Raw genomic sequence first — 72089 nt, forward strand, 5'->3', positions numbered from 1 at the left:
ATCAGGATTTCTATTGGCTTTTTGCTTTGGCTGACTCCTTTTTTCATATATCTGCAAAACTTCTTGCCAATCATGAGATTCATTTTTGTTTTTATTGATGCCTGCTTTCTTTTGACTATTTTCTTTTCTAGCTTCAGAATTAGCTAGAGTCAATCGTGGGACTGCTATTGCCTTTTTCTTGATATTACAAATTATCTTGTCTTCACTAATAGTCACAGGCAATACAGAATTGATAAATGGCATTCCAAGGAACAAACTTGCAGAAGCATCATAATGTTGAATCGCTGACATTTTGACAATACTCCCCCCAATTTTTAAAGAAACATTATCAACATAATGGGTGAGATTTACAGAGCCACCAATGGTCTCAGAAACTAAAATATTCTGCAAAGGTTTCCACAAACCTTTAAATAATGACGGTCGAGCCAAATTATTGGAACCACCTGTATCAATGAAAGCATCAACAGAGATCCAATCTCCTTTAACAAGAACTTCAACAGGAATGTAGAGGAGATTATTAGATTTAACAATCTTTTTAAGGAAAGAGCTTTCATCATTGCTAACAGGGGTAGAGACAGACAAAGATGAAGATGATGAAGCAACTGTCTTCGGGTAAGGACAAAAAGAATTCAAAGTGGACTGTGGAGGCTGAGAAATAAAAACGGAGCTTGAATTCTTAGGGCCTTGACTTGTAGATGGGACAATATCATCTGAGCAATCTTCTGATGTCTCTTCAGTGCATTCGTCGGAACTATACACATCATTGTAGTGGCCTAGGTGTTTCCCTTGATCATGGTGTCATTGCTGGGGGTCAACCTACTTCTAAACTAAGTCCAAATTGTAGCAAAGGTTAAAACATGTGGAGAAATAGGAGGCTACAGGTATGCTATAGGAAGCTGCTACATGGATGCTACATGAGGCTACTGTAGGTGCCCTGCATTGCTATAGGAAGATTGCCGAGAAGGTTTAGGAGGTATGAATGATGGGTTTAAGGGGTGGCAAGAAGGGAATGTTTTAGGGACTAATATTCGCCCATGGGCTAATTTTCTATACTTTTTCGAAAACAAAGATTCGCTAAATTCCATTTTTTTGTAAACATGATTCGCCCAAATTTTATAGAATGAAATTATTTTACCCTAAAAATCGTCAAAATATTATATATAGACTATATAAAAATATTATAAATTTGAATATTTTTACAAAAATATCTCCAAATATTTTATGGATTTCATATTAAAGATTAGTGCGATTCAACAAGGTTTCTAAACATTAAGATAAATTTCCAACCTTAAAATTTTACCTGCTGGCAAGGTGGATAGAGGTTGAGGTAAATGGTTGAAAGCTAGCCAACACCCCTGGCCAAGCTCCATTCCTTTGGAAGGCCTGTTTTTCACTAGGAGAGATGCTCATGGTAATCTAAGAGAATGATCTCAAGAACATAACTTTCAAGACAAAATTTGGGATTCATAAAAGAGAGTGAGGAAGTCCATGATGGAGCTAGTGAAGGGCCCCTTTGCTGCATATCCAAACAACCCTGCAGCATCACATGCATGTATCCTTTTATTGTTGACAAAATGAAACAACTAATATTGGAAAAGATGAGTTGAATTTAAATGTCATCTAATCTATGCAAAAAATTATGATTTGGTCAATAAATCAACTCATAAGGTACAGTAAGCACATGGAAAATAGGATGAATAACATAAATCTTCTTCCAAGAAATCATAAACATAATATTTTTGAATTGTGATTGTAGATCCTTCTATTCATGCTCCCATGGGAGAGATGAGGTAGAGGTTGCAATCACAAGATTTTGATGTGGTATTCTCTAATGGAATGCAAGAAACTAGTAAGCACTCTAAACCAAAAGAAAATACAAATATGCAAGAGGGTCCTACGCCACTTGTGTTGGGATAGAACCCAATAGCCTCAGCCCTCTAGAACTAACTCATTGATTAACCAAGAAGAAGCTTCTCATTTTCATTACATCAATAGCTACCTAGCCGAAAACAAAGTTCGAATCCTAATGATATATTTTACATGTTTATTTATACAATAGGGTAGCTACTAGTAGCACCCTAGAAAATAGGATCGCTTTTCTACCATAATTCGAGATTGGTGGACCTTGATCTTCATTAACTGCACTTGCTTGGCTACCAATGACCTCATCTTGCTTGGATGCCAATGACCTCGAACTGATGAAAGAGATTGTGGTGATCTTGGGTTGATTGAAGGAGTTAAGGAGGTGGACAACGTCCTAAAATCTCTCTGTGCTGTCTATTTTGAGTCCCTACATGTAAATCATCTAAAAAATGTTCCATTTCTTGCAATTAAACCATATTAGGTCACATGACATAGAAAAACATCTTTTACCCCTCTCACTAAACATAATATACTAAACATAATATAAAAGAAAATGTAAATAAATGTGAGAAAAAGATAGTTTTGAAGACGGAGGATGGAATTATAACCCTTATAATTACCTATTAATGAGTCTCATTAGGTATCTGAATGGTCACATCAACTATAATGTTTTTCATAGTCCTTCCAGAACGAATTAAAATTTTTAATGGTATATATTATTTTTATGGTATATGAATATAAATAAAAACCAACATCATATTATTACAATCCCATCAATATTTACACAAAGTGTTCCCTTTTGAAACTCCTCACCTTCATCTTTCGTCCACACTTTTGTTTTCCACCATATGTAAAAACAATTGTCATTACATCCACCGTCCGTTTGTGAAAACAATTGTCATTACATCCACCATATGTTTGTGAAAACAATTGTCATCATAGCGAAGGAGTGCCCCTAGGGACATTGTGGTGTGTGTCATATTCTTCTTTGTCTTCACGGTTGAAAAATGAGTAACACAAGGAATTATTGTTGATTTCTCTTGTGCATTGACGCTCTTCGCACGCATAGACAAAGCCTTCACGAAATACAAGGAATTATTGTTGATTTCTCTTATGCATTGCAGCTCTTCACATCGTGAAGTGCCTCTTCTCATCCCAATATCTTGCCAGGTTCCCCGTAGGGATGAATTTTCATACAATTCTTCTAGGCCACTTCCTCACCGTAACCGTCACTCTAAGAATACTTGAATATTCCACAACATTGGGAATTCGGGTGGAGGGAGTAGAAGTCAACCACCCTGACATATTCAATGATGACCAGTTCTTGGACATTCTAGGCATTGACAGTTTCTTTAGGGCGGACGAAGAAGAAGTTTCAGTTTTTGTGAAGGCGCGGTGGCAACAAGAGAAGGAGCAGCAGCTGGCGAGGAGGAGAATGACATATCTGTCAAAAGCAGCGATGAAAATAAGTGATGATAGAGATGAAAGATAGAGGGTACAACGCTCTTGCCATTGACCTGTGTCTTAGCTCCCTCCATTCTTGGACTAACAACATCACCGTGTTTGAGCCGCGCGATAACTTCGTTTGATTGGAGGTGGGCCAAGACTACTTCAAACTTCTCGGCTACCACGTGCTTCCCAATCATCGCTTTCTCTATGTCGATGTCGCCCATCTGCCCAAGGGCACCACATTGCAGACGCTCATGGCCAGAGATACTTCATCATCGTTGTTGGGACAACTGGAAGTTTGTTCGTGACAAATACCAACACTAGAAGTACCTTCTTTTTTATGCCCCGTGGTTTAGTAGTACATAAATTATCAATACTATAATAGGTAGTTGGTTTTAGTTTAGTAGCAAGATGGCGTTCATTTAAGTTCCACTTGAAAATCCCAGTTAGAAGTTTGACGAGATTGATGAATGTCCAAATAAACATTAGATTTTCACAGGAAAAATATAAAATTCGCTTGATAATCAGTTCTGAATTTAGGGTATGACGTTGGTAATGGGGTATTTGTTTTTTCAATTATATCTTTTTTCCTGGAACCGAGGAATTTATTAGCTTCTAGATTTTAGATTGTAATTAGGTTCTTGAATTAATTTATACAGTGAAAAATGATAATTTGACTAGTAAAAGTATACTATCTAAGTAATTTTAAATTGTCAAAAATATTCTTCAATCAAGGTGCGAGCCGGAAAATATCAGTAATATCACTGCATGACGGACACTCCATGGATCCCAAGGCAATCCCTCGCCACCATCCACATGCTCGTATGGCATGGAGCGATGGAAGATTGTATAGACGCATTCAATGTAATTAACGTAGGTGGTCAGGTTTGTTTAACACGTATTCAATCTGGTAAGTCCTATGTCTGTTTATGGATTTGGCATAAGTTTGGAGTCGAGCAACACTACAATCTGTGGAGGAATTACATGGAGATATCTCTAAGGGATCTAGTTCATTCACAGTGGGTTCAGGTCGTCGGTCTCGGGTATGTGCTCAGTCTTATCACTTATTTCTCTATCATGACTCGTTCTTCCTATCTAAGGGTTTCATGGGAGAAGGGCTATGCATTGTATAAAATGATCAGGGGATGTACTCTCTAGAAATGGTTATGGTGGTATCTGAATTTCTTGAAGTTTGTCTTGTTTTATATATGCCTATGTCTGTGCTCTATGGAGTTTTGTTGGCTCTTATGGGGATTCTATTGATTAGGCCAAGGGGCTGCTCATGGTTTCTCAGGTTTTGTCACTAGAGTCCCAACCCTAGTTTTCCTTTAGCATTTTGTGGCTATGGTCCTATCCCCGACCTTTGCAAAGAAATGGTTTGGTTTTTAATTTTTCCCTCAGTTGTTTTGATTATTGGTGGACTTATGGTTCTGAGCATCGAGACTTCTTCTTTTTAAGGCTACGGGACTACAAATGGGGCCACAGTTGGGATTCGCATTGGCTGTGGTTCCCACAATCAACTACCTTGATAGATCCTCTCAGGTGCCACCCTTGGTAGCACTCTTCTTATGGGTTTTGGATTCTTCTAGGAAGGCATTTTGGGTGTCAATTTTTGGGTCTGAGTTTGTTTTGTTTGCTTCACAAGCCTAGTATGTCGTCCCGTGTTGCTCCTAAAGGAGGCCAAAACACCCATGGTTCTCAAGGGCTTGGAAACAAAGGAAACATTCCCACAACCTCCAACACTCCTATCAAATCCACTGGTAAATCTCGTGGATGCAAGTCAACCTCTAGGATTGTTGATGAAGCAGCTACAACATATCACACAGGCTCAGCCCCGGTTCGTCAGCTCATCGCTAAATGGGAAGCGGAGTTAAATGAGACAACGAGACTATTGGACCTTGACTTAGATGATTGGCATACCCTAGTGCCTGACCCAAGGCATTCTCTAGGTCCTGCTTCTTAGTATAAACAGATTGTTCGCTTGTATTCACTGTTGAAAAGCCTCATGGTTAAAGCCATGGAACACATTCCTTGACGTTCGGCCATGACTCTTCAGGCTTTCCCAAACTATAGCAAAGATTTTCAAGAAATCAAATTTTAGCTACAATAATAAAACAATCGCCTCAGCCACATCAAGAGGCATCTCCCATGCATTTTGCGATCTAAACTTCCCGGGTCAAGTGCAAAGGATTTGGCTCTAGTTGACTCCGTAGATGAGGAGTAGTTTGGCGTATCACCTCTATTTTACTTATTAGTGTATGTAATAACTTTTATCTTTTTAGTGCTTTCTGTATTTTTACAGATACCTAGATGCTATTTGGTTTAAAGACAATCAATTTTTTTTTAGCATGGATGGATAAACTTATTCTATTTTGTTTTTGAATACCTTATCATGTCATTAGGTGGCCAACAGACCTAGTTTTCCTCCGAGAAAATTAATGCCACCTAACCATTCAACATATGGATGTAACCTATCTGTTTTTGAATGATAATCAAGATAAAGGTCCTACCAAGCTTACAAAAAAAAATGTCAAAAATATGATTTGACAAATAAAAATATGTAATCGAAGTAGTTTTGAATTACCACATTTAGATTTGATTAAACATTTACTGAAAATTGATAGTGTTTCATGGCAGGAGATCCTTCATCGTCGTTGCTGGTGACCACCAACTTCTCTGCTTCTTATTTTCCAAGAAACGAGGACGCACGGGTGTCAATCAATTATGTGGGCATTGAGGACCTTAATGTTTTCTCCAAGTCTTTCATCATTGTCCGTGGCATTCCTTGTCCTTTTCCTCAACTATATGTTACTACTAGTTCTAATTCATTATCCTTTGCTAGCTACACACCAAATCCATGCTATCTTTGTAATCGTCACCATATACATTAGTGTACAATTTTGGTCACCATATACATTAGTGTACAGTTTTGCTGAAATTTCTTTTAGATCTTGGTAGTATTTCTTTTAGTTTACAATGTAGATAATTATGATAATTATGATGGAGTGGTTTACATTTCTTTATAGGACTTTTTCAACATCAATGTTTAGAGTCCACTATATCGATGTGCCATTTTTGCTTTTAATTACCATTATTTGTTATGCAACAAAATTATGGGTGGCTTCCCAATCTATATCCTTCTATATTTTTCTTCCATCGTCAAATTATTTTCTATAAAGATTCTGAAAAATTATAAGTTGTTTTGTAGATGGGTAGTCTAATTGTTATGAGTTTTGGATATGTTGTTTTGTAGATGGTAGTCTAATTGTTATGAGTTTTGGATGAACTCTTTATGGAATTGATTTTTTTTCACATTAAATATATTTATGTATTTAAAAATATATTTTAAATAATATAAAAAATATAATCTAATAAAAAATTGTTTCACTAAAATTAAAATAAATGTAAAAGGTGGAATTATTAGGTAACATTTAGAAAGTATCAAATGTGTTTTAATAATTTGTATTTTATTTATTTATTTACTCTTCCACTCAATAGAATGTGGATTTAATAACTAGAATGTGTACTTCATATAAATTTATAATTAGAATGTGGATTTCATAACTATTTATAATTAGAAGGTAGACGTAATAAGAAATTATATATTCAATTATAATAATAACGGGGATTTTTTTTTTTTTATATTTTAAAAATCATTTTTAAATAATATCAACATAGATTTTGGATTTACCAAGAGTTTAGGGGATCAAATATTCTAATATGCAAACCTATTTCTGAGTGATTTACCAAAGGTTTAGATTTTATTCCTCTCAACTCTTGGTAGATCTGAATTTAGATGGATCTATGTTGGTTTTGAGAAATATGCACTCTTTTTACAAACACACATATTGAATATTTTTGTTATCAGTATTTTTCTTTTGTGCATATATTGAATTAAATTTATTATTAATATTTTTTAAATGTTACATACCAAATTTAGATTAATCATTGTTTCCCTTATACCTTGAATTAAAAAGCATCTATTAATGGAATAAGAATTTTCACTCTCTCTCTATATGTTTCATGTTAAAATATTTTACTCAACATGCATGTTGAAAATTTTGATATATAACACATATTAAACTTTTCTTTATTATTAGTTTTCTTCAAATCTTATATCAATTCCATCTCAAAAATTAAATAAATTATACATCTCCCTGCTAACTAGAAATGAAAATATAAAAAACTTTTAAATTTAAATTACTTTACCTTTTTAATATAGACATTAAACTATTATTATTCACACAATTAAACTTTATCGAAATTATGAGTTTATCTAGGAATTAACGAGTCTCATCTCATATTTCAATGTCATTTCAATTTGAATTTACACACATGGCCTCATGACTGGGGATGGATCATGGCCTGCTAACTAGAAGTGAAAATATAAAAAACTTTTAAATTTAAATTACTTTACCTTTTTAATATAGACATTAAACTATTATTATTCACACAATTAAACTTTATCGAAATTATGAGTTTATCTAGGAATTAACGAGTCTCATCTCATATTTCAATGTCATTTCAATTTGAATTTACACACATGGCCTCATGACTGGGGATGGATCATGGCCTTCTAAACCCAATGGTGATCACTAACATTCGTCATTGAAAAATATTAGCAGACATTGTGAGCAAGTTTAATGAGTGGGTTTTGTTTTTTTGCTAGAATTTTTTCAAATTTTCCATTTCTTTTTTATATGTTTGTATTTTAAGAGAATTGTTAGTTTACAAAACATTTTACTCATATAATTTTTCAAGTTGGAAAATTTGCTATTAACATTTTTTTTAACCACAGCCCAGTATAATAAAATAAAATTTATATATCTAATTTATAAAATAGATGACATAATTCTATAATAATAAATAATGGAATCTTTATATAAATAATAAAAATAATTTATCTTTATTTTACTTATTCCTACTATTAAAATAAATATATGTTCTTTTTATAATTCTATAATACCTAAAATATTTTAATACGTTGTATAATTTTCTCATTATATAAGAAATGACAAAATGGGAGAGATTGCCTCGATCACATCCATTCAAAAAATGATTATTTTGCACATTATTTTAAATATAAGACATGGTATTGGTTATTTCTTTTGCCATGAAAATGCCTATCCCATGAAAATTAAGTTTGGACATTCTTACGCCTCTCACAAAAATAATCCAGAATGTCAGGCCAGCTCCACGTCAATGTTAAAGAAGTCGGTTTGGAATACCATGCAAGTGCCCCCATGACGTGTTTGAAGGGGATTTTTCTAATTTTTTTATCTGTTTTCATGCTGGATTCCAGCTGGAAGGGCACTGCATTGGCATTCTTTTGATTTGACTCTCTGACAGCCCCGTTTTCGACCACGGCCCGCTAAATTAGTGGCAAGTGGCGTCTAATTCTGCAGCTACCAGTTCGAACGAATCTCGTTCCCAATCTTCGCGTCACTTCGTGACCAACCGCAATCTCTAGGAAATTGGTGGGTGCGGACTTAGGGGCAGGGGAGTTCGACGAGTCTAAAATGGTTCATAAATTTTTATTTTTATTTTTTTGGATTTTTTGTTTGTAGATTTAAGAGTAATTAGATGGAAAACTTTACTGGAAAAGTTTTTAGAAAATCTTTTTTTTTCGGAAGAAAAAGAATGATATTTATATTGAGTCAATATAAGCAAAAACTCAGATGAGGTACAATAGTAATTTGGTTCCGAGAATCGGAAATTAGATTGAAGAAGGCCAAAAAATGAGCCTACACCACAATATCATATAGACAATCAAATTGACACATTACACATAATGAAATACACAGATCCATGCAAATAAGAAGGCTGATATCCAGACAACAAAGAAGCCAAAGAAAATCTTAGTAAAGAAAGTTTCCAAAAAATCTCACTAAAGAGAACTCAATAAAAAAAATTGTAACAAAACAAAATTAAACTATTTTAAATTTATTAAAATTTAACACAATTTAAGAGATTCTATAACACACTATAGCCGTTGATAAATATTCAGACTAAGTATATGTTGAACATATTTTTTTGAGAATCAATCTATGTCATCCATTAAAAAAGTAAAATAAAAAATGGTCAAATCCTCATCCACCTAAAATTAGAACTAACACAACTATATCAATAAATATAATTTATATAACCCAATAAAAATCATTTAAAATATTTATATTTAAAATCTCAAACAAAATTTATCAAAAAGAAAATTACAGTTTTACTTTTATCTTAGTTATCCAAGCCTTTTTTAAAGAAAAATGATTATGTGAAGACAATTTTAGAAGAAATCACATTGGTAGATTTAAGTCTACCCATTTCAAACCAACCAGTGTAGTTCATTATCAAGACAAATTTTAGAAAAGATCTTATCCTCATGATAAACCACACTAGTTACTTCAAAACGCGTAAACCTAAATCTAACAATATAATTTCTTCAGAATTTGAAAAACGATTATCCCTCGCGTTTTCCTCTCATACATCACGGTTATAAATATGTTATAACCTGCTCATTTATTACATAAACTGTTAATATAAATTAAACCTAGCTAAAATTGCGGAACGTTTCTTTGATCTACGTTAAACAATTTATATTAACAGTATACCCTTTACCAAGTCACATATATTATATCGTAAGGAAATTCCGCCTCCCCCTTAATATCTTTCCCCAAGCCACGTGTTGGAAGATCTGTCTTAATAACTTTCCCGAAGCCACGTGTTGGAAGATCTCTCCGCACCTGGATTAGGACTGCGTCTTGGATGATTTATTTCCAATTACTCATCGTCATATCTGCCGGCCATTTACACCTTGACTGCTCTGGCCAGTTGCCACATGAGAGCTATAAATTCATAGACATTTCCTATCAATCACTCTATATACTATATGCCCGTCTCTTCTCTTAAATTCTTCAGAGTCACAGACTGCACTCTGGTGAGTCAGAGCCGTTCGTAATGTGAAGATTGCCGCCCTTTTATTGATTCCGAAATTTCATTGAAGTCCGTTACTTCGTTTATTTTATTGATTGCGAATTTCATGGGGGTTTTGACGTGTGCATCCAACGGGTCCTGAAAAACTGGCTTTTCGAGAGAACCCCCAAAGCCTAGGAAATTGGTGGGTGCAGTCATCGAATTTGTTTGTTTGTTTGCTATTGAATTTTCTAAATTTATTAAAAGTTAATTTAATTTAACTTAATAAAATTTTTAACACACTACAATTTTTTTTTTGATAAATATTCAAATGAAGGATATGTGAGTATATTCTCTTGAGAATCAATTTAAATAGTCAATTAAAAAATTAAAACTAGTCAATTAAAAAATTAAAACAAGTCAACCGATCCTCATCCACTTTAAGTTGAAATAAGAAACTTTCTGCGAATAAAAAGTCTTTGGTTAAATATAAAATTTAATTTAAACATTGAAAAGTTTAATTTGTTTCAATATCCAAATCCATGTTAAACTGAAAATCTTAATTTCAATTGAGAATCATTAACTTTTAAAAACCCAAACCATTATCATTTATCTAGTAAATAAAAATACTTCATTATTTTTATACTTATTTCATCTAAAAGTGCTTTCCAATCTAGTGTGGAAGAGATGTTGTAATGTGTTTTCGTCGTAAGTAAACAATTTGACTCAATTAAATTACAAAAAACCAAAAATAAAATAAACTTGAAGTAAAACAATTTTCAGGCTCATGTTTTAACCATTTATGATTTTGTTATATATATATATATATATAGATATAGATAAAGCTTAGAAATATCAAATCTACCTTTTTTAAAAGTGAAAAGAGATTATGTTTTTTATATCTAAAATTAAAACAAATTATAACCCAGTTTATCATTCTTTTGTTATATCATCTTGAATTTATTATTTTCTTTTCTACTATTAATTTATATTTTAATCTTCTTATTTATTTATTTATTTCTACTTTAATCCAGTTTTATACCATTTATTTATTTTATTTTATGTAATTATCAATTATTACTCGATAATTTAACTATTGTATTTACAATAATTACAAAGACTTTTTCAATCATCATTTCTGGGAATATACGCTCAAACTGTTTTCAAAACTTATACAAGAATTATTTTCATAAAATTTATATAACAATATAAATAATTATGAAATTTATCTAAATATATTATTTAATTAAAAGAATATTATTTATTTTAAAAAAAATAAAACAACAAAATTTATTTATTCATTCTTAAACGGAATTTTATTGTTTCAATACAATTTCAAAATATAGCACTATAATTTTCAATTTTTATATACATGACTCACAAATAGAGAACAAAACTAGCAGAGGCATATAAATTATATAGCTGGCAAAATTTAATTTAATAGGTATCAAAATGATTATAATTTTTAATATTTAGATATACAATCCCCAAATAGTAACAAAATTAGTAGAGAGATATAAATTAAATAGCTAGTAAATTATAATAAACATTTAAACGTTTATTTTATGATACATTTTATAATGTCAAAGCTAGAAAAATGTCATATACTCGCATTACAACATAAAAAAAAATTTACTCACACTAGTTATTGTCATAAATTCTTCCTTACCAGACAGTGTTAATATAAATTGTTACTATGCATTCCTTAACTTGGTTTGTTAAACAGCTTACCAGTTCTGTCATAAGTCAAGGTTTTAGTTACATTCTTTAGTTTTGATATGATGTTGACATTCCGTATATGGAGGATAGTCCTTGACCACTTTGGATTAACTGACCGCCCCTCCAGCTCAAATTCCAGCATACGCCTCGAGCTGAACGCTCCTCTGGTATGCTCGGCACTTACACAACCTGCCATATGGCTTTAAAGTGCACAACTGTGTTGTCAGTGTTCTCGGGATCCTTGTTCGCATTTACAGTGGAGATTGTTCGTTTCTAATCGACCAGCTCAGGGTAACCTGGAGGGTTTTACTATCCTCTCGGTCAAGTTCCTCAGTTCATTTGCCTCTTCCCTCTTTCTCGCCCAGCTCTGCTCTCCTGCTAAGATGGATGGTTTGCTCTGCAACCTTGACACATGTTGTAGCTAATCCGTTCAGGTTCACGGTTAATGGTTTCGCGTTCAAGTTCAGAGTTCGTTTACCGAAACTCAGGTGAGGTTTTGCTATTGTTCCCTTTTCAAATAACCGAGAAGGTACAATCAGGGTTTTACTGTGCTAATTTCCCTTACTGTTGCCATCTGTAGGTTTGGAATTATGGTCAGGACCGCGCCTTCAAGGTTTCTTTCCCATGCACACTGGGCTCAAGCTTCTGTTGGCCACCCGGGTAAGCTCAAACAACTCTGCTCTAACTCTGTGTTTGAGGGTTGAGTCCCTACTATCGGAAGATGATTCGCTCCATGGTATTTTCTAGCTAGAAGCTTTGGTTGTATGGACCCTCCTGCGTCGAGCTACGCTCAGCACTCGTTGTTGAGCTCACATTGTCTGTTTTTATCTTTTGGGCAAAATGTAGAGCTTTATGAGCGGCTGAGACCGCACCCACTTCTGGGTTGTATTGTTATGGCCAGACCAGTGTTCGATTAGAAGAGGGCTTTCGCAATAGTTTTAATCTCCTTAGTGTTTGCCACACGGCTTTGTGTATAGTAGCTGTTGTACAATTTTCATGGATTTCTCCCAGTCCAACTTTGTATTTCTATTTAATAGTTCTATGAATGCAAAAGCTCGATTTTCATTTTATTGCTCAGCTATCCCTTGTTGCTGGAGGATCGCTCATGTATTTTTCGGAGAAAATTATTATTCTTTTGGATGCGATTCTATTAATATTGTTTGCACTATACGATTGTTGTTATTTCATATCTTCTCGTTATCTTATTAAAACTGTTCTATCTGTCGGGTATTAAGTTTACTTTCCTAAAATTTATGAATAAGTTCACGGTGGTAGGGTAGCCTCTGGGCTCGAACCCTAGCCTCTTAAAGGTGGTTATTCTGCTGCTCTTTAGTCTCACAAGGATTGAGCTAGTTGAACATGTAAATACAGTTCTCATTTCGGCTAAAGATTTCCTAGTTTATGGCTTGTAGTTGTCTTTCCTCGCTACAGCCTTAGTTAATTTTGCCCGGTCGAGTTCATTTGCGGTTTCTGAAGTTTTGATTGCGTACTCAATAATACTTCTTAAAGGTGTTAAACTTTCTTCCTCATCATCTACCCCTGTTTGTATCTTTTGCATGAATTTATTTAAGAAATTACCGTTGTTCTTGTCTCTGGTTTTTACCTGAGACTTTGGTAAATATACGCATAGCTCGTTAACTTGCTTAGCTTTCACTTGAATGTTTAAAAGAATATTGTTACCATGCCATGAACAGGGTTATGCTTGCATTTGATTTACACAGGATCGACTTCATGTACAAAAGGTTATTTCTTTTAAAATGAGAATACATACATTTATTTACACATAATTCGGTTTCCTGTATAAAATACTATTTCTTTTAAATTGAATACATGCATTTATTTACACAGAATCAACTTTCTGTAAAAAATACTCTTTCTCTTCAATTGAGAATACATGCATTAATTTACATAGAATCAATTTCCTGTACGAAATACTATTTCATTTGAATTAAGAAATCCATTTAGTATGTAGATTCAGCTACTTGAATGAATTACAGTTCGACACAGAATCACTTAAAACTCACTCAAGGGTTTTCCAGAATTAGTAATTAATATACTGTAAAGTTTATTTCACATACTATAGAAAAATAAAACCCCACTGCTACCCCTTTTCCGAGTTCTTAACAGAGTGGGAGCTTGCTCCCTCTACATCGTTCAACTTTGACTAAATAGTATCAACAGTACTACGTACTTGTTTTTTGGTGAACAATCTTTTCCACAGTCAATATTCACCTTCCATTGTTCTTGCTTGTCAACCACCCATCCTTGAGATTCGTCTTCAAGACCAAATCTCCCCCAAGCATGCTTGCAAGACCACCATCTTTTGCAAGACTTTTGCACCTTAGTGCTAAGCTATCTGGTCATCACCAGACATAGCTTACCTTCCCTAACTTTTTTCGTCTGTCCCTACAACATGGTTTTTCCTACCCTCCCCCCTTTTTCCTCTGGGGTGTTTCAGTTAGGGGAGACAATTAGGGTATTCTTGGCAATTTCCTTTTTTTTTACTTCTTACATGAGAAGTTATCAAATTTGTTATCTCTCAACCATTTTCTTGATTCAGAAAATTAATAATATATTATTGAATTAACAGAAAATAACAATATTGTCCAGTTTCTTTCTTACAATAGTAATTAAAATATTTACTGCTTTCCTGGGGACATTACATCTCCCCCCCTGAAAGCAAACATTGTCCTGATGTTTTTCAGCCTCAAACAGCTATGGATATGCTTCTTTCAAGAGTTGTTCATCTTCCCAGGTGGCCTCCTCCGGCCCAAAGTGCTGCCATTGCACTTTAACCTGGGTGATGACTCACTTCCGTAGCATGACTTCTCTCCGTTCGAGTATATTCAGCGGCTTGACCAGGAATTCTCCTTCCAGTTCGACCTAAAACAACAAAATTTAAAGTTAGTTTTGCCTTCAACATCATAATTAATTGACCTACTTAGGATTTTACTTTACTTGTATATCTTGCCAACTGACTATGTGCTTAGGATCATAAACGTATCTCTTTAGTACTGACACATGGAAAACATTATGGACCCGAATATGGCTCGGTAGGGTGAGTTGGTAAGCTACTAGCCCAACTCTTGCTAGAATCTGAAAGGGTCCACAAAACCGAGGTGCCAGCTTGGTACACCCATTCCATTGTAATGTACTCCTTTTTGCTCGAATTCTTACATACACATGATCCCCCACTTGATATTCCTTAAAACTTCTCTTCTTGTTGGCGAAATTCTTTTGCCTATCTTGGGCTGCCTTCAGGTTGAATCGAACCTTCTTGACCATCTCTTCCATTTCTTTTAACATTTCAGGTCCCAACATTATCTTATCCTTCGGTCCCCCCAACTGGAGGGTGTGCGGCATTTCCGGCCGTACAGAACCTCAAACGGGCTCATCTGTAAGGAAGTATGATATCCATTATTATATGCAAATTCGACTAGGTGCAAATAGTCTTCCCATTTAGAGGGTTGCTACATTACGTATGACCTCAACATGTCTTCTACTACTTGATTCACCCGTTTGGTTTGTCTGTCGGTTTGAGGATGGTAAGCCATACTGAAATTTAATTGAGTCCCTAGCCCTTCAAATAGTGTTTTCCAAAAGGCTGAAGTAAATTTCACATCTCTGTCAGAAATTATAGTTTTTGGCAGCCCATGCAGTCTGAAAATGTTCTGCATAAAAATGTGGGCAATCTGTACAACCTTATAAGTGGATTGGACTGGTATAAAATGAGCTGACTTGCTTAATTTGTCGACTACCACCATGATGGAATCATTGTTCCTTTTTGTCTTGGGTAATCCCGTTATAAAGTCCATAGAGATAGTTTCCCATTTCCACTCCAGAATTGGTAGTGGATGCAATAATCCTGCAGGGTGCTGATGTTCTGCTTTAATTTGTTGACATTCCTGATAATGTGTCAGATATTCTGCTGCATCCTTCTTCATTCCAGGCCAATAGTACTCCTTCCGGAGTGCAGTAATCAGCTTTTGATACCCCAGGTGTCCAGCATAAGGTCTTTTGTGAAATTCATCTAAAATCAAGTTTTTAATGTCCATTTGGTTGGGTACATACAACCTGTTTTTATATTTCAGCATGCCAACAGCATCCACAGTGTACCCTTGCTGATTTTCTTTGCTGTTTGGAATCTGAACCTGCTGTCTTATTTGCTGATATTTCAAATCTTGTTCTGCTGCCGCTTTTATCATGTCATCGAATGTAGTTTGCACCCTGCTGCAAGCAATTTCGTATAGACAATGTGCCTTCCGACTTAAAGCGTCCGCTACTTGGTTCTCCTTTCCTTTTAGATGCTTAATCTCGAAATCAAAACCGCTTAAGAAATCTACCCACCATGCCTGTCTGGCATTTAAGGTAGGCTGACTGAAATAATTAGTTAGGCTGTGATGATCTGTCATTAACAAAAATTTCCTCCCCATTAGGTAGTGGCGCCACATTTTTAAGGCGTGAATAACGGCTGCCAGCTCCAAATCATATGCAGAATATTTCTGCTCATGTTCCTTTAACTTTCTAGACTCGTAGGTGATTACCTTACCCTCCTGCATCAATACTCCTCCTACTCCTTCCTTACTTGCATCTGTACACACCACGTAATCCTTAGTGGGATCTGCTATGCTTAGTATAGGCGTTGTGGTGAGCAGATGCTTGAGCTATTCAAAACTCTTTTGGCATTCTGCAGTCCATTTAAAAGCCTTCCCTTTCTTTTGTAGAGAGGTGATAGGGTAGGCCACTCTGGAAAATCCTTCCACGAATCGTCTATAATAACCGGCCAGCCCCATAAAAGATCTGATATCCGCTACGTCCTTTGGAACTGGCCATTCCATTATGGTCTTAATCTTTTTGGGATCCACCGCAATCCCATCCTTAGTAATGATATGTCCTAAGTATTGAATTTGTTCCTTAAAGAAATCACACTTGCTGTACTTGGCGTACAATTGATGTTCCCGGAGGGTTTGCATCACCAGTCTAAGATGTTCCTTGTGCTCCTCCACATTTCAGGAATATATCAGTATATCGTCAATAAATATTAACACGAATTTATCTAAATACTGATGAAATATGCTATTCATCAAACACATAAAGGTCACAGGAGCATTGGTTAACCCAAAGGGTAATACCACAAACTCATAGTGTCCATAGCGAGTCCTAAAAGCAGTTTTGGCAATATCTTCCTCTCTGATTCTGATATGGTGATATCCCGATCGTAGATCAATTTTTGAAAACACAGTCGCCCCTTTTACCTGGTCAAATAGTTCGTCAATTCGAGGTAAAGGGTACTTGTTCTTGACTGTTAACTTATTTAACTGTCGATAGTCCATGCACATTCGAAGGGTGCCATCCTTCTTTTTGACAAACAACACAGGGGCTCCCCAAGGCGACACACTGGGGCGGATGTAATTCTTATCCAACAATTCCTGTAGTTGCATTTTAAGCTCTGTCAGTTCTGGTACGCTCATATGATAAGGAGCTCGAGACACTGGTGCTGCTCCTGGCATCAAATCAATAGTGAAGTCTATATCTCTCTTAGGTGGCAAAATCCTGAACAACAGGAATACCATCCAAGGTGGCTGTTTGGTACTTTGAGTTGGCATAATCAACTTGAATAACATAAACCTGACACCCTTTTCTAATACATTTTGCCGTGACCTGAGGAGCAGTTATTGGTCGAACCTACACATGCCTCGGTATGCCTTGTATCTCCTTCATTTTTCCCAGCTCATCCTTGTAACAGATTGTTTTCGTTTTATAGTTTATAATGGACCAGTGCTTTTCTAACCAGTCCATGCCTATCAACACATCATAAGATCCAAGGGGAAGTATGTTTAAGTCTGTCCTGCCATTTCTAGAGGGAAATCGATAACCTTGGCCAACACCTGCCTCTTTGCCCCGGTTGCCAATTGTACTAGCCAAGGGTTTTTAAATTTAACTGACTATAATTTACAATGCTCCACAACCTTAGGACTAACATAACTTAAGGTAGCACCAGGATCAATTAAAACAGATATGGTATGATTAAAAATCTTACCTTCAAACTCCACCATAGTTGGCTGATAATCTGCCTCGTGATCATCAAGAGCAACATTAATTTTTGGAATGCTCTAGGCCACATCGCCTACTGTTGAAGCCTCGTGGATTTGTGAAACCTGTTCGATGCCTTTACGATGAGGACAGTTTTTAACATAGTGTGGCCCCCCACATCCCCAACATTGTACTGGGGGTCTTGTTGTTCCTTCGTTATCAAATCTACCAGATTGCTCGCTGAATTTTGTTTCAGATGGTGGCTTAATTATGAGCGGAGTTTTTGGCTGGTTTCTATTGTTTTGTCCCTTGGAAAATCCTTTGCCAACACTGCTCTGATTCCCTTTATTGCCCATAGCAATTCTATTATTTTTCTTATCAGCCCATTTCTGCCTGGTATTTCACCCTTCTGCTTGCTTTGCTGATAGCATATCCTAGCTTTTCGTATAACCTCATCCATTGTTTTTGGGTTATCGAATTCAATTCTCTCCCTCATTGCCATAGGTAAACTACTGACAAAATGTTGTACCTTGGCCTTTTCCTCACGTATGTAAGGTACATAACGGAGCAAGGAGGTAAAACGGGTGATGAACTCATCCATGGTTTGTTGTCCAAGCTGCAGATCATGAAATTCCCTTGCTTTCTCATCATAAAACCATTCTGTTAGATATCTTTCCTTGAAAAAAATTTGGAACTTCTCCCAAGTTATATTTTGTTCACTTACCCCGCGGACAATCTTGACCTCTTCCCACCACAAAGTGGCCTTCCCTTGCAGTTGGAAGATAGCCAGTCGAGCCTTTAGATTGTGATCATACTCATATAATTGAAAGTATTTATTCATGTTAATTAACCAGGCTTCGGCTGCTTCTTCCAGCTCTCCATCGAAGAGTGGTGGTTTAATTTTCTGGAATTCCCCTTGTAATTCCACTTGCTTCCTTTTTGATGTGGGGTGCTCTAAAGCATTATCCGATTTCTACTCCTGATGTTCTTCCCCTCCTCTATTCCTTCTAATTCTGTATTGTAGCCCTGTTCTTCAGACATTCAGCCCCGCTCAGGGCTAGGAATCGGCTGGTGCTGATTCTGCTTATCAGACAAGCTCTTCAAAATCTTCTCTTGTTCCATGGTTAGCCTTGCATTGTCCTCACACAAGTGGGCCATTTCGTTCTTTAGTTCCTGAACTACCTCTAATAAGGTATGATTAGTATTGCGCGCCTCTTCTCCTAACTGTATCCATAGTTCAGGATTATTTCCAGGGAATGCAGCAGCTCCTGGGCCAACCATTTTCTGCTTTGGTACACTGTCCGAATGTTTCACCACCTACTATTTCCTGTACTCCACACATCAGTGAGTTAACATTAATCAAGAAACATCAGGACATAATATTAGTTTGACCACATTTGCCAGAGGCCCTAGCTTTGTAAACTTGGCTTTGATACCACATGTCATATTCCCGCATTATGACTTAAAAAAAAAAAATTACTCACACTAGTTACTGTCATAAATTCTTCCTTACTAGACAGTGTTAATATAAATTGTTACTATGCATTCCTCAACTTGGTTCGTTAACTTATCCAGTTATTACAACTTACCCAGTTCTATCATAAGTCAAGGTTTCAGTTACATACTTTAGTTTTGATATGATGTTGACATTCCGTATATGGAGGATAGTCCTTGACCACTTTGGATTAACTGACCACCCCTCCAGCTCGGATTCTAGCATATGCCTCAAGCTCAACGCTCCTCTAGTATGCTCAGCATTTACACAACCTACAATATGGCTTTAAAGCGCATAGCTATGTCATCAGTGTTCTTGGGATCCTTCTTCACATTTACGGTGGAGATTGCTCGTTTATAATCCAATGCCTCAGGGTAACTTGGAGGGTTTTACTATCCTCTCGATCAAGTTTCTCGGTTCATTTGCCTCTTCCCTCTTTCTCGCCCAACTTTGCTCTCCTGCTAAGATGGATGGTTTGCTCTACAACCTTGACACATGTTGCAGCTAATCCATTCTGGCTCATGGTTAATGGTTTCACGTTCAAGTTCAAAGTTCATTTACCAAAACTCAGGTGAGGTTTTGCTATTGTTCCCTTTTCAAATAACCCAAAAGGTACGATCATGGTTTTACTGTGCTAATTTCCCTTACTATTGCCATCTGCAGGTTTGGAATTATACTTGGGACCATGCCTTCAAGGTTTCTTTCCCATGCACACTGGGCTCAAGCTTCTGTTGGCTACCCAGGTAAGCTCAAACAGCTCCGTTTTGACTTTTTGTTCGAGGATTGAGTCCCTACTATGGGAAGATGATTCAATCCATGGCATTTTCTAGCTAGAAGCTCTGGTCGTATGGACCCTCTTGCGTCGAGCTGCACTCAGCGCTCGTTGTTGAGCTCATATTGTCTATTTTTATCTTTTGGGGAAAATGTAAAGCTTTATGAGTGGTTGAGACTGCACCCGCTTCTGGGTTGTATTGTAATGGCCAGACCGGTGTTCGACTAGAAGAGGGCTATTGTAATAGTTTTAATCGCCCTAGTGTTTGCCACACAGCTTTGTGTATAGTAGTTGTTGTACAATTTTGATGGATTTCTCCTAGTCCAACTTTGTATTTCTGTTTAATAGTTCTATGAATGCAAAATCTCAATTTTCATTTTATTGCTCAGCTATCCCCTGTTGCTGGAGGATCGCTCATTTATTTTTCGGAGAAAATTATTATTCTTTCAGATGTGATTATGTTAATATTGTTTGCACTATATGATTGTTCTTATTTCATATATTCTAGTTATCTTATTCAAACTATTTTGTCTGTTGGGTATTAAGTTTTATTTCCTAAAATTTATGAATAAGTTCACGATGGCAGGGTAGCCTCCGGGCTCGAACCCTAGCCTCTTAAAGGTGGTTATTCTGCTGCTCTTTAGTCTCACAAGGATTGAGCTAGTTGAACATGTAAATATTATTCTCACTTCAGCTAAAGATTTCCTAGTTTATGCCTTGTAGTTGTCTTTCCTCGCTACAACCTTAGTTAAATTTTCCCAGTCGAGCTCATTTGTGGTTTCTAAAGTTTTGATTGTGTACTCAATAATACTTCCTAAAGGTGTTAAACTTTCTTCCTCGTCATCTACCCCTGTTTGTATCTTTTGCATGGATTTATTTAAGAAATTATTGTTGTTCTTGTCTCTAGTTTTTACCTGAGATTCTGGAAAATATATACATAGCTTGTTAAATTGCTTAGCTTTCACCTGAATGTTTAAGAGAATACTGTTACCAAGCCATGAATAGGGTTATTCTTGCATTTGATTTACACAGGATCGACTTCATGTACAAACGACTATTTCTTTTAAAATGAGAATACATACATTTATTTACACAGAATTCAGTTTCTTGTAAAATTCTATTTCTTTTAATTTGAATACGTGCATTTATTTACACAGAATTAGCTTTCTATACAAAATACTCTTTCTCTTCAGTTGAGAATACATGCATTAATTTACACAGAATCAGCTTCCTGTATGAAATACTATTTCATTTGAATTAAGAAATGCATTTAGTATGTAGATTCAGCTACTTGAACGAATTACAATTCCACACAGAATCACTCATAACTCACTCGGGGCTTTTCTAGAATTAGTAATTAATATACTGTAAAGTTTATTTCACATACTATAGAAAAATAAAACCCCACTACTACCCGTTTTCCGAGTTCTTAACAGAGTGGGAGCCTGCTCCCTCTACATAATTCAACTTTGACTAAATAGTATCAATAGTACTGTGTACCTATTTTTTGGTGAACAATCTTTTCCACAGTCAGTATTCACCTTTCCATTGTTCTCGCTTGTCAACCACCCATCCTTGAGATTTGTCTTCAAGACCAAATCTCCCCCCAAGCCCGCTTGCAAGACCACTGTATTCTGCAAGACTTTTGCACCTTAGTGCTAAGCTATTTGGTCATCACCAGACATAGCTTACCTTTCCTAACCTTTTCCGTCTGTCCCTACAGCACAGTTTTTCCTCCCCTCACCCCTTTTTCCTCTCGGGTTTTTCAGTTAGGGGAGACAGTTAGGGTATTCTTGGCAACTGCCTTTTTTTTACTTCTTACATGAGAAGTTATCAAATCTGTTATCACTCAACCATTTCCTTGCTTCAGAAAATTAATAATATATTATTAAATTAACAAAAAATAACAATATTGTCCAGTTTGTTTTCTTACAATAGTAATTAAAATATTTACAGTTTTCCTGGGGACATTACAAAAAATTGTAAAGATGATGATGATGATTATGATTATTATTATTATTATTGTTGTTGTTGTTGTTGTTGTTGTTGCTGCTCATATATCTAAGTAATTAGGAGAAATATGTAATTCTTTCATTGTTCAATTTCTAGTTGACACATTTATTTTAAAATAAAAATAAAATACACTATAAAATAAAAACAATATTAAATAAAATAAATACATAAATGAATATACATATTTAGTAATTTTCAAAATTATTATAAAATTTAATATTAGCTTTACCCAAATAAAGTAATTAAAAGTTAAAAAGAAATATTATATTTGCAAATAGAAATATTTATATATTTTTTAAAATTAATTTGAGTCATAAAAAAAAATAGTAATATTGACATGTATTTAAAAATATTTTAATGACACAAAAAAACATTTTAATATGAACAATATGATCATAAAAAAATGTTTCAATGTCCACATCAAATAAATTATTTCAATGTCAACTATCTATATATTCACATATTATATGAAGTAATTGAAAATAATAAATTCTTATGGTTAAAACATTTTATGTATTCTCATTATTTTAGATTTTTACATTTTTTTTTTTGGTATATTTTTTTGGTCAATTTGATGTAAAATCTAGTAAAGATTTGATGAAATTGCAGGGCTAGATTCTGTATTCTACGCAATCCAAGTTCTATCTATCTATCAACTAGTACAACCACATTATATTAATATAAATGTGGTTGATAAATGCCCATAGACGTATATCAACCAGTATTAATTTTATTAATAATATAATATAATATAATTAATACTACATATTAATATTATTATATAATAAAAAATAAATATAAATTATTGAATAACAATTTAAAATAATTTTAGAAATAATAATAACACACATAACCAAACATTATAAAAAATAATTAAGCAAATTTAAATAAACCGAAGGGAATAATAAACCTAAGGGATTAATACTAAAAACCCAAGGTATTATAAACCCAAGGGAGTAATATTAAATGTAATGGATTAATTTTATAAACCCAAGGTATAGAAACCATAAGATAAATACTATAAATGACACAATCTTTGTCACAATGCAACATTGAACCATGTTTAACCATGGTTAATTTTCATATTGAGACAATATTTGTCACAATGTGACATTTAACCATTATTGAGCATGGTTGGCTATGATTGACAATGGTTGATCATGGTTGGATATTATTGAAGATGGTTGACCATGATTTATATTATAAACCCAAGGGATTGATATTATAAACCCAATGGATTAATACTAAAGCTCCAAAGGATTATGAACCCAAGGGAATAATACTAAACCCAGGTGACTAATATTATAAACCCAAGGTATATAGACCCAAATATAAATATTGTAAACACTAAAATAAAAATGGTTGACCATGGTTGATTTTCATATAGAGACAATCCTTATCAAAATGCGATGTTAGACCACGATTGGCCATGCTTGATATTATAAACCCAAGGGATTGATATTATAAATCCAAGGGATTAACACTAAAACCCCAAGGGATTATGAACCCAAGCGAATAATATTAAACCCAGGGGACTAATATTATAAATCTAAGGTATATCAACCCTAAGGTAAATATTATAAACACAAAAATAAACATGGTTGACCATGGTTGATTTTCATATTGAAACAACCCTTATCACAATGCGATGTTGGACCATGGTTAACCATGATTGACCATTGATTTTTTTCATATCAAGACAATATTTGTCACAATGGGACGTTGGACTGTAGTCAACCATTGATGTTTTTCATATCAAGACAATATTTGTCACAATGCGATGTTCAACCATGATTGACCATGGTTGACTATGATCAACCATGGTTGACCATGGTTAACCATGATTGTCCATTATTATCCATGATTTTCACATGGAGACAATTTTTGTCACAATGCAAAATTTGACCACGGTTGACTATGATTAACAATGATTGACCATGATTGATATTATAAACTGTTGATGATGTTGGACCTGCCAACATTCAAGGGATCTCCCTAGTATGAATCCTGGCTAGACCTCACACGATTTGCTATAGGAATCTTATCTGATATGATGGCCTGGTTGCCATTATCTTAAAGATTTGCCTTAGCTCTTGCTTGTCAGCACACGAGAGAGCTTTACTTAGTCTTCAAACAACAAGGTTCGTGTTCCTAGCGAGTGCTTAGTGTCACTTGTGTCAATGTTATTTCACTAAATAGGGAGAGGGTGACAGTGAGTCTTAGGTCGAAAGGGAATAGTCCCAACTCTGTTAGAGACACACAAGACAACAAGACATGCGCAACTTCTGGTGGAGTAGTCTAAACAATGTAACAGTCATAAATACAAGGTGAGCAGATAGAAGGTACAACACACAATAGAATAGTCCACTCGAGTGTGACGGTCGTTATAACAAGTTTACAAGAATGAATCTATCAAGTTTCCAATGGAATTGTCCACATACGTGAGACATCGTTAACAACTGATACAACACATTTCCAACAACATATGTAGTAAAACAAACAAAATAGTTCAACTGTCTTAATACAAGATAAAGAAACATGCATTACAAGCGTCCAAAGAATAGTATTACAAATGAATACAATACATGTGTGAAAATGTGTTGGCCTATTAACAAGATTCTGAACTAAGCGAAAACTCCAAGACACATCCGTACACCATTAGATCACTAACCCTGATAGTGGGGCATTGGAGCCACTGATGACTCCTCAAATAAAGGATTATAGACTCTCAAGGCTATGTGGGAGGAGCCAAGGTGAAAATTCATTTGCATGTACAAATGAGGGGTACATATAGCCAAGGGTGAAATAAGCCCTCGTGACTATTTGACTTCCCTTATGATTGTTCGACTTACATGACTCTTCGACTTGCATGACTGTTTGACTTCATCTGTGGCTTTCTTGGACTTCTGCGTTACATTACATTGATTAAACAACTATGACCCATAGTAATGATGTGGTCGAGGTGACTCATGATGCTCTATGTATGCACATGTTGGCTGTATTGTTCGTGTCGAGCTATTGTGATGCTGAGTGATGAGTGTGCCTAGGTGTACCATAGCTTTACCTCCGCATGTAGAGCGTGTGAAGTCTTCAATGGTCTTGGTGGTTACTTTGTAGTTCATGCATCCACATGTGTCTCATTCACTTGATACTTGGTATGCTTTGTGTCTTCATCGAACCACGAGCAAGTCTCCAAGCATGCACTCCTTGTTCATCTCGTTCATCATCGCGCCATGTCTCATCCATGTACCTGTCCTTGCAATCACTCATGATGATATGACATCAAATCCATAAATCCCCTAGTCTACCATGATGCATTATCTTTCCTTTCTGGGTGCAGGTGAGTGGGAGAGAGGGAATGGCTCTAAAACAATGCACAACAAATGTCAGGTCGGGATGCAAGGCTCTGGGGCACTGTGAAGAAAAATTGTGCAGAGGTCACTAGGAGAGTGGGATGAGCAGTTTGGAACATTAATGACATTCTGCAGGATTTGGCCTAGCTGGAAGGCAGAAATGCGCAATTTTTCCTAGGAAGGAAGTGCGGGTAGTAGAGGACACTGGCAGTGAAAATAACACAAATTTTCAGAGGTGGATAGGAGCAGGTTGTAGGAGCTTGCTAGCAAAAACTACGTACAACTAGGAGGCAGTCATGTTGAACATGTCTGTGCAGTTTTCTAGCTAAGTAGGTTTTCGTGTAGATGGTGGATGGTCCAAGAAAATTGCGCAATTTTTAGGAGGAGCAGAAGGTTGGTTGGCAGGGGTACTAACTGACAGAATTACGCAATTTTTAGAGACAATGTTGTGACAGGCATCGGGTCCCTGTCCCACTTGTCTATGCAACTTCTTTAGTTAGCGAAGCAAGGCATACTGATAGCTTCTATGCAATTTTTGGGAGGAGTGAAGCCTGGGGTCATTGCCCGGTGAAACTCTCTAGTTAACTAGCAGGAGGCTTAATGGATTGGCTTGCGGGTAGCACAAATTGAGATGACTTATTGGGCAACTTCTGCATTGTTCTCGGTGACAGTTAGTCAATTCGATTCTGGGATTGCGTAGTGCAGACTTCCTGGGAGGCAGCCTCATGCTCTGACCAATTCTGGGTAGCATTACTTGGTCACTGGTGGTTGAGACTGAGCTCAATGGAGATTTGGTTGTTGGACGGTGGTTCGATCGATAGATGTTTGGAAAAATGGTTGTGTTTGTCAGCGAGTGAACTCGTGTATACATGACCTTGCAAACACACACTAAACATCACTTGATGACAAGACATCTCAAACTAAAAAGACAACAACTGCTCAGTGTGACTCACTGTGGGACTGTTTAATGGTGAAAGAGATAAATGCGGCACTTCGGATAGACCTCCAGATGACCATGACAACACTTGCGTGACAACACTTACAACATCGTGTGTGAGTGTGATAGATGTTTACATAATGAACAAAAGTAAAACACAAACCTTCAACATCATGTTATAGACATTTTTGTGCCTTGCAGCTCCAAGCATGAAATGTCCATAAACCAAGGGCTCCTAAGTCCCTAAAAGTGTTGTTCTAACCCCTAAAGGAACAAGGTCAACAAATTACAGCTTCTCCCAGAAGTTCTCCACTAGAAACTGCTCAGAATAAGTCAAAACAGGATCATTTCAGCTACTCCACTAGCTAAGTGCATTGCATAGCACCTAAATCCACTGGCTAGGTGCGTTGCAACGCACCTAAATGCACTATGAGGGTGCGTTGAGCGAGAAATGACAAATGGCAGTGTCATTCCGCGAGGTGGAGAGACAATGGAAGCTTCCAAAATCTTCTCCTATGACACTTGCCTCACTGAATTCGACCAAGGATGAGTAAGAGGCCTTCAGTCTCCAAGTGGACGCAAGAACTGACAGAGAGAAGACACTAATCAAATCACAAGCTGACTCATCCTCCTTGCATACATCTATATATGGATCCCTCATCCCAGAGATCCAGAGGCTGGAATTTTGCACATTGTAAGGAATTGCTGTTGGTTTTGAGACAAACATCAGAGAATTGGGTGATCTATGCTTTGTTGGAGGTGAAGAGGGGCTTCTTTGCTGGGAGGTTGATGCTGGGTCAGGAATCATCGGTTGTAACTCCTCCTGGATCTTCTTGTTTATCAATAAAAACTATTTGAGTTTCTCCTCCATGCTTTTGTATCATTGATGCTTGTTACATTTGTATGGTTAACTTAAATCTGATCCTAAGTTATTTATGAATATAGATCCATGTCTTTGTATAGTTTTCTTCTTCTGTGATCTTACAGGTACTTGGTGAAGCTGGGCAAGTAAGGGAGCAGGTAGCTGGAAGCTGTCAAATAAGAGAGAGATTGGATCAAAGGATTAGCGCAAGACACAGGTCGGTTCTTTCTATTCCTCTCTATCTGTAGTTCATAAAGGAAATACAAAAGTAGTTTTTCTCTGTTTGTTTCTAAGGCAGCTATCACACCTTAGTGGGATAGAGCAGTTCTAAATAGACACTTTTCCCGGTAACAAAATGGCGACTCCGCTGGGGAATATGTATAATTAGTTTGTTTGTGTATCTCTTGTTGTTTGTTTCATAAACTTATAAGTAGCATTCGAACTGCATTTGCCATAACAAATGCAAAGTAGACATCTGTTGCTTGAATCCATTCACTGGATCTGTTTATGATTTGAACAGCTGATTCACAAATCATCTAATTGCCCTTGTGATAGCTCTTAGACACTCCTTAGATCTACCCCTGATTGTGCATTACTGATTGCTTTTACTCGGCCAAAAACCAAAGACTAAACTGCAAACCGTGACCCAGAACCCGGATAGAATTCTCGTTTCTGCCCCAGCGCAGGTACTGTGAAGAGATCCTGCATTTCAACGCACTTCCCGAAAGGGCAACCTGTGCTGCAATCCAGTTTCTCTGTGTTACAGGTGCGCTGATCAGCCTAGCCCTGTGCAGCTGAGGTTCTTGTGCTTCATTCTTTCCAGTTTTGTCTCTGAATTTTGTAGCCTGTGATCAGTATATGACTATTCAAAACCCCTTTTCCTTACTGATATTCCGCCTCATTTGTACAAAAGAACTGTAGATGTTTTTTGTGTGTTTGTTGAGTCATTTACAGTTTTCCATTGCAAAAGTAGAATAGTCGTACTGTCGTCCTTTGATTTAGATTTGTCGCAAGTGTCGATTTGGATCATAGGAGAAAGTTTGATTGCTGTTGATGGTCGATTATACTTTTACTATTGCCTTTGGTCTGAATTTGTGATTTTCTAGTGTCAAAAACGAGTATTCATTTCAAAATCGCAAGGTGTCGTAATCATCTCTATCTTTTGATTTCGAAAAGAAGCTTGTTTGTGTTTGTCGCTTGAAAGCAAATTCAGATTTGTACATCAACTTTCTTTTTAGCATCAATACTATGAAAGTGGAAAACAAATACATGCATGTGCATTTGCATATAGACAGTCTGTTTGGCTTGATTTAGGAAAGTGCATTTACAGTGTGCTCTTTGCTCTTTGTGAAAAGATTGTGTCTTTCTTTTCCCCTAGTAGCTAGGATTTTCATTGCAGAAAAGAGATAAAATTTTGTTTATCATCTTTAGATTGCATTTTAGGAATTACATCTACATCTTGTGGTGAACCCAAAAGGCAAACTTCATAAGCAAGATCAACTTAAAATAAATTCAATGAATCTAACAACGCTTTGGAACTTAACGCACAACATTTAGAGGTCTAGGCTAGAGATGTATTCCGGCGTCGTAAAGCCTGGTAACTGTTGTCCTCACTGATGGTTGGGTGATTCCTCCACTTTGAGACGATAAGTGCCAGTACGGACTTGTGCTCCCACGTACCGTCGAGTATATTTTGGGAGACCCCTATAGGCTTAAATCCTTTATCCATAGGAAGCCGTGTCTGCCGCCCTATTAATCGCAATGCACTGAACGCAACATTCGGGAAGATTGACTGCCGTACCATAAAAAGTATTCTGTAGTTTTGCGATTGGTTTGGTACTCCCTCTACCTAGACCTCAAGAGCAGTCCCTTTTGTTCCTTTTCAGACTCCTTAACGGAAGAGGTCCATCTGAGCACTTGTCACTTCAGGCTCATTAAAAATCGAAGGAGACTAGAGCCATCTTTTGTTTTTTCTCGACTCTTAAAAACTGAAAAAACAAGTTGTGTCAAAGCGCATAAAAATTTATTTTAAACAGAATATTCATTACCCTTTCCTACGTTGATCTTGGGTTGAGAAATTGGAGTCTACCAACCAAGGAATTCCCCATGGAGGAAATCCTAGTCCCTTCTCCTCTTGGGGAGATGTTGGTGCGCCCCATATGGCCACATTGTCGCTTCCAGGACTGACAATTGGTTTGCCTGTATGGCTCTTCTCAACCTCTCTCGTTCAGAACACCACTATTCCTGAACAGTCGAATCGGCAATTAGACGAATCCAGAGTTACCCACCAGCCTTCTACTTCCTCTAATTCTTCCTCTCCTCCTTCCTCTTCGCTTGATGGGGCTGGTAAAGCCAAAAGTCAAGTTCCTAAGGAGAAGAAGGAAAAGAAGAAGAAAGATAAGAAGAAGAAGGAGCCAAAGGCGAATGGGGGAAAACGAGTGTCGTCTAACGAAAATCCACACACTACACCAACCAGGCCTAAATCGCCATGTGTCATTTGCAAAGGAGACCACTTTCACAGAGATTGTCCTTGCATCCCTCAGATATTAGGGGACTGGTCTCCTCGATTGCACAACCCGGTGTCGTCAACCTCTGATGGTCATGTTGAAAGCACACCGTCGACTAGTGAAAGTGAAGCCCCAGGACAAAAAGGAAAATATAGATTTCCTTGTAAACTGTGCGAAAGCGATCATGCCGTCCACCGTTGTCCCTTCTTAGACGAAGCTAAAAGAGTTTTGGATGATCGTCCGGTTTCACCGTTACGACTTCCTCCTGGATATAAAAAACTCTTGCCGAGTCCGTCACTAGTTGAAAATCTGGCTGGCCTGCTCAGGTGGTCGGCTGAAGCACCTATCATTGAAGATAAACCATCTGGATCCATACCAGACGACAGTCAAAAGGTCAAGGCGGCAGTTGACCCGGTCTTGCCTTCAGAGGTTTTATCTTCAGATGATACAGTCACTGAAGAGAACAAGGATGACACCGTCCAAATTCTTTTCATAAGCACAGACTCCAGCGAACATGGGGGCAATTTACCTGTTCCTTTACCGTAGGAAGGAAGTTCGTCAGAGTCATACCCGCCCGTCTATTCGGTCCCACCTCCAAGCAACCTAGTTGTCTCCTTCGACTGGAATCAACTAGGCAGACCCCGTTTACCAGCTAGCATACCATTCCGAATTATCGTTCAAATATATAGAATGGTTATGGCTGGTACCATCATAGATGAGGGGGCTTCTGTGAGTATCCTTTCCTCAACTGCTTGGAAAGTGCTTGGTTTGCCATCGCTTTTGCCTGAGATGAGAAATCTGACAGGCCTTGATAAAGGAACCAATCGACCTTTAGGGATCCTTCCCGATGTGCCCATAACATTGAGAGGGAAAACCGTTCGCATGAACGTAATGGTAGTTCAAGGACCCCTAGATTACAATCTACTCCTTGGACGAGACCATATTTATTGCATGGGAGCAATTGTCTCCTCACTCTTTAGAGTAATGTGTTTTCCGCACGAAGGAAGAGTGGTCAAGCTCGTAGACCAGCTTTCATTTCCTGGATCACGCATAGCAAATAGTCATATACCATCCCTAAATGGTCTTTTCACGCAAGAAATGTCTCAATCTCCAGTCCGTCCTCCCGATGAGCGCGAGTAATTCAGAGGGATATGACTGAAACCCAGGGGGCATGCATCCTGGTCTGCTCCGGCAGGAAAACTTTGGGTATAGGGTAGGTTTCTGCGGGAGAATATGCCTAGTCTGTACCCCCGTCCGTGATTGGAAGAGGGGGTTATTCTAGAACAAGATTCTCCTGTCAAAGTTATGTGAGTTGGCGGGCATCATCGCTCACCTTTGTTTATCTCGGTAGACATCGCCGAAGAAGTGTTTTGTTTACGCCGTGAATAGAACAATCTTTGGGTAACCTGTAAGAGGTAGGCCTCTCTCGGTAAAACAAATGTTTTGGTGGATAGAAGTAGAGGTAACCTTGAAACTCTGTTTTATACCCGGGGGCATGCAAACCTTTTGGAGTGCAAGCGATGGGCGACTATTTATTTTTTAAATTTTTAGGACCTCTAACCCTTTAAACTCGTAGGATTGGTCGTCACCTAACTTGCATGAAGAAAGGATGTGGGGCAAAACTCTAAAAGTTGCCGTTTTTATATGAGACATTGTTATCATATGACTGGATTAATCGAGCAGTGTTACCGCAAGGTTCAAGCTCGTTAAAAAATAAACCCGCACCGAGAAAATGTTTCCACCCGCGTTTAAGCTCGTCAAAAAATGAACTATAAATAACCACCGTGAATGTAGTACTTCAGCCATTAAAGCCTTGGTCGTGTTTGCACCGTCACCTCCACTTTTTCATTGGCCGATCATTCACCTCCATTTGATTGTTTGCCCATTTTGAGGAACAGCTGCGAAGAGTGATTTCACTAGCCATCCTTGTGACACTGCCATGATTGAAAAATTCCAAACCTTACCTGGAATCAACTGCTACCCATTTTATCACTCGTTCCTCAAAAGACGAGTCTCCTTTAAGATCTTTTCAACTGATTCGTAAAATATGAAAAAATTGCCGAGCCATTGGCCTCTCCAGCTCGTTAAAGGGACAGGAAGTGCTATCCCTCCTCTAGATTTTAATCTTTTTGGACCTGAGGGATTATTGCATAAAAAGATCGAGTGCTTGTTTTGTTCGGCTCGTTAAAGCTATCGAAAATTCATCCCTTCTGTATTGTTTTATACTTTTTCGGACTTAAGAGATTAGATGACGAAAAAGGAATTTTGGAGTTACCTTTACGTACCTTTTCAGACTCTCTAAAAATGAAAAGGACCGAGTTATCTTTGTCGTTAAACTTGTTAAAAAGATTAATAGCGACAAACTTGTCTTTAGACGAGAACGAGTTTCACTATCGCTAGGCTCGTTAAAACATAGCGATGGGTTTGCCCGAAGGGAAAATTATAGAACAAGCATATGTTATCCTCCTCAAGCTTGACAAAAATAAAGAGGTACTGGTCAGCAATGACTAGGGAAAATTGGGAAGAAAACTCAAAGAATCTTTATTGGTAGCAAGTCGCTCTTGAACATGACACTTCCACTCCGTGTCCGAGTCGGGTTGGGTTGTTTCATTCACCGGTCACATCGCCATGGTCACACCATACCATCCACATTTGGGGTTAATGCTACCAATCCATCACATCAGTGTCGCCGACATGTTCAAGAGAAGTCATCCAGAAAGGCCACCTGTGTCCCACCCACTACCATACATTATACTCCATTCTTTCATGACCGCCACCCTGAACCGTATATCATCAGATCGTTTTCACCTCCATCAAAATCATTTGCTCTGTTCCGTGTCATTGATGTGGGATTCATTAAGGCCCTCCTATGACGGATCACTTCTTGTCGACATCAGCTCATTATCCAAGAAGTTGGTCTAGGAACACCCCCTTCAGTACTTTGAAGCTTGCATGCCTCAATGGCAAGTTTCTCACTTCCGGCGACAGGTTTGCATGGTGTTCGACGCCAAGTCCTTTATTCACACCACATGAATTGTACTGCAGTACCTTGAGGATCATTATCATTATCGGTGATTCCTCTCGCGCTTGTTAATAGTTTACATCATTGACTGGTAATCAAGCGATGTCTTTCCATGTTCGACTTCAGAACATTTCTCACATGGATCGACTTGTACTTCGAGTGAAGATCGGACGAGATTGAAGACCCCGGATCTAGTTTCATCCATCCAGGCTGCGATATATATTCAGGGAAATAAAGACATTAAAATGTACAACATTGCATCACAGATAATCATCCTACCAAAAGGATGATGGCTCTATCAGAATCATCAGTCTACAATCAGACGATTCTCTGTCCTATGTACATGAAAATGAATTTATAAAGCTGAGCATGGGAATGCCCGCCTCAGCTAGATCATGAAAAACAGTATGAAGATAATGTATTGTATTGTATCTTATTACAGGTCTCCTCCCAGCATTGAAAGAACTTCGGATCCTCATAATAAAGCATTTCACCCGATTAACGGCCTCATACTTTAGGGGGAAACTGTTATAGACATTTTTGTGCCTTGCAGCTCCAAGCATGAAATGTCCATAAACCAAGGGCTCCTAAGTCCCTAAAAGTGTTGTTCTAACCCCTAAAGGAACAAGGTCAACAAATTACAGCTTCTCCCAGAAGTTCTCCACCAGAAACTGCTCAAAATAAGTCAAAACAGGATCATTTCAGCTGCTCCACTAGCTAAGTGCATTGCATAGCACCTAAATCCACTGGCTAGGTGCATTGCAATGCACCTAAATGCACTATGAGGGTGCTTTGAGCGAGAAATGACAAATGGCAGTGTCATTCCGCGAGGTGGAGAGACAATGGAAGCTTCCAGAATCTTCTCCTATGACACTTGCCTCACTGAATTCGACCAAGGATGAGTAAGAGGCCTTCAGTCTCCAAGTGGAAGCAAGAACTGACAGAGAGAAGACACTAATCAAATCACAAGTTGACTCATCCTCCTTGCATACATCTATATATGGATCCCTCATCCCAGAGATCCAGAGGCTGGAATTTTGCACATTGTAAGGAATTGCTGTTGGTTTTGAGACAAACATCAGAGAATTGGGTGATCTATGCTTTGTTGGAGGTGAAGAGGGGCTTCTTTGCTGGGAGGTTGATGCTGGGTCAGGAATCATCGGTTGTAACTCCTCCTGGATCTTCTTGTTTATCAATAAAAACTATTTGAGTTTCTCCTCCATGCTTTTGTATCATTGATGCTTGTTAAATTTGTATGGTTAACTTAAATCTGATCCTAAGTTATTTATGAATATAGATCCATGTCTTTGTATAGTTTTCTTCTTCTGTGATCTTACAGGTACTTGGTGAAGCTGGGCAAGTAGGGGAGCAGGTAGCTGGAAGCTGTCAAAGAAGAGAGAGATTGGATCAAAGGATTAGCGCAAGACACAGGTCGGTTCTTTCTATTCCTCTCTATATGTAGTTCATAAAGGAAATACAAAAGTAGTTTTTCTCTGTTTGTTTCTAAGGCAGTTGTCACACCTTAGTGGGATAGAGCATTTCTAAATAGACACTTTTCCCGGTAACACATCACCAGAACAAGGTCGCAAGCATGACATAATAATCAACATGATGAAGATGACAGTTTGGAAAACAAGTGACAAGGAAGCAAGACATGTTGAGGAACAAATGAAATGACTTTTTGTGTTTGCGCACATCCATGCTACTAAGGACATGATGATATGAAAATGAAAAGCAGTCTTGAAAACTCAAGTAAGAGGTGTACTTCGAAAGGTGTTCTTTACTTACCATACTTATCCTCATGATGACCATGCATCCTACAGAGCTTGCATGTGGTCCTCATCGTTTCCATTACTTGGTCTCTTGGTCCTTCTCCTAAACTCCTTAGGTGTGATCTCAACATGTCAAATTTTCCTATTTTCACTGCGTGATAGGTAAGCGTTATAACAACAGGTTGTGACTGCTCCCAGAATGAGGCCCTGGGAAGTCCATCTACGCAATTTTTGCCTACAAGATAGATAGGGCAGCTTGGACAATATTGTGTAGTTTTGAGGCACAGGACACTACTACGAGATGGGGGCCCTGGTGTTGAGCATTGGAGAAGGTCTGTTATTATCATTTATTTTGTCATCTTTTCTTTAAAACTCATAACCTCTTACATCATGAACTAGGTAGATAATAAGAAATTATGATAAAATCTAAAAGTTTTGTATGTAACGTGAAATAACTAATAATTACCCTTTTCTTATGCAGGAAAAGGAGAAAATAGAAGATTTCCGTCCCAAAGGAAAAGAAAAGACAAATTTAATTGTTGTCCCTTTGACAAGGAACCGCATGCAAACAAGGTGATCCAAATTGGAGCGTATCAGCCAGGAAAGGGAAAAGGAGATACCAAATTGGTGCAAGAGAACAAGAGGATAACTGAGAATTAATAGTTTGGCGAATCCCTCAGGATCCTTTGATCCTGAGGGATCGCTACCTTAATGATTTTTTGTATCATTGATATCTCTGCTCGGCTGTTATAAGAAGGGGCAACACTGCTAGCCTGGGGGATGAACTGTTGTTGTTTTTATGAAATTCTCCTTTGTATTTGAAATGTTGATCATTGACTCTCGTTGAAGAGCGATCCACTATAACTCTATTTTTATGCTTTAATACAAATCTGGTTGTCATTCCATCTTTGATTCTAGAGTAATCTTAAGCAGTGTATCCCTAGAGGCTAAGGGCCCAGCCCTGGTGGAACACTTGCTCCTGTACCATTATTTCCAATTTGTGTGTAGTTTGATCTTCTTTATTAGCTCTGTTCAGTAATCTGATGTACCATGTTGTTTTACGTAACGATTTTGTTATATTTTGTTTATGCTTGACTAAGTAATGTTGTTCTCTGTAACAGGAATGCTGTGTTGTTCAGTCTAACCTTATAACGCATTATTGTTCCTTTAACCATTGATATAACATTATTGTTCCTTACAGATTACCATTGCTGTTCGATTACAGAGTAATCGTGCTGTACATTCATAAATTAGTGTTACTGTATTTATCTATGGTTTACACGTAAACGCGATTGTTGTTCCAATGCGAATCACAATTGCTACTCTTTATAATTGTGATTTATACTTGTTATATCGAAGCCAGATTACTGTTCCTTTCAATATTAAGCGTGTCGTGTGTGATATTCGACCTGGTTTGTTGTATGTTTATATTTGATTCAATTTGCTGTTCTATATTTCATTTTTGTTTGCTGTCCGATTTATCTTTAGAGTAAGGATTGTTACTTAATTCCTGTAGGATATAATTATTGTTGCATTCATTTCCGTAGGTTAAAGTTTTGTTGTTCAATCCTGTTCATAAGAATAGTTGTTGTTCCATTTCCTGTCATTTGAATTATCATTGCTTTAGTGTGTAGAATGATCTGAGACTGTAGTGAACATTGACATATGTTGTCTAGTTCCCAGATTGATGATCTTTTCCTTGATTGTATTTTAATTACATCAGTTTACAGAGGGAAGAGTTACCATTACTGTACCCTTGACTGATAAATTGCTATAGCTTTCTGAGTGCATGATTTGAGTTTTAAGTTTCTTTTCTGTAAGTAGATCTTATTTCAAACATCCGTTTACTCTTGTATTTAGAGCACTATACTACTAGCATTACTTTGACAAATGACCGCCTCAAACTGAGTACACCCTTTGAGATAGCAAATCATTCATAGATTGACAAGTTAATGTAGGGTAAATAGAGGTGAAAAAGACCTTTTTACTGCTCGGCATTTTGGCGCTGTTGTAGGGGAAGAGTGTAGCCATTTGTTTCTCTTCAAGAGTAATGTAAGAACCTACTAGGAGAGAATTGGGTTTTAAAAATGGAAGGTAAGAACCTGCGTACGGGGCATGTAATAGCCCTACTCCCCTGCCCACTTTCCTGCAGATTTGTTGCTTTTTTTTTGGGGTAGAAATTAGCATTTGATTTGTGTGCATGACTAAGCAGAAAAAGCCTGAAAAGAATTCTAAACCATTACCCCAGTATGATAAAGCTAAGGGGCCAGTGACCCTTGGCCGATCGACCTTTAGAGACGAAATCCTTAAGAAAGTAGAATCTCAGCCTTCAGTAGGACCTAGAAAAGTTTCTTCTAGACAACCTACTAGTTCCCTTCAGGCCAGAGGATCACCATTTGTAGCCTTTGCTGAGGTGCATAGTCAAAACGAAGAGCAAGATTTTCAAGAAATTGAGAATTCTAGCTCAAAATCATTGCAAGAAGGGAACCTTAGCAACTTCTGTGAAGGGAGAGGAGAAACAGGGGAAACTGAAGAACCAAGATATCCTCTTGAGATAATTCAGCCATTACTCAACCCAGATAAGAGAAGTGCTGCAAAAATCATTTATAATGAAGTTCGAGAACCTTGTTATCGGGAAATCTAGTGTCCACTCGGAGCTGCTAGTCCCACTAAGACTGGTAGCTATCTTAGAAACAAACAAACTAAAGCTACTTTCACTTTCCTTTATGAGAAGTAGATAAGAGGGGAGCAAAGGACACCAACCTCTGTCTTGCGCTTAGTTCCTTGCTCAGTTCCTCTCCCTTCCGACATATCCTTGCCGCTTTGCCTTCGTCTACCCAGCTTCAAAGAACACCTGTGGGACCAAAGCAACATAATACCATCGAAGAATAGAGATCTACAATCATAAACAATATAGGACTAGATATATATTGACCACACAAATGCATATATCATCAAACATACAAGAATGTGGACGAAAACTTGAATAGCTTTATTAATATCAAGAATAGTAAAGAGGATTACAGCCAATTGTTTTGACCCAGCGTCATCCTCCAGCATGAAAGCCCTTCTTTCACCTGATGAAAAGCTTAGATCACCCAACACTATGATGTTCCACCAAGAAACCAACAACACTTCCTTACAGGATACAAAATTCCAGCCCCTGGATCTCTACGATGAGGGATCCATATATAGATGATTGCAGGGGGGTGAGTCAGCTTCTGGGATTTTGATTAGTTTCCTCTCTCTGATAGTTCTTGATTCCACTTGGAGGTTGATGATCTCTTACTCATCCATGGGCTGAATTCAGAGAGGCAAGTGTCATAGGAGAAGTTTATGAAAGATTTTATGATCATCCACCTCGCAAACTGTCTCTGCCATTTTTCCACTCTCGCCCATCACACCCTACAGAAGGGCTTTTCAGTATGCATCGTACCCTCTGCACTGGGCAGTCTATATGGTCCATTTTTTACCAGTTCTGAGCAGATTCCTGTGGAGAACTTCTGGGAGATGATGTAATCAGCTGAACTTGTTCTTTTAGCATATGTAACAACACTTTTAGGGACTTAGGAGCCCTTGGTTTATGGAAATGTTTGATTGGGGTTGCAGTGCCCAAAAATGTCTATAACAATTGCCCCCTAAAGCATGAGGTCATTAATCTTTTGATGTCAGGTGAAATGCTTTATCATGAGGATACAATACAATACAATACATTATCTTCATAATAGTTTTCATGATCTAGCTGAGGTGGGAATTCCCATGCTCAGCTTTATAAATTCATTTTCATGTACATAAGATAGACAACCGTCTGTGAGGTAGACTGATGATTCTGTTAGAGTCATCATCCTTTGGTTCGGATGATCATCTGTGTAGCAACAATATACATTTGATGTTTTTCTTTTCCTGAATATATCGCAACCCAGATGGATGAAACTAGATCCGGGGTCTTCAAACTCGTTCAATCTTCACTAGGAGTACAATTCGATCCATGTGAAAGATGTTTTGGAGTCGAACATGGAAAGACATCGCCTGATTACCAGCCAATGATGTAAGCTGTTAACAAGTGCGAGAGGAATCACTGATAATGATGATGACCCTTAAGGTACTATAATACAATTCACGTCGTGTGAAAAGGGACTTGGCGTCGAACACCACACAAAATTTTTCGGGCGAAGGCCATTGATGTAAACCTGTTGCCATAAGTGAGAAACTTGCCATTGAGGCATGCAAGCTTCAAAGTACTTAAAGGGTTATTCCTAAGTCGACTTCTTGGATAATGAGCTGATGTCGACAAGAAGTGACCCGTTGTAGGAGGGCCTTAATGAATCCCACATCTGCGACATGGAATGGAGTAAATGATTTTGGAGGTGAAAACGATTTGATGATACAGGGTTCAGGGTGGCGGTCATGAAAGAATGGAGCGTGAATGTATCGCAACAGATGAGACACAGGTGAATTCTCTGAGCGACTTCTCTTGAACATACCGAAAACACTGACATAGATTGGTAGCGTTAACGCCAAATATGGATGGTGTGATGGACCAATGGTGATATGACCAGTGAACAAAACGACCCAACTTGACTCGGATGCGGAGTGAAAGTGTCATGTTCAAGAGCGACTTGCTACCAATAAAGTTTCTTCAAGTTTTCTTCTCAATTTTTCCCCAGTCATTGCTGACCAGTAGCTCTTTATTTTTGTCAAGCTTGAGGAGGATAACATATGCTTGTTCTATAATTTGCCCTTCGGGCAAACCTGTCGCTATGTTTTCATGAGCCTAGCGACAGTGAAACTCGTTCTTGTCTGAATGGACAAGTTTGTTGTAATTTAGTTTTAATGAGTTTAACGACAAAGATAACTCGGTCCTTTCCAATTTTAGAGAGTCTGAAAGGGACGTAAAGGAAACTCCAATAATCCTTTTTCGTCATATAATCCCTTAAGTCCAAAAAAGTATAAAATAATACGAAAGGGATGAATTTTCGGTAATTTTAACGAGCCGAACAAAACAAGCGCTCGATCTTTTTGTGTAATAATCCCTCAGGTCCAAAAAGATTAAAATCTAGAGGAAGGATAGCACTTTCGGTAGCTTTCACGAGCTAGAGAGGCCAATTGCTCGGAAATCTTTTCATATTTTACGAGTTAGGTGAAAAGAGCTTAAAGGAGACTCGTCTTTTGAGGAACGAGTGATAATTTCAGGTAGCAGCTAATTCCAGGCAAGGTTTGGAATTTTCCAATCACGGCAGTGTCATAAGGATGGCTAATAGGATCACTCTTCGCAGCTATTCCTCAAAAGGGGTAAACAATCAAATGGAGGTGAATGATCAGCTAAAACAGAGTGGAGGTGATGGTAAGAACACGACTAGGGCTCAAAAGCTGATGATAATGCATTCACAATGGTTATTTACTGGAAATTGGTTCATTTTTTATTGAGCTTAAACTCTAGGGGAACATTTGCTCATTGCTAAGGTTTAATTTTTTATGAGCTTGAACTTCGCTTAAAAACTGCTCATGGCGAGGTTTATTTTTTAATGAGCTTGAACCCTGCGGTAACACTGCTCGTGATAAATTTGCTAGCCCCCAGAATAATAACACAAATCGAGATGCATGCCCCCCAAGCTTCATTGCATTCAACGCGGTGGTTGGAATGAAGGTTTACCTCCGAGATATTTTGAAAGACTCGACTTGGAAAGGGATTTGTTTCATTTTTTAATGAGGTTGACACAGTAAAAGAATTATCCTCATGACTCCTTGTTTCATTTTTTAACGAGGTTGACAAAAGGTAATAACTGTCCTCAGAATCCACCATATTTACAGTATTTGATAGAAAATCAAAAACTGAAGGATGATTAAGGTCACTAGAATAATCTTTGTGGTAATCCAAAAGATGGGAATGATGGTTGTAATCTTCCCATGGTGCCTCTCCTATCATCATTGATTGAATGATTCCTTTGTCTGTAGAATGTACATGCGACCAAGGATCTGAAGAGGTGCCAAATTCCTTAGACCTATCTATCCAAACACTCGATGAGTGTTGATTTGGGTCTGCCCCCTAGGCCAAGAAAATTGATTGCTACAATATTTCTATTAGGGCGATGATCCATGCTGACAAAATGTTCAGGAATCTTCTGAATCTAGAAGATATCATGTTGCAGGTTCCCACCGTGGCCACTTCCGCCAGATTGTTTGGAGGCGGTAGGGAAAAAGTCCCCATCAATGTAGGGTCTTTTAGTAGGCCTACTCCGATATTTTGAAGCGAATGAGGGCTTCCGTGGATCATCGGAATGCTTCCCGTAACTTGTGAACTGTTGGGGAGAAATGTTTGTTGGTCGACGATTGTAATTCCTCCTTGGAAGGGAAATGCAATCTTCCTTAAGTAGGTCAACACAATGGAAGCCATAGCATATATCCAAGGCCTTCCCAGTAGGATGTTGTAATCGAGGTTTCCGTCAATATCTTCAACATCAATTTCTACTGTTTTCCCCCCAATTCAACTTGCAAGTTACTTAAAATATCGTATGGAGTGTATGTTCGTCCATCTAATGCTTTTAACGTCGTTGACGATCGCGACAAGGGTGGAGAGCCTAAGCTTTTCCAGCAACTCATTAACATAATACATGTAGATGACCCCTCATCAATAATTGTTCGATGAACAGTTTTGTTGATGGCTTTCACTTGAATAAGGAAAGCTAGTTGAGCTGGTAGCTGAGGGTCATATCCTTTGTGATTAAATGCCACAAGATTGGAATCCGTTGGGTCAATCCCACCTATCACTGATAATAAAGCTTGCTTTTGGGAGCGGAAATTTTGCAGTACCTCAAGTGTCGACATAGAGGATGACGATTGGGCCAGATCCTCCACTATATTATAATGTTGTGCTTCTCTAGCAGGAGGATTAAATGTATATTTTTTTACTACTCCCTTTGGTGGCTTTATCGTTAGTTTAGGAATGATGGGTGGCACAACTTCGGTCAAAGTTGTTATCGAACTACTGGGTTGATCATTGGACTTGTTGTCCGACAACTGTGGATTCCCATAATCTTTATTCCTTGTCGATATCAAAGCATCATTTTGCTGCTTCGAAACCGACAACATTAGCACTTGAGACAGGGAAGCATTGTCACTAGCAACCAGATTTGTTCCTGGATTTGGAAATGGATCAGTCAATACTGCCGTGGTTTTTGAATTCTTGAAGAATTTTCTAAGCTCAGCTTTATACGGACACTCTCTTGTCCAATGATCCTCATCACATATAAGGCATGGACGATTTGGTTTCCTATCTCCAGAAGGGTTTGCAAAAGGATTTTCAGGGGATGACTCTTCCTGTTTCTTCTTCTTCCCTTTCTTTTTCTTCTTGCCTCCTGGTTGCTTGATTTCTTTACCTTTGTCAGTCGATATGGCATTTACTTCCGAGGTGAGAAGTTCTTCATTTGCATTTTGACCTGAAACCATACGGACCTTCTTCGACTTAGCCTTTACAGTTTTTGTGCTGGTCGTTCCTATCATGCCGTCCCCGGCATGACAGTCTTTGTTCGATTTAGGAGAGGGAGGAATAGAAAATTCCATTCTATGAGCATCAGGGATTTTATCGTAGAGCATGCCAGACTGAGTATAGATCAAGTCTAAATATTGCACATGAGCAATTACTTGCTCTTCAGTGATGACTCCTCCCTTTGCCACATCTTCCGTAATAGAAGGTAACAACGACTTAATAAACCATTTAGCCAACAACTGATCAGAAACACATGTTTTTACCATTCTACGATGACGTCGCCACTCATGAATATGATCGGATATGTGAGTGGCCGTCGTTTGCTTGAAATTGGTAAGAAGCTCTGTTCCCGTTTCATACCTTATGGGTAACTGAAAATGGGTTAAAAAGGTTGTGGCTAGGGTACTGAAGTTATCAAACGAAGCTCTAGGCAATTCGATATACCATTTTGCTGCCAGACCAGTTAACATTCGCTGAAAAAGGCGAAGCCTGATTGAATCATCGTTTAGAGTGTTAGATGAACACCATAGATGAAAGGTCATCACATGATTCGACGGATCTTCACCCAGATTTCCATTAAATTTAGGAATATCTGATGGAAGTTTATGAGGAATCACTGGCCACCAAGGGGCATAAGCGATTGGATCATTTGTTAGCTGGTTTAGATCTAGTAACTCTAAAGTTTCCACGAAGGGCAACTATTGATTCAGGTTCGGCGAAGCATACCCAGGATAAGATGGGATTGCCTGAGCAGTGGGTCTTTGCATACCAACATAGTGCATTTGATGCTGATAACTTTGATAAGGTTGATGGGCATAACCATTATGAAATGGTTGATTTTGTCCGTTTTGAATATACGACTGCCCATTACTTGCAAAGACTTGGTGCTCAGTTCCTTGGTAAACTTGTTGGAATTGTGGTTGTTGATATTGCACCAGCCATGGTTGTGAGACCATGTGTTGTTGTCCAATACTGGCTGTTTGACTAAGATGAGGGGTAATGGTACCCGTTTGAGCCTCGGTCACTCCAGTTAAGGATCCACTAACCGATGATTGTGGTGGTGTCGCAGGGACAAGGGGTTGTTGGATTGCGACCTGAGAGACTTGAGGTTGACATACAACAAGTAACGCTTGTACTTGTGACACCGTCTCAATAGCCGGTGTAGTGGGGATATTTGACATAGGCATACTTTGTTGCATTGAGTATACGACTCTTAGTTGTTGAGGCAGTATTGGTATCCAACCACTGGATGTAATTCTAGCATAACCTGAATTCTGTTGTGAACCCTCGTATGTCTGACCTCTCGGAGGAGACATTGAAAGGGCATATTGCCCCCCATATGGCGGTAGTCCGGTGCTTAATGGAATGATTTTCTTTTGAAGACCGAACTACCCAAATTGACACTGCGAAGGATCAATTTGCTGAGACTCAACATAAGAGATTCCAGATATTATTCCTAACGAACAAACAGGAACAGACCATACTATCGAAACAGCCTCTGGACGGATTCCATCCAGCGATTGAGAGCTAGTTGTGACAGATGGTACGCCAATGAACATTGTCAGAGTGGCAGTAGGCATTTTTGCCACTACTGGGTCAGATGACACAGTCCTAGATGTCGACGGTTGTTCAGAGATATCTTGTCTATCTAAAAGGTTTCCTAGTGATTCTATAAGAACTTCTGATAACAGTAGACTAATTTCTGATGAAGAAGGATATAGAGTGATCCCAACTCCAAAATGCGATGGAGTACTAGATGGTGGATCCTCCACAATCTCTTCTATAGCAATCAAACCAGGTGGAAGAGGTAGACCGTCAGGTCTGTAAAATATTTCCAGTGCCGAAGAAGGTATAGATTCTGCAGCGACTGATGTTTGGGGAACAACACCTTCCGAATCAGCTATAGATGGAGCCGGTTCAGGTATACTAGGATCAGTTCTACTGTCCTCTAGTGGCTGCGGAACTTCTTCTGTAAAGGCAGGGGTACCAGAAATGTTTGGAGTAACCGGAGTCTCCGAGGGTGTCAGAACACTTGTCCCAACCAGACCAGGGGATTTTGAGCCAGTTAAACGAGTTCGCTTTGTCCAGAATAGTTTTGATTCTGGAGACAAAGACGATTGACTCGTAAGTCTCCACGAATGACGGGGTTTCAATTGACTTTCTTCCACGATTGCGGATTACTCGATCAACTAAAAATAACGGGGAAATTTTTTCCGAATTAAATGAATTTTAGACGCTTTGACACAACTTGTTTTTTCAATTTTTAAGAGTCAAGAAAAAACAAAAGATGACTCTAGTCGCCTTCGATTTTTAATGAGCCTGAAGCGACAAGTGCTCAGATGGACCTTTTCCTTTAAGGAGTCTAAAAAGTAACGGAAGAGACTACTCTGGAAATCTAGATAGAGGGATTACCAAACCAATCACAAAACTACAGAATACTTTTTATGGTATGATAGTCAATCTTCCCGAATGATGTGTTCAGTGCATTGCGATCGATAGGGCGGCAGACATGGCTTCCTATGGATAAAGGATATAGCCTATTGTGGTCTCCCAATATATACTCGACGGTATGTGGGAGCACAAGTCCGTACTGGCACTTGTCATCTCAAAGAGGAGGAGTCACCCAACCAATAGTGAAAGCGACAATTACCAGGCTTTACGACACCGGAATACGTCTCTAGCCTAGACTTCTAGATGTTGTGCATTAGGTTCCAAAGCATTTTTATGTTCATTGAATTTATTTTACAGTTGATCTTTCTTACGAAATTTTCCTTTCAGGTTCACCACATGATGTATATATACAATTCCTAAAATGCAATCTAAGATGATAAACAATCGTTTAATCTTCTTTTTGCAATGAAAATCCTAGCTACTAAAGAAATAGAGACGATATTCTTTCAACATAGAGCAGAGAGCACACACTAGATGCACTGTCCTAAATCAAACCAACAAGCAGTCTAAATGCAAATGCACATGCATGTATTTGTTTTCAGCTTTCTTAATGTGTGAATGACAAGAAGAATGCTAAGTACAAATCTTAATTATCTTTTCAAAGCGACAATACTAACAAATTTCTTTTCAAAAACGAAAGGAAGATAATGACGACCCTTTGCTATTTTGAATTGAAAACTACTTTCGACACCTGAAAAACTACTAATTCAAATCAAATACAAGAGTAACTATATAATTGACCATCAAGAACAATAGAATTCTTTTTCTTTGACTGAAAACGACACTTGCAACACTTTCAAATCAGAAGACGATAGTTTGATTATGCTACTTCTTTGTAAAAGAGAACTAAAAATGGCACACAATACATAAAAACATTCACAGTTATTTGCACAATGGAGGTGAAATGATGGAAAGGAAAGGGGTTTCCACAGTGGTATACTGATCACAGACAACAAAACTCCTGAATAGACCTGAAAAGAGTGAACAAAAACCAAAACTTGGAGGCAAAATTAGCCTTTTCTAATCATCGCACCTGTAACACAGGGAATCTAGTATGCATCCCACCTACTGCACATGGGAGGTGCGATGCATACAGACTTCCTTGAAGAGAGGGTGCGATGGTACTAGGACGAGACTTTACTTGGCTCTTGGTTACAGTTTGCAGCTCAGTTCAGGGATTTAGGCCGAGCAAGTGATGTTCAGTAAATATAAATCACAGGGGCTGATCTAATGAGGTTACTAGAGCCACCACTAGGGCAATTAGAAGGTATGCAAATCGATTGTTTAGTTTATAAACAAAACCCAGAGATAGACTGAAGCAGCATTGATCTACTTTGCACTTGCATAGCAAATGCAGTTCGAAGGCTAGCTGGCTTGACTTCAAGCTCCGTCTATAAGTTTATAAAACAAAAAAACATAGACAAACAAACAAACTATTCGCTCCCTAGTGGAGTCGCCATTTTGTTATCGGGAAATCTAGTGTCCACTCGGAGCTACTAGTTCCACTAAGACTGGTAGCTATCTTAGAAACAAACAAACTAAAGCTACTTTCCCTTTCCTTTATGAGAAGTAGATAAGAGGGGAGCAAAGGACACCATCCTCAGTCATGCACTTAGTTCCTTTCTTAGTTCCTCTCCCTTCTGATAGATCCTTGGCGCTTTACCTTCATCCACCCAGCTTCAAAGAGAACCTGTGGGATCAAAGCAGCACAATACTATCGAAGAATAGATATCTACAATCATAAACAATATAGGACCAGATATATATTGACCACACAAATGCATATATCATCAAACATACAAGAATGTGGAGGAAAACTTAAATAGCTTTATTAATATCAAGAATAGCAAAGAGGATTACAACCAATTGTTCTGACCCAGCATCATCCTCCAGCATGAAAGCCCTTCTTTCACCTCATGAAAAGCTTAGATCACCCAACACTATGATGTTCCACCAAGAAAACAACAACACTTCCTTACAAGATACAAAATTCCAGCCCCTGGATCTCTGGGGTGAGGGATCCATATATAGATGATTGCAAGGGGGTGAGTCAGCTTCTGGGATTTTGATTAGTGTCCTCTCTCTGATAGTTCTTGATTCCACTTGTAGGTTGATGATATCCTACTCATCCCTGGGCGAATTCAGAGAGGCAAGTGTCATAGGAGAAGTTTTTGGAAGATTCTATGATCATCCACCTCGCAAAATGTCTCTGCCATTTGTCCACTCTCACCCATCACACCCTATAGAAGGGATTTTCAGTATGCATCGCACCCTTTTCACTGGGCGGGTGAGATGCATCGCACCCTCTGCACTAGGCAGTCTGTATGGTCCATTTTTGACCAGTTCTGAACAGATTCCTGTGGAGAACTTCTGGGAGATGATGTAATCAGCTGACCTTGTTCTTTTAGGGTATGGAACAACACTTCTAGGGACTTAGGATCCCTTGGTTTATGGACATGTTTGATTGGGGTTGCAGTGCGTAAAAATGTCTATAACAAACCTCACGAACCAGAATTCCCCCCAGACATTAGGAAATCTCATCATCCCAGATAAAGGAAGTGTTATTAAGGCCATTCATGTTGAAGCCATTCCCCCTCATCAGCCGAAGAATACCCTCGTAGACATCCTAGAAGGTTATTGGCATATATTTGACCAAATGGCCCAGAACCAGCCAAACACCCAAACCTCTACACTGCAATATCCCATTGTGGATACTGCAGCTAATGCACCTATGAAAGCAGTTCCCCTCCAGCATATCCCTACATTCCATGGCCTTACATCAAAAGATCCAGATGCATTCTTATTTGAATTTGATGTGTTGTGTAGAGGATTGACTATACCACCAATCCCCAGAAATTGAAATTATTTCCCTCTACATTAAAAGGGGTTGCTTTAAGATGGTTTATGGGATTGGGTGGTGGTGATATAAATAAATGGGATCAAATGAAAGATGATTTTCTAAAAAATATCAGGACTACTGCAGGTCTAGAGAGTTAAAAGATGAAATATTTCAGATGGTATTTAGACTGAATGAAACATTAGAAGAGTATGTTGAATGTTTCCAGTATAATCTTCAAAGATCTCCTTATGCATCATTAACCTTACCTGATAATGTATTAAAAACAACATTAATTAGAGGAATGAAGGAACAATGGATTGAAACACTAAATATTATGGGAAAAGGGGATATTTATGAGGAAAATTTTGCTGACATTATTGATTTATGTATCAGGAGTTTGAGAGGCAGCACAAGACTAAAACCAGTGGAACATGACAGGTTTACAATAGACAACAAGATCTCTACAGAAGAACTAACTCGTGTAGAAATTGGAAATTTATTGGAAAATTTTAAAACTAACATATTGGGCACTCTGACAACACAACTTGATATTATGCATGCCAAACAAAAGCAAGCAGAGGAAGAGAAAAATTTGGCAATCTTTTGTCCCAGATGCAGAAAGAAACACAGCCACAAGGAGTGTCCATTAGATGCAGTCCAAGTTTGCACCATTCGTACAAAAGACCACTCTACAGAGAGCTGTCCCTCACTTCCTAGATTGAAAGCAGTATACAAGGAATCAGAAGAAGAGCCAAAACTGGTGTCCCTACTCAATCAATGCCGTCAATGGCAGTGGCGACAATCAGGTATGTTCCCAAATCCAGCTTCTTCTTTTCAGCCTCTGCAATATCATGCTCAACAATATAATACAATGTGGCAAAATCAACCTCCCTTCTCAAATTGGTCACAACAACCATTTCCTTCATCATCACCATGGCCGAATCAAGTAAGTCAACCTAATTGGCCAAATTTTCCCTATGCCCCACATTATTGGCAAAACAATGTATACCGAGCACAATGGTCCCCTCCTACTTCACAGAGTCAAGCCTGGTAGACAAACTAGCAAAGACCGATGAATTAGCTAGTAGGAACCATTCTGCTCCCTCAACCTACACTGCCAGCATTACAACAAAACCCCCAGTCTAACTTAAGACCGCAACTCCTGACCCAACCCAACCCTAATCCAACTAATAGATCGGTTCAATCTATCCAAATAATTGAAACAAAAGAACCAGAAACCGATCTAAAGGAGTGCAATGACCTTCAATTAAGATCTGGGTGCATTATAGAAACAGAGGGAGATAAAACCGCTCAAGTTGAAAATCAGTTACCTATAGAACAACCACCATAAGAAGAGGATGTGATCAGACAACAAATTCATGATCAAACAACCACATTTTCTCCCCCATTCCCAGAACGATTAATTATACCTCAACCGATACAACATCCTAATTTTGACATTCTGGGAGAACTTAAAAATCTGTACATAAAAATCCCACTCCTCCAAGCCATCCAAGACATCCCAATATATGCAAAGACCATCAAAGAGCTATGTATAAAAAAACCAGGGAGGAGGATAACAAATAACCCAACAGTCCAAGTAGTTGGCACCTTATCCGATTTATTATCAGGAAAAGAAACACCCGTTAAATATGAAGACCCGGGAAATCCAATAGTAACTATACAAATCAATGGACAAACCTTTTCAAATGCCTTAGTTGATCTAGGAGCTGTAATCAATATCCTAACAACCACCACTTGCCAAAAAATGGGCATTACATCAGTAGAACCAACTTCCACTTTATTAGAACTGGCTGACTGATCCGTGGTTAGGCCAGAAGGCACACTGCATGATGTCATGATATATGTTGACTCCTGGGAGTATCCTATTGATTTTCTGATAATAAACCCCAAAAACTAACTTGATGGACATCCAATTATTTTAGGCTGACCTTGGCTTGCAACTGCTAACGCTTATATTGGCTGCTAACAAGGCAGTATGACCACAACTAGAGGGGCTAATATCAAGAATCTAGCCTTATATCCTCCAGCCCAGCCAAGTGTCACAATAGTAAGGGCTAACAAACATCATGTATCATACCTCACCGCAAATACTAGATCCCCATTAACCATAGAAGATGCCCTCGATTTCAAAGATCAAACAAAGGATGATGTCATTAACAATTTTATTAGCCAAGATAAATCTAGATCCCACATACAATGTCACATGATAGAAGCAACATTTGATAATGAATTAGAAGAAGATCCTCTCAAAGACACTCATGATCAAACAATACCTACTACCTCTGTCTCAAATAGCGAAACTGTAGAAATTGAGCGAGGAAAAACTTTAAACATTAATGGCAGCCTAACTTCCGAACAAGAAGAGAAGCTAATCCAACTACTGAGAAAATACAAAGAAGCATTTGCATGGGATTACCCTGATATGAGAGGAATCGATCCCCAATTATGTACACATGTGACATCCCTCGTGTTAAGTTAATATTGGTAAATAGTTAAAGTAACTATGAACAAAGACTTTATTTGAAAAGTATATAACTCCGTTGTTAATTAAAAATTGTGTTAATAATATTTGATTTGAGCATATGAGTAGTCATGATTAATAACTGTGGAAGCAGTTAAAAATGAAACCCTAACTACCTTCAGGAGGTAGTTGAGTTCCCAGAGGAAAAAGGGGAAAGTTTGCCAAGTCTGGTAAGGATCAGATGGTAGAGAAGAAAATCATGCTATGTCTGGTTATGATCAGATGGCATAGAAAAGAGGAAAAGATTTTTCCTGTATGCGCTATGTCTGGTTAGGACCAGATAGCGAGATCTGGCAAAAGCCAGAGGAACTGCAGTCAAGAGGGTCTGCAAGTGCTTGGGGGTGGAAGGTTGTGAAGAATCTTCCTACGGACGGGCGGATTGACAAGCATTCATACAGGTTTGCGATAAACAGGTATGATTTAATAAGTTATTTAATTGAGAAATGACTTTGATTATCGGTGGTGAGTAAATAACACCGAGAGAAGCACTCTGTTTATATTCTTAAAATATTCTCTTGTGCTCGGCAAAGACAGTATTTTTAATTCCATTTAAGAATGTAACCATTGTATATATATTCAAAGCAGAAAACTGGTACTACAGTCAGTCAAACCAGTAGAGAACAGATAAGAACTAGTATTCCTACTTTGTAATTTCTGATGCGCATGATACATATTTATATGTATATAGAACAAGATTACGAATGAACAGTAACCGCATAGACATGTTACTCCTGGACTGAAGTACCAATGAACAGTGGAAAGCTTAACTATTAAACAGGCCAGAACGGCCGAATGTTCGACAAAACCCTGAAGCGATAGCAGTAAGAATACAACTATCGGGAAATCTTGTTCAAGCAATTATAAATATAACGCACAGACACGAGATTCCTATTCATTTAATAAATAAAAGAACAACATATTACGCATGCCTATGTAAAGATGCAAGTCTCAGGGTGCTACTGTCGCAGGGCATAAGCTTACGCTTAGCCAGCAGGCACCCTGGCCGGAACCAAAACCAAGATTTACCCTCTGCATATAAATGATATAGCTGACCAGAAATCGAGTGCGACTAGTATAACAAATAAATTCGGTTAAAGACTGTGGACATAGTAATGTATACCAAGAAGCAATGTTAATGCAGAGCTTAAACTACACCAAATGCCTGCAATGCAATAAATATGTTTATCGCTGAAAAACAATGCAATATATACCGAGAATAATGTAACGCCGAATCTTAACTAAATCAAATGCCTGTAATACATAAACAAGCTTGTAGCCGAAAATAATCCAACGAATAACATTATAAAAGCCATAACTGTATTTCGACTAGAAGTTATGCCGTAAGCCGGCAATTGATAGATTATAAACTGTACATAGATACATTTAATCAGTGAACCGTGCTTAGACGGAGACCGCCAGAATCTGAGCCTTTAAACAAAAGATTAAGCACAATAATCAAACAGACTAGGGAAATGAACCATGCAGTTTCGCAGTAAGGAAACCCTGGTCGCATGGCGGAAGAGAGTATATGGAAACAAGGAACCTCGGCATCCCTGTTCAGTGGAACAGAGGTTTAGCCACTGACCCATGAGGGAAAACGAAACCAGAACCTATGAAAGAGGAACCACTCATACCTATGGTAGGGCGGCCGAGGGCGAGAGAGCCAGACTATCTCCCCAACGCCGTCTGGTCGCCGAAGCTTTCCCTGAAACATTGAAATAGATAAGCTGAGAACCTTATCAAAATGTCTGAGAACGAAAGCAACAAAATTGAAACAACAGCGGAAATGCTTTTCAAGAGCTTACTTAACCTGAACAGAAAGGAGAGCTGCAGTATATCATCGTGCTTTGGCGGAGTATGAAACCCCGGTGCGGTTGAGAGCCATATAAGTCTACGGCCGAACACAGTCGAGCCGAGGACTTCGGCAGTAATCACTCAATCCAGAATGAAAACAATAACCAAGTCGAACATAAAATGAACCTTAAATATTCAATGCATGACCCTGCCTCGTGGCATAGTCTCAGCCCTCGATCTGAATGAGGTTGCCACCACCGTCTGATCGGTGAGAAGGATCCAGAAGGGTTTGAGCGCGAAATGGTAAGACTGAGGAGCCGACCTCGTAACACTTGGAGTCTGGAATCACGCCACCGCACATGGCAGGACGAAGGTGAGCTGTTGATCATGCCAGGTGGATGACCTATAGCGAGCAAGTGCTGTAAACAACAGTACATCACTGTACCCATATTTCAAAAGGGCAACTTAGTCCAATCTCTGTCTTAAAAGCCATAAAGTTCGCAATTAAGGAGGTGCCAGTCCTTAGTACGCGGGAATTACCGTGGCAGCGAATCCCATGACCGCCACATTTTGAAAACAATATATAAGAATACCTTTTTTGATAAACACATATGGAAGTCGATTGTCTATGTTTACATGTAACCCGAATATGATTAATATAGTGAGTCAAATGAGTTACTGACTGTGATGATTATGATATGCGTGTTGTACATTAAAATATGAATATGTCAAAGCCGAAAGTTTTATATGCATGTTGTAATATTATTACATAATCATATAGGTCAATTGCTTGGAGAATTCCAGTACACGTGGTTTATACGCTTGTTATAATATAAGTTGGTAAATGTGGATTTATACATATACAAATTTTTTTTTTTACCTCTGTGTTAGAGCGTGACAATTTGGTATCGGAGCCAAGTTTACAACTCTGTGACCTTTGGGAGAATTTTGAGTTATGCAGCAAAATAAACATACAGTGTCATGACAGAAGCTGAGAGTGTGCTGAAAATAAATTATATCTGTTTAATGAGTTATCCTTAAACAGGTAGCAGCAGAATGAGGAGAGCAAATAGCGCTCCCTATGGAAATTTGGATCAACCTGATAACGGGAGGCAACCTCAGGGAAATCCTGAGATTTGGGTGCAACTGGGAGCAGAAGGCCGCAATGCTGATTCGACGCTCATGAGAACAGTTCAGGAACTAAAGGACGAAATGGCCCGGTTGCGTGCAGATAATGCAAGACTAAACGTAGAACAAGAAAGGATTTTGAAAAGCTTATCTGATAAACAACATCAACAACAGTCACATCCGAGGCCTGAACAAGCACCAGTAACAGATGAACAGAGCTATCACACTGAACAGGAGGAAGCAGAGGACAGAGGGGAGACGCGAGGAGAGAAGTCTGTTAATGCTTCTGAATATCAAACTCCAAAAAGATCGCGGATGGAACTTCAAGGAGAGTTTCGAAAGATTAAACCACCTCATTTCGATGGGGAGTCAGAAGAAGCTGCAGAGGCATGGCTAATTAATATGAATAAATATTTTCAAGTATACGAGTATGATCATCATCTTAAAGCCAGGCTGGCTATATTTCAGTTACAGGCCAAAGCCACACTATGGTGGGAGGAGGTCAAGATGGTGAGGGGAGTAAGTGAGCAGGATGTGACCTGGGAAGTTTTTCAGAAGTATTTCAAGGAGAAGTACCTGACAGAACGTTTTTACGATGAAAAAGCGCGGGAATTTCATGATCTGCGACTTGGACAGCAGACCATTGACGAGTTTGTAACTAAATTCACATCCCTGCTTCGTTATGTGCCATATATTCGTGAAGAAAAAGCTAAAGTACAAAGGTTTGTTAGTAGCCTACCTTTAGCCATGCGGGAAAGGATAGAGTTTGATAATCCGAAGACGATGGATGAAGCAATTCGGAAGGCAAGACTTTGCTATCAGCAAAACAAACAAAAAGGAGAAAGTTCTGGGAAGCGTTGGACAGATAAGAGGGGCAGCAGAATGCCTGTGGGAATTAAGGGGACTCGCAGCAGTTTTCAAAAAGGATTTCCGAAAGGGGCCAATACTAGAAATCCAGTTAAAAATCAGAACAGATTCAAACCTCCTACTGAATCTAAATATAATGAACAGCAAGTTAGATTGGATAATGAAGGCTCGGCTAGGCCACCCGTTCAGTGCTGGGGTTGTGGTGGACCCCATTACATTAAAAATTGCCCTCATCGGAAGGAAAGCGATCAGTTGTCCCAGATCTATGAAGCTTCTACAGTAGGAGATGTGGCCCGATCTATGCCCAGAATAAATGCAACACTGGAAGATCGACAAGCTGATTACCAGCCAACAATGATAGAGTTTGAAGGTAAGATCTTTGATCGAACTGTTTCTATTTTAGTAGATCCAGGAGCTACTTTAAGCTATGTAAGTCCCAAAGTTGTGGAACGCTGTGGTTTGCAAACTATTAAATTTAAAAGCCCTTGGTTAGTACAGCTGGCCACTGGGGCCAAAAGACGAGTACTGACTAAGGTCAGCAACTGTCCATTAAGGATAGCTGGCCAAACGATAACAACTGAATTAAACGTACTCCCTCTTGGGTCCTATGATGTGCTGATAGGAATGGACTGGTTGGAACAGCGATGGTCTGTAATTAATTGCAAAACGAAAACAGTCTCTTACCGAGATGAGCTGGGGTTGGGAAAGGAGATTCAGGGCATCCAGAAACTAGTGCAGATCCGGCCAATCACGGCCTCACAGCTGGTTAAGTGTGTCCGGAAGAAATGCCAGATTTATGCAGTACAAGTAGGGTACGCAGATTCTGGGGATAAGGTTGCAACTGTTGAAAATATACCGGTAGTACAAGATTTTGCAGACGTATTTCCTGAAGAAATTCCAGGGCTGCCGCCCAAAAGAGATTTAGACTTCACCATTGAGTTGGTACCCGGAGCAGCCCCAGTATCCCGAGCACCCTATCGGATGAGTGTGCCGGAGCTAACTGAGTTAAAAATGCAACTGCAAGAGCTGTTGGACAAAAAGTATATCCGTCCCAGTGTATCTCCTTGGGGAGCTCCTGTGCTATTTGTGAGGAAAAAAGATGGAACTCTGCGTATGTGCATAGACTATAGACAGCTGAACAAACTGACAGTTAAAAACAAATATCCATTACCCCGCATTGATGAGCTGTTTGATCAGGTGAAGGGGGCGACAATCTTCTCAAAGATCGATTTAAGATCGGGTTACCATCAAATCAGAATTAAAGATGAGGACATCGCCAAGACAGCCTTTCGTACTCGTTACGGACACTACGAGTTTGTGGTGCTGCCTTTTGGATTAACTAATGCACCTGCAACATTTATGTGCTTGATGAACAGTGTATTTCATCAATACTTAGACAAATTTGTATTGATTTTCATTGATGATATACTTATATACTCCCGGAATATCCAGGAGCATAAGGAGCATCTGAGGATAGTGTTACAGACATTGCGGGAGCATCAGTTATATGGTAAATTCAGCAAATGTGATTTCTATAAAGAACAGATCCAATATTTGGGCCACATTATTACGAAGGAAGGTATAGCTGTGGATCCTGAAAAGATCAAAACTATAATGGAATGGCCAACACCCAAAGATGTAGCAGATATTCGATCCTTCATGGGGCTGGCTGGATATTATCGGCGGTTTATAGAAGGTTTTTCCAGAGTTGCCTACCCTATCACTTCCTTGCAAAAGAAGGGAAAAATATTTAAATGGACAGCAGACTGTCAACGGAGTTTTGAATAGCTCAAACATCTACTTACCACCGCACCTGTATTGTGCGTGGCAGATCCCGAAAAGGAATATGTAGTTTGCACAGATGCAAGTAAGGAGGGTGTGGGTGGAGTACTAATGCAGGAAGGTAGAGTGATTGCTTATGAATCCAGAAAGTTAAAAGAACATGAGCAGAAATATTCTGCCTATGATCTGGAATTAACCGCAGTGATTCATGCATTAAAGATGTGGCGCCATTATTTAGTTGGGAGAAAATTTTTGCTGATGACGGATCACCATAGCTTGACTAGTTACTTTAGTCAACCGACTTTAAACGCAAGACAAGCCAGATGGGTGGACTTTTTGGGAAATTTCGATTTTGAAATTAAACACCTAAAGGGAAAAGAAAACAGAGTGGCTGATGCACTGAGCCGAAAAGTGCACTGCATTTATGAAATTGGTATTAGTCAAGGATGGTCCACCCTTGGCAAGGAGATTGATGAGGCTGCTGCACAAGATCAGATTTACTTGCAAAAGAAACAATTGGTGCAGAATTCAAATACCCGCTTAATAAAACAAGGGTACACCTTGAATGCAGCCGGAATTTTGTGCTATCAGAAGAAGATTTATGTACCCAATCAGAGTGGCATTAAAGAAAAGATTCTGGATGAATATCATAAAAGTCCTTATGCAGGACATCCTGGGTATCAGAAATTAATCACCTCGCTAAGGAAGGAGTACTACTGGCCAGGCATGAAAAAGGATGTGATAGAATACCTGGCACGCTGCTTAGAGTGTCAACAAGTGAAGACTGAACATCAGCACCCTGCAGGGTTACTACAGCCATTACCCATACCAGAATGGAAATGGGAGACCATAACCATGGATTTCATTACAGGTTTGCCAAGATCCAAAAAGAATAATGATTCTATAATGGTGGTAGTAGATAAACTCAGCAAGTCAGCTCATTTCATACCGGTTCAATCCACTTATCGTGCAGCTCAAATCGCAAACATTTTCATGCAAAATATATTTAAACTTCATGGGCTGCCAAAAACAATAATATCTGATCGTGATGTTAAATTTACCTCAGCTTTTTGGAGGACCTTATTTGAAGGTCTAGGAACTCAGTTGAACTTCAGCACCGCATATCATCCGCAAACTGACGGACAGACTGAGCGAGTGAATCAAGTGGTGGAAGACATGCTGAGGTCTTATGTGATGCAACAACCTACGCGATGGGAGGAGTATTTACACCTAGTGGAATTCGCCTATAACAATGGTTATCATGCATCCTTGAGGATGAGCCCATTCGAGGTGCTTTACGGTCGGAAGTGCCGCACACCCTCCAGTTGGGGTGGACCGGAGGACAAATTCTTGCTGGGTCCTGAGATGTTGGAGGAGATGGAAGTCATGGTGAAAAAGGTTCGAGCTAATCTAAAGATGGCTCAGGACAGACAGAAGAATTTTGCAGATCGGAAGAGAACATTTAAAGAGTACCAAGTGGGTGAGCATGTGTACATCAGAATACGAGCTAGAAAAAGTACCCTCCAATGGAATGCTTGTGCCAAATTGGCACCACGTTTTTGTGGACCATTCCAAATTCTGGCACGAGTAGGGCCGGTAGCTTACCAGCTCGCCCTGCCCAGCCATATCCGGGTTCATAATGTCTTCCATGTATCAGTTTTAAAGAGATATGTCTATGACCCTAGGCATATAATAAGTTGGCAAGACATTCAGGTAAGGGAAGACTGTTAAATAAGATAAACTGAAAAAGAATGTTAATAAACAGCTAATCTGATTATTATGTGTTTCAGGTGGAACCGGAAGGAGAGTTCCTGGTCGAACCAGTGAACATATTAGATCGGAGAAGAGTCGAGCTGCGGAAAAAGGTCATCAGCCAGGTTAAAGTGCAGTGGCAGCACTTTGGGCCTGAAGAGGCCACCTGGGAGGATGAACAGATTATGAGGGATACTTATCCCAGATTGTTTTTAAATGAGCAGCAACATCGGGACGATGTAGACTTTCAGGGGGGGGAGATGTGACATCCCTCGTGTTAAGTTAATATTGGTAAATAGTAAAAGTAACTATGAACAAAGACTTTATTTGAAAAGTATATAACTCTGTTGTTAATTAAAAATTGTGTTAATAATATTTGATTTGAGCATATGAGTAGTCATGATTAATAACTATGGAAGCAGTTAAAAATGAAACCCTAACTACCTTCAGGAGGTAGTTGAGTTCCCAGAGGAAAAAGGGGAAAGTTTGCCAAGTCTGGTAAGGATCAGATGGCAGAGAAGAAAATCATGCTATGTCTGGTTATGATCAGATGGCATAGAAAAGAGGAAAAGATTTTTCCTGTATGCGCTATGTCTGGTTAGGACCAGATAGCGAGATCTGGCAAAAGCCAGAGGAACTGCAGTCAAGAGGGTCTGCAAGTGCTTGGGGGTGGAAGGTTGTGAAGAATCTTCCTACGGACGGGCGGATTGACAAGCATTCATACAGGTTTGCGATAAACAGGTATGATTTAATAAGTTATTTAATTGAGAAATGACTTTGATTATCGGTGGTGAGTAAATAACACCGAGAGAAGCACTATGTTTATATTCTTAAAATATTCTCTTGTGCTCGGCATAGACAGTATTTTTAATTCCATTTAAGAATGTAACCATTGTATATATATTCAAAGCAGAAAACTGGTACTACAGTCAGTCAAACCAGTAGAGAACAGATAAGAACTAGTATTCCTACTTTGTAATTTCTGATGCGCATGATACATATTTATATGTATATAGAACAAGATTACGAATGAACAGTAACCGCATAGACATGTTACTCCTGGACTGAAGTACCAATGAACAGTGGAAAGCTTAACTATTAAACAGGCCAGAACAGCCGAATGTTCGACAAAACCCTGAAGCGATAGCAGTAAGAATACAACTATCGGGAAATCTTGTTCAAGCAGTTATAAATATAACGCACAGACACGAGATTCCTATTCATTTAATAAATAAAAGAACAGCATATTACGCATGCCTATGTAAAGATGCAAGTCTCAGGGTGCTACTGCCGCAGGGCATAAGCTTACGCTTAGCCAGCAGGCACCCTGGCCGGAACCAAAACCAAGATTTACCCTCTGCATATAAATGATATAGCTGACCAGAAATCGAGTGCGACTAGTATAACAAATAAATTCGGTTAAAGACTGTGGACATAGTAATGTATACCAAGAAGCAATGTTAATGCAGAGCTTAAACTACACCAAATGCCTGCAATGCAATAAATATGTTTATCGCTGAAAAACAATGCAATATATACCGAGAACAGTGTAACACTGAATCTTAACTAAATCAAATGCCTGTAATACATAAACAAACTTGTAGCCGAAAATAATCCAACGAATAACATTATAAAAGCCATAACTGTATTTCGACTAGAAGTTATGCCGTAAGCCGGCAATTGATAGATTATAAACTATACATAGATACATTTAATCAGTGAACTGTGCTTAGACGGAGACCGCCAGAATCTGAGCCTTTAAACAAAATATTAAGCACAACAATCAAACAGACTAGGGAAATGAACCATGCAGTTTCGCAGTAAGGAAACCCTGGTCGCATGGCGGAAGAGAGTATATGGAAACAAGGAACCTCGGCATCCCTGTTCAGTGGAACAGAGGTTTAGCCACTGACCCATGAGGGAAAACGAAACCAGAACCTATGAAAGAGGAACCACTTATACCTGTGGTAGGGCGGCCGAGGGCGAGAGAGCCAGACTATCTCCCCAACGCCGTCTGGTCGCCGAAGCTTTCCCTGAAACATTGAAACAGATAAGCTGAGAACCTTATCAAAATGTCTGAGAATGAAAGCAACAAAATTGAAACAACAGCGGAAATGCTTTTCGAGAGCTTACTTAACCTGAACAGAAAGGAGAGCTGCAGTATATCATCGTGCTTTGGCGGATTATGAAACCCCGGTGCGGTTGAGAGCCATATAAGTCTACAGCCGAACACAGTCGAGCCGAGGACTTCGGCAGTAATCACTCAATCCAGAATGAAAACAATAACCAAGTCGAACATAAAATGAACCTTAAATATTCAATGCATGACCCTGCCTCGTGGCATAGTCTCAGCCCTCGATCTGAATGAGGTTGCCACCACCGTCTAATCGGTGAGAAGGATCTGGAAGGGTTTGAGCGCGAAATGGTAAGACCGAGGAGCCGGCCTCGTAACACTTGGAGTCTGGAATCACGCCACCGCACATGGCAGGACGAAGGTGAGCCGTTGATCGTGCCAGGTGGATGACCTATAGCGAGCAAGTACTGTAAACGACAATACATCACTGTACCCATATTTCAAAAGGGCAACTTAGTCCAATCTCTGTCTTAAAAGCCATAAAGTTCGCAATTAAGGAGGTTCCAGTCCTTAGTACCCGGGAATTACCGTGGCAGCGAATCCCATGACCGCCACATTTTGAAAACAATATATAAGAATACCTTTTTTGATAAACACATATGGAAGTCGATTGTCTATGTTTACATGTAACCCGAATATGATTAATATAGTGAGTCAAATGCGTTACTGTCTGTGATGATTATGATATGCGTGTTGTACATTAAAATATGAATATGTCAAAGCTGAAAGTTTTATATGCATGTTGTAATATTATTACATAATCATATAGGTCAATTGCTTGGAGAATTCCAGTACACGTGGTTTATATGCTTGTTATAATATAAGCTGGTAAATGTGGATTTATACATATACAAAAAATTTTTTTACCTCTGTGTTAGAGCGTGACAACACACCACATTTACATAGAGAAGGATTCAAGACCTGTTTGCCAACCACAAAAGAGACTTAACCCTCATCTAAAAGACATTGTAAAAGCTGAACTTCAAAAACTTTTAGACGTGAACTTCATCTACCCTATCTCTGATAGCAAATGGGTCTCTCCACTTGTTGTGGTGCCAAAGAAGAATAGAAAATGGAGGATTTGTGTAGATTACAGAGAGCTAAATAAAGCAACACAGAAACACCACTTTCCCCTTCCATTCATTGACTAGGTATTAGATACTTTAGTAGGAAAGAAATTCTTTTCTTTCTTAGATGGCTTCAGTGGATACAATCAGATTCAAATTGCCCCTGAAGACCAAGACAAAACTACGTTTACCTATCATTGGGGAACATTTGCCTACAGAGTTTTACCTTTTGGCCTATGTAATGCCCCTGCCACATTTCAAAGGGATATCCTCAGCATATTTTCCAATTTAATAAATGATGGGCTCGAAGTATACATGGATGATTTTACACCATATGGAGATGATTTCGACCCAGCATTGGACACACTAGAAAAAGTGCTGCAGCAGTGCATTGCCACCAGGCTTTGTTTGAGCCATGAAAAATGCTATATGATGATGACTGAAGGACTTGTTTTAGGCCATTATATCTCAGCAGCTGGAATATAGGTAGATCCGGCCAAAATTCAAATAATTTTGTTAATTCCCACTCCTACCACTCAGACAGAGGTATGAAATTTTCTTGGATTTTCTGGTTATTATAGAACATTTATAGAACATTTTTCTCATATTGCTGCACCTTTATATGCACTAACATGCAATGTTGACTTTGTTTGGACAGATAAATGTGACGGTGCTTTTGAGGATCTGAAAAAGCTTGTGTCAACAACCCCAGTACTCAAAGGTCCAAATTGGGACCTGCCATTTCAAATTTCATCAGATGCTTCAGACACAGCTATCGGAGCAGTCCTTGGGCCAGAAGAAGATAAAAAGCCATATGAAATTTATTATGTTAGCAAGAATTTATCTCCTGCTAAATTGAACTATACAGTTACTGAAAAGGAATTTTTAGCTGTAATACATGCTGTCAATAAATTTAGGAATTATATCACTGGATATCTTGTTATCTTATATACAGACCACTCTGCCATAAAATATTTAGCAAATAAACCGATCACAAATGGTAGAGTAACCAGACGGCTGATTTTATTGTAGGAATTTGACATTACAATAAAAGACCGACCTGGAAAAGAAAATCCTATAGCTAACTTTCTCTCACGAATGCCAAAACTGGTGGACGCAGCAGCGGTTGAAGATCAATTTCCAGATGAACTTTTGTTCATTGTCACTGTTAAAACACCCTGGTATGCTAATGTTGCAAATTATTTAGCAGTAGGCAAATTATCGAAATATCTGACCCCCAATGAACGAAAGTAGATTGTCTAGTGTAGTACTCGATTTTCTTGGATTGGGAACTACCTATTCCATACAAGGGCATATATGCACATCAGGAGATGCATCTGTGAAGATGAATTTTTTTACATTTTGAAAGCTTGTCACGACGAACCATGTGGCAGACATTTCACGGATCAGAGAATTGGTCACAAGGTGTTGCAAATAGGGTATTATTAGCCCACGATCTTCAAAGATGCAAAGAAGTTCATTCAAGCTTGTGACAGCTGCCAAAGAGCAGGTCGCCCTGGACAGTCCGACAAAATGCCCCTCAACCCATAGCTTGTCATTGAACCATTCGAACGATGGGCGCTCGATTTTGTTGGTCCAATTAACCCATCATTGAACCAGAAAACATATATTTTGGTAGCAACAGAATATGTCACCAAATGGGTTGAAGCAGAGGCATTGCTGAGAGCTACAGAGGATTTCGTCATATAGTTCCTATTCCATATATTTGTGTGATATGTCCTCCCAAGAGATATAATTACGGATGGAGGACCATAGTTTGCTGGTAATAAAATTGCTGCAACACTAAAAAACTATCATATCCAGTATAAAATTACTACTCCATACCACCCAAAGGCAAATGGTCAAGTAGAAAGCACGAATAAAATAATAGAAGCAATCCTGACAAAAACCATTGCGTCACACAGATGCGATTGGGCTACAAGATTTTCGGAAGCCTTGTGGGCTTACAGAACAACATGGAGAAGTACTACCGGTTATTCACCATACCAGCTAGTATTTGGAAAGGAACCCGTCTTTCCAATAGAATTCAAAATACAGACACTGCGAACAACACAAGAAGTCGGTCTAGATTTAAACAAGGCATAGATTAATATATTACAGCAGATCAATGAGCTAGATGAAATCAGGCTCTCTTCCATTCAACATACTGCGTTGATCCAACAACAGTGAGCTAAATGGCATGATGCACTCATTAAGAAGAAAGTCTTTCGTGAAGGAGATTTGGTGCTCCTATATGATTCCGGGTTTCAGGATTTTCCGGGGAAACTTCAGACTCATTGGCTGGGGTCATACAAAATCTAGAAGGTACATGATAATGGCACCATTACTCTAACCACCATTGATGGATACGGACATACCTTTAAGGAAAACGGCCACCGAGTTCAATTATACCACAAACCACTTGGGAATCGTTCTACCAGCAATTCCGCGAAGACTCCGACATGCAGATTCTGGTGGAGGAAGAGAAATCTTCATCACCTCTGGTTCATTAAGTAATTCGACTGTTCTTACATTCTATACATAATTCCTTTGTTTTGTTAGCGTAAATTATTTTCTATACATATTTTTGTATTTGCATTTTGCTGTTCCTTTTAGGAAGGAATAGCATTCTCACCAATTTGTTGTTCCTTTTTCAAGGAAAAACACCTCTGCATTTTGTTGTTCCTTTTTGAAGGAACAACAGTTCCATCGTTTTTGCTGTTCCTTTTCGAAGGAACAACATTTTTGCATTTTGCTGTTCCTCTCAGAAGGAATAGCATTTTCACCGTTTTGATGACTTTCGAAAGAAATGGGTCTTTCTTCTTGCATTAAAACAACACCAATTCCATTTCTTGAGGCATCACATTCCATCATAAAGGTTTTTGTGAAGTCTGGCGTAGCTAAGATCGGTGCTTGGAACATTGCCTCTTTAAAATGTTTAAAGGATTTTGTTGCATCTGGAGCCCATGAAAATGCATCTTTCTTCAATAATGTTGTTATAGGTGCTACTATTCTCCCATAATTCTTAACAAGCTTGCGAAAATACCCTTTCAACTCGAGAAATCCTCACAACTGCTTTATGGATGTGGGGATTTTCCAATCCTTAATGCCTTTAATTTTTCTAGGGTCTACCTTAACAACTTCATGAGATACAATATGACACAAATATTCCACCTCTAGTACTCCAAAGAAACATTTGGAACTTTTTGTATATAATTGTTTCTCCTCCAATAGTTTGAGCACCCTGTCAACATGTTGAACATGATCCTTCCAAGACTTGTTGTAGATTAGTATATCATCGAAAAATACTAACACAAATTTTCTAAGGAAAGGTTTGAAAATGGAATTCATCAAACCTTGAAATGTAGAAGGTGCATTGGTAAGGCCAAAAGGCATGACCAAAAATTCATAATGACCCTCATGAGTTCTAAATGTTTTTTTCGGAATGTCTTTAGTCTTCATTCTAATTTGATGATATCCTAAATGAAGATCCAACTTGGTGAAGTAAATTGATCCATGTAATTCATCCAATAATTCATCAATGAAAGGAATGGGAAATTTATCTTTAACAATTAGCTTGTTGAGCTCCCTAAAGTCTAGACACATGGGTCATGATCCATCCTTCTTGTGCACCAATACTACTGGAGTAGAGAGAGAACTTTGATTAGGTTGAATTATACCAGCTTCAAGGATTTATGCAACCATACATTCAATTTCACTCTGTTAGGCACAGGGATATCTATAAGGCCTGATGTTTAGAGGAACACTTCTTGCAATCAAATGAATAGCATGATCATGATCACAAATAGGTGGGAGGACTTTGGGAGTCTCAAATACCTTGGAATGATTGTCCAAGAATTTTTGGAGATCTGGAGAAATAGATGATTTCGATGTGAGAACATCTAGTGAACATAATTGTGCAATTACACCTCATGGTTTTTTTAAGAAGCTTTGTCATTTCGTTAGGTTTGATTATCTTTCCTAGTTTCCCTGTGATACCCCTTAATTCAACTTCCTTTCCTTCTGAACAAAATTTCATGAATAGTTCTTGAAAATTAAAAGCTATTGTACCCAAGGATTGTATCCATTGGACTCTGAGTACAACATTAGCACCACCCATTGGAATGGAAAGCATTGGGCTATTCAATACATATTCTCCCATGGATAGCTTCATATTATGGCACTTTCCAGACCAATTTATCGTTCCTCCACTAGTAACCATCACTTGACACTATGGTGCTGGATATAGGAAGCAATTCAAGTCCTTAGCTATCTTACAATGAATAAAATTATGAGTACTGCCCAAATCAATCAACACTATTACCTTTTTCTTCTTGATATGTCCTTCTATTTTGATAGTTTAAGGAGTGGACATATCAACCAATGCATTACAAGATATGGTCAGATTCATTTCTTGTTTCTCTAGGGGTTGTTCCTGGTGTATATCTTCTTCTTTTGATGTTTCTTGTTCCTTTTATTCCTCCTCTTCGCAATCTATGTAAAATAATTTCTTCTCAGCACACTTATGACCTTTATTGTGTTTTCTATCACAACTGTAACAAAGCCATTTTTCTCTTTTTTCTTCCAATTATTGTGGTGGCAACCTTGTAGGTTGTGGAATGCTAGGGGCAACAACACTTCCATCTTTATAGTTGTGAGTGGTAGTCTTTCTGGTTTCCATAATTTTCTTTCCATTTTTCTTGCCAACTTGAATGCCTTCTCCAATGAATCAGGTTCCCAAAGGTGAACCTCATGTTGAATGTTATCCTTTAAAGTCTCTACGAACACATCAATCCTATGTTCCTCTGGAATATATTCTACCCTTATATTCAATTTTTAGAAGTCCTCAATGTGCTACATCATTGAACCCTTTTGTTTGAGATTTATTAATTGGCTCGAAAAGGTGTTTCTTTTTGTATCCTCATAATGTGCTATCATTTCTTCTGTTAAAATTTCCTAAGTGACAATTTGTGTACGAGAGTAAAGCCATCGATACCATACAAACTGATTTGGTGCCAAATATAAAGTTACAATGCGTACCTTTTGTGTGTTTTTCAAATTATGGAGATTGAAATATTTCTCCATCTCTAGTATCCATGTTATGGGATCTTTGGAACATGGTGGGTCTTCAATCCAACATTAGAGTCTATGAAATCATCATTAACATTTCTTTTGTTCTCATCATGAGTTTCCTTTACTACCCTTTCACCATTACTGAACATTTATTGCAGCAGCTTTGTCAAATATGTCTTCAAATCTTCCATTTTGCCTTCCATCTTAGCTTCCATGCCATTCATCTTAGCATCCACACCTTTCTTTAAACCATCCATCTTAGCTTTTGTTACTTTTTGTGAGAGTGAAATTTGTTGCGCTTGGTCTCGTAATTTTGATAGATCAGGTTTCATTTCTTCCTCTTCTTCATGAGTCATGCTAGAGCTTTTAGATTGCTCAATAGGTGTTTCCATTTTATTTCTTCGGGGCCTAAATTAAAGATACTTATGCTTCACTATGCTCTTTGAATTCCTTCAAACTAATTCTTCAAACCAAACTTATTCAAAATTAAAAAAAAAAAAACTACACACCTTTTTTTCACTTTGTAGGAGCTCGATATTGAGTCTGATGTATCTCTGAAATTTTGGATCTCCAAGGTCTAAAATTGTGAACTGTGGTAGCCATCTGAGTCGTCTTTCCAATGGCACCGGTTTGATTGAAAATGGATTCTCCAAGAAAGAGTTATGCCCAATCTCCCAATATCATCTAATTATACACTTTTTTAGTAGAGCAAACTTGTACGAAGTTCCACGCGTCACTATTTCCACCTTCGGACCTGGAAATGATGCACAAAAAACTGAAGTCCATCCTATTTCTGTAACTTCTTATGAAATTTCAATCTGATACTTAGAGAGAAAGTTATGGCGATTTTCCCAAGGTCACATGTTTGCGATGTAATTCGGGATCCTGCAAAAACACTAACATTCTTAGATTATATCTCCGAAAATATAGCAAGACAAGGTCTGAAATTCATACTTGGGGATTATCAAGATCTTTGTGGAAATGGGTTTTTTTTAGCTTCTGAAATGTCACAGACAACAAGTTATAGCGATGATTCCATGATGACCTTTTTGGAGCAGCGAAACCCTAGAATCCAAACCTCTAATATGAAATGTTATGAACCAGCTCAAAAAAAGATAGAAAGGATAGATCAACGACTTGAAAATCAACCACTTCAAGGGGGAAGCCTCCTTTACATTACATAAATGAACAATTCTTGGATGATACAAATGACTAAACCTCCTTTCTATATATAGGAGTCTAAGGGGTCACAATATAATCAAAGCCGACATAACAATAATAATATAAGGGCACCACAATACAAATAGTGGGCTTCTATGGGGCACACTAATAACAATATCGGGATAATAGAGGTGCAATAATAATAATAAGGGCTACAATGACAATAGTAATGGGGGAATCACTAGTATTATAGGGACCTAACAACAATATCTCCATGGGTCTTCCTCATGCCAATGACACACCTCATGGATACAAGGATGTTGCACTCTCACATAGTGGTCCTTCACTAAGAAATGCGGATTGTACGGAATGAAAATTTAGGTGCCGAAGGTGAATTTCTATAATTCCTCCATCTTGGCCTCAACATACTTGAGATTGTTGATCTCATACAAATTGATCTACAAAGGAAGAGTGGGCCAAATTTCCTTCTTCTTCCTCTGCAGTCTTGCTGACAACCTCGTCGAGATGTGATATGACACTTCTTGCATGACAAGTTTCCATGTAAAACTTCAGGAAAACATGCGAAGTCTTCCCCGCGCTCTACTTCCCGTTGAGGGTGACAAGGGGTAAGACATACCAATCTGTTATGTGGATCAATGCCTCCATCGTTGCCTACGACATGCAAGGTGGATCTTGCTCAAAATCATCCTGTATACCGGGGTGACGAACTGGTCTAATAGTTTTATGATAACTACGTGGAAACTACATTCGGAGAAAACTTACAATAAGTGTGCACAAAGATTTTCGAAGGTGTTCATGCCTAACCCAAGCCTGGGAACTGCTGACGGGCACAAACTGCATCAAGTATGTAAGAGGACATGTATAACTTCACTTGCTAGCTCTTGGACAAATGCTAGGCTTTTGTTACTTGTTCCTTCAACCAGAGAGCCAACATGTCAGACCAGTTCAAAGTTCTTCTTTCGCTTGCAAGTTGATCCAATGCAATCACCCAACTATGTGCGAAGGTATTTGTGCTCTCTTGGCTGTATAGGTGGCATGCGAAGACGACCAAGAGCTGATATGCCTTCAACACTATCCTTATCTATTACAATTGGTTGGGTGTTGTCCTAAACTTGGATGGCTCTTTCATCCATCTCTTCAAGGTGTCCCTTGAGTTTGCACTGCTGCTTGATTTGGTGAAGGGTGTATCAATGGTGATCATTGGCTGCGGAAAGTGATACATATCTTGAAAGTCCTTCGCCCTGAAGGTAGAAAGTTTTGTTCCACTTACACTGCTCAACACCATTGTCTCTGGATCAGTATGTGAGACAATCTAGTGGATCATGTCTACGCATGGAAATGTGGAATACCTACATCCAATTTGGTACAAGCCCGACTTCTGTATGTTGACATAGACCCTCTTGTCTTCCAGATTTTCCTCAAATGTGCATAGAAATGTGTCATTGATGTTTTGTCATTTCATCTTGATATCCTTGTCTATAAACAACTTATTGTCTTCATATATAAACAAGCTCATAGACACTTGCTCAATTAAATATCCAGTTGCATTCTCGATAGTGTCCTTTGACCTTGCTCTTGTGGAGGCCTTTATACTTGTAATACTGAGAGACAGACAAACACCTGTGATACCTGGAGATAGAGAAACACTCATGGAAAGCACAGTGTCATATGAAAACGAAAACAACTTGACGATTGCCATGCAACACACCCAGGTGACTAACTCAAAAGATTGTGTAATTTTCACTGGGACGGTGACTGCCAAAACTGCGTAGAACATAATCGGGACTGTCAGTGGGTTGACTGACTGCTGAAACTGCACAAAGCACAGTGAAACTTACCCTGCTGAGGAGTGAAACTGTGCAATGTGCAGTTTCAATCAGCAGTGACTACAACTAAGAAAATTGCATCTACGCAATTCATGGGGCCATCAGGGAACTGCCTCTTAGAATTGCATAGTGCAAGCCTAGAGGCCAATGTTGGGCCAACTCTATGCAATTTATAGGACGAAGGCAGATCCTTCACTCTGAAAAATGTAGAGTGCAAGCTAGGCAAGGTAAGGTGCGAGACAAAGTAGCTAAGACGCGCCAATAGGCGACTGAAAACATGAGAAGGCTAAATGCATGGCGAAGTTGAGTGCAGACAAGAGTGAAGTTATCATGCATGCAAACAGTGAGTATAGGATTTAGAAAATGGGAAAACAAGTAATTGTGTGAAGCTAGTCGCTACAACGATGACTGTCATTACAGAAACAGTGTCATGCATGTGACAATAATGAGATGCAATGAAAAACTCAAAACAATTCTTTTGCAAGATAACATGCATTAAAATCACAACAGACGTTCAATAAAACCAAGCAAATAACACTCACACAAACCGAAATAAAAAAGTGATAGAAAAGAAGCAAAAGACATGAAAAGCGGACTTTCCCAGAAAACGTAGAGCTGAGTGTGTCCAATTCTCCTAGATGCAATGTGGGATGCCAAAGCTCCAAGATCGATGTGAGGAATGAGCTCTGAAGCATCGAATAAATAGTTTTGAAAAGATCGAGGCTTATGACGTGCATGCCACAAATCGAGGAAAAAGTGACAATTGGTAGGAGGGTTCTAAAATGACTTTTGCATGTTACCTCCAGCTGCTAAAAATGGATCCCTAAAATCTAGGGATTCCTTTTGTTTTTTTTGCTTCTTCAGAAAAGGCAACTCATGCATACAAATCAATATTGCTTAGTCCTGGAGGGAACCAGTCAACTTGGGAGCACATGCAACAGCTTGCAAGCCTTGGAGTGCCTTTTGCACAATTTTTGGGTTGAGCTAGCTTGGTTGTCCTAGAGGCTTTGTGTAATTTCTGGGCTAAAGCCCTATTGTCAGCCAGAATTGCATAATTTTTTAGAGCAAGCCCAGTGATGGGTTGCTCTACACAATTTCCAGAGGGGAAGCTTCCTAGATATTCTACGCATTTCTAGATAGCAACAGGGATCCTAGATGGATTACGCAATTTTGGAGAGAAAGGTTGGTTCCCCTCTAGATTTGCGCAACTTTCCAGGTGAGCATAACAACCAAAAAATGACCAAGCTCCGAAATGTCAGCCTGAGGGTGGGAGGCAAACAACCTGGCAAGCATAGGCTGATAAGCCACTAAAACTCAACTAAAGCATATGTACTTGAACAGTGCAAGACATGCTGCTAACGATGGTCGATCGGGAGGCTCCAAAATGAAGCTAAAGCAAAATTTTGGATGGTGGTTGTAGCCACTATAACACACCTCAATACATTTGGTCCTTTTTGCTCTTGGTAAATTCAAAGTTAAGATGGATCTAGAGTAATTATTACCAAGTGCTAAGAGGAATCAAAGCTTTTTTCTGTCTAAGAGAAATTTGCACCTCAAGATATTTAATCATTTTCACGTTTGGTAGATTCCGAGTTAAGATGAATCTAGAGTTATATATATATATATATAGAGAGAGAGAGAGAGAGAGAGAGAGAGAGAGGGTAACATAATAATACCATTGGCTCCATAAGTTGTGGTCCAAAAACCACTCATGGTAAATTGAAATCTAGATAGGTTTATATATATTCTTACCTAAAAATACCATAAGCAAAACTTGTCAAAAGATAAAACTCAAACACTAACAAATTGACTATTTTATTTAAATTTCATTTTAATTAATAATTCTATTTTGTTTGAAGGTAATTTTAAGCATAGCATCTCTTCGAAAATGTTTCTTTGAATCTAAAATGTAAAAAGAACATAATTACTATTAAGATAAATTTGAGAAAACCATATTTTTAATCGAATTAAATTATTATTATTTTTTTTAATATTGGATAGAAAATTTACATTGCCAAAAATAAATAACTTGACGAACCAAAAAGGTTGAAATAGTCTCGATCAAGTTAAATTTAAAATTTAGAAAATTTACCTTGTCAAAAATGAATAAGTTAGATAACCTAAGGAGTTGAGTTTTGAATCGTAAAAACACGAAATTTCGAGCTCTCTCCTTCCAAAAACAATAAACTTTCCCAATGATAATTTTCACTTCTTACGTGTAAAACCATGTGCCCGAAGGTCGCAGTCTTGAAAACGATAAGTTCGAGTTTGAATTCGAGGATAGTGTAAGCATATGTTTTGTGCCCGGGAACCATCCGACTTATCTACGGCATTCAATGTTATTGGGAGGTTCCGTAAGGAGACAGCGGTTCCAAAAACGGTAAATTCGATATTTATCAAAACGTTACTTTCACAATGATAATTTAGGCGGCCGAAGAGGTTCAATTTTCACTTCTTACCTGTAAAACCATGTGCCCGAAGGTCGCACTCTTGAAAACGATAAGCATATGTTTTGTGCTCGAGGATAGTGTAAGCATGTGTTTTGTGCTCGGGAACCATCCGACTTATCTACGGCATTCAATGTTATTGGTAGGTTCCGTGAGGAGACAGCGGCGACTGTGACGACCTCACAAGTGATCTTTGCTTCACATTCACTCCACATTCGACCATGTTATGGGAAGCCGGCTGAAATTTGTTTCACATTAGATATAAGTCTTGGTGTTGTGTGTGGTTTAGTTTCCATTAGTATTTTATGGGAAAGGTTAAACCGAATAAGGTGTTTTTTTTTATTAAAATAAGAATTTAACCTAATGTTGATATTTATTTTAAAATAATGATTATAGAATTTTAATTTAATCATTAAAGGATGATAAGTATATCATTCTTATATAATATTTTGGAATATTTTTAATAGGTATGTCTATTTTGTAATATGATTTTTATAATTTTAATTCAATTATTAATAATTATTAGGTGGATGATAGGGATTTAACTTTTTCAATATATTTTTAGTAGACTTATATACAAATTTAAAGTTGAGATATATCTCCAAAGTAGTTATACTTTTTTTGTCTTCTTAATTAAATTGATGAATTAAAGAAATGTCATAGGAACAAGTGTCATATGAAACAAATTATAGTTGTTTTGGGCAAGTCGTATGTGATAAGTCATGGTATTAGTCATGGTATTGTAACATAGTCTAAAAATATCCATAGTAAAAAGAGGGTAAATCTCATCACTACATGTTTTTTTAAATGAACATATGTTTAACAATTTTTTTATAAATATTAATAACAATACTAATTTAAATAGACATATTTTACTTCATTTTTATTATTTTTCAAATTTTAACAATGTGAGATGTATTATGAAATAAGTGTTTCCATGCTTATCATAAATTAAATTTATATAGCTATATTAGTTCATTTTATTAAGATTAATGTTTGAATTTTATAAAAAACTT

At 38.3% G+C, this 72089-nt stretch overlaps 1 protein-coding gene and 1 pseudogene across 3 annotated transcripts; both read left to right on the forward strand.

The window, feature by feature from the left end:
• The first annotated feature begins 336 nt into the window (after positions 1-336).
• LOC149231191 (uncharacterized) lies at positions 337-6203 on the forward strand (annotated as a pseudogene).
• A 5822-nt stretch (positions 6204-12025) lies between these two features.
• Positions 12026-35471, forward strand: LOC149231192 (uncharacterized). 3 transcript variants are annotated; one of them, XM_089376219.1, is made up of 3 exons: positions 12026-12422; positions 12515-12594; positions 35182-35471. In XM_089376219.1, the coding sequence occupies exons 1-3, from the start codon at positions 12322-12324 to the stop codon at positions 35358-35360; spliced, it is 360 nt and encodes a 119-aa protein (XP_089232345.1). In that variant the 5' UTR covers positions 12026-12321; the 3' UTR covers positions 35361-35471. The 3 variants fall into 3 exon arrangements, with proteins under 3 accessions (XP_089232345.1, XP_089232346.1, XP_089232347.1); XM_089376220.1 differs by lacking the exon at positions 35182-35471 and adding an exon at positions 20126-20527; XM_089376221.1 differs by lacking the exon at positions 35182-35471 and having other exon boundaries at positions 12039-12422; positions 12515-13004.
• The last annotated feature ends 36618 nt before the right edge of the window (positions 35472-72089 follow it).

The sequence above is a fragment of the Pinus tabuliformis genome, chromosome J (assembly GCF_031772625.1).
Source record: "Pinus tabuliformis cultivar Carrire ecotype Pingquan chromosome J, CPIR1, whole genome shotgun sequence".
NCBI lineage: Eukaryota > Viridiplantae > Streptophyta > Pinopsida > Pinales > Pinaceae > Pinus > Pinus tabuliformis.

What these genes read in the sequence shown, in the direction of transcription:
- LOC149231192 (XM_089376219.1), top strand. Translation starts at nt 12,322, where the DNA reads ATGGTTTGCTCTGCAACCTTGACACATGTTGTAGCTAATCCGTTCAGG. An exon ending in GTTCGTTTACCGAAACTCAG is followed by an intron (nt 12,423 to 12,514) that starts GTGAGGTTTTGC and finishes TGCCATCTGTAG; the next exon opens with GTTTGGAATTATGGTCAGGA. An exon ending in AGCTTCTGTTGGCCACCCGG is followed by an intron (nt 12,595 to 35,181) that starts GTAAGCTCAAAC and finishes TTTCTTATGCAG; the next exon opens with GAAAAGGAGAAAATAGAAGA.